The sequence below is a fragment of the Tachyglossus aculeatus genome, chromosome 27, assembly GCF_015852505.1.
Source record: "Tachyglossus aculeatus isolate mTacAcu1 chromosome 27, mTacAcu1.pri, whole genome shotgun sequence".
Taxonomy (NCBI): domain Eukaryota; kingdom Metazoa; phylum Chordata; class Mammalia; order Monotremata; family Tachyglossidae; genus Tachyglossus; species Tachyglossus aculeatus.
The window spans coordinates 6,531,257-6,600,340 of NC_052092.1; the positions used below are offsets into that span (position 1 = coordinate 6,531,257).

The 69,084-nt window shown below is 54.4% G+C and overlaps 3 protein-coding genes across 4 annotated transcripts in view; all 3 read right to left on the bottom strand.

Annotated features, from left to right (window-relative positions):
• The window catches only part of M6PR (mannose-6-phosphate receptor, cation dependent), a 4,995-nt gene extending 1,558 nt beyond the window's left edge, over positions 1 to 3,437 (bottom strand). Inside the window, exons 1-2 of the mRNA XM_038767848.1 lie at positions 3,317 to 3,437; positions 1 to 139 (exon numbers count right to left, since the gene is read on the bottom strand). The exon at positions 1 to 139 is cut by the window's left edge and continues 68 nt beyond it. Of these exons, the coding sequence (XP_038623776.1) occupies positions 1 to 138 (138 nt within the window). The 5' untranslated portion in view covers position 139; positions 3,317 to 3,437. The remainder of the gene's footprint in view (positions 140 to 3,316) is intronic.
• A 13,147-nt stretch (positions 3,438 to 16,584) lies between these two features.
• On the bottom strand, positions 16,585 to 50,209 carry A2M (alpha-2-macroglobulin). Of its 2 annotated transcripts, XM_038767759.1 has the most exons (36): positions 50,051 to 50,209; positions 45,537 to 45,720; positions 45,105 to 45,264; positions 44,945 to 44,997; positions 44,099 to 44,119; positions 42,705 to 42,873; positions 41,534 to 41,618; positions 40,878 to 41,001; positions 40,422 to 40,536; positions 40,119 to 40,228; positions 38,898 to 39,059; positions 37,317 to 37,544; positions 36,951 to 37,014; positions 36,299 to 36,441; positions 35,156 to 35,305; positions 32,940 to 33,107; positions 31,444 to 31,555; positions 29,364 to 29,502; positions 28,778 to 29,006; positions 28,171 to 28,297; positions 27,807 to 27,928; positions 27,595 to 27,646; positions 26,568 to 26,651; positions 25,958 to 26,134; positions 25,505 to 25,592; positions 25,049 to 25,205; positions 24,665 to 24,739; positions 24,189 to 24,366; positions 23,704 to 23,927; positions 23,353 to 23,568; positions 22,202 to 22,329; positions 21,820 to 21,910; positions 20,177 to 20,245; positions 19,623 to 19,725; positions 17,283 to 17,324; positions 16,585 to 16,750 (listed from the first exon to the last, which is right to left on the bottom strand). In XM_038767759.1, exons 1-36 carry the CDS (start codon positions 50,173 to 50,175, stop codon positions 16,728 to 16,730), a joined length of 4,497 nt encoding a protein of 1,498 aa, XP_038623687.1. In that variant the 5' UTR covers positions 50,176 to 50,209; the 3' UTR covers positions 16,585 to 16,727. The 2 variants fall into 2 exon arrangements, with proteins under 2 accessions (XP_038623687.1, XP_038623688.1); XM_038767760.1 differs by lacking the exons at positions 44,945 to 44,997; positions 45,105 to 45,264 and having other exon boundaries at positions 45,636 to 45,720.
• Positions 50,210 to 54,240: 4,031 nt separating this feature from the next.
• Positions 54,241 to 60,421, bottom strand: LOC119946627 (putative uncharacterized protein DDB_G0271606). The gene is made up of 5 exons (XM_038768050.1): positions 60,369 to 60,421; positions 56,142 to 56,994; positions 55,778 to 56,019; positions 54,940 to 55,008; positions 54,241 to 54,671 (listed from the first exon to the last, which is right to left on the bottom strand). Exons 1-5 carry the CDS (start codon positions 60,384 to 60,386, stop codon positions 54,375 to 54,377), a joined length of 1,479 nt encoding a protein of 492 aa, XP_038623978.1. The 5' UTR covers positions 60,387 to 60,421; the 3' UTR covers positions 54,241 to 54,374.
• Between the last annotated feature and the right edge of the window lie 8,663 nt (positions 60,422 to 69,084).

The window sequence follows — 69,084 nt, forward strand, 5'->3', positions numbered from 1 at the left end:
TCCCAGCAGGTCACACGTCTTCTCCCCGGCCTGCCAGGAGTCCCGCACGGCCACGGCCAGCAGCAGCAATAGCAGCAGCGGCGGCGGCAAAGGTGGCGGGGGCCTGTTGCCCCGGAGGGGGATGCGAGAGGGGACCATCCTACATGGGAAAAGAGTGAACGGTGAGCCCCACAGTCTTGCAAGGTTGGGGTGTCCTGTGTCCCCTCCAGTCTGGGTGTCCCCAAGGACCCCTATGCTCATCCAGCAGGGACGGGCCCTGATCTGCTGGCCACAGGCCGGAGCTTCACCCACAGCCGCTTGCAGAAACCCAGGGTACTGAGGGCGTGTCCCCAGGGCCTCCGGCCCTCTCTCGGGCCCCTGGGAATACAGAGCCGGAACAGAAAACATCGGACACAGTGCCGTAAGGGTCAAGGACAGGCCGGCTGGACACCTGACTGGACTGGACCCAGAATTCCAACCCAGAGGGCTGCAACGGTCCCTGCCCGCCTCCTCCAGTTTCAGCAGGCTCTCGTCCTCAGGGATGTGGGTGGTGCCGGGGTTGGGTGGGGGAGGGGGGGCTCCCCTGGGGGTTTGGGGTAGCCAGTTCTGGGGTCCCATCCAAGCCATGGCTCTTGCCCCGTGGGCCAAAGCTGAAATGGCACATGGGCTCCGCAGGCCTGTGACCCTGGGTCACCATGGGGTGGCTGAGATAGGCAGGGCTGGACTTCACAGGCAGGGGGAGGCAGGCCAGCATGCTTGCCAGTCTGGCAAGCGTGGGGACGGAGTGGAGAACGGGAGGTGGACCCCAGCCCTCACTCCTGGGCCAGAGCCCCTGCAGCCCGGTGTGGGAGCCCCAGCATCCTGGGGGAGGCAGAGCAAGGCCGGCTGACCAGTCCTCGCCATCCCACTTTAGCCTCCGGATGGTCCAGCCCTGCCTTGGAGTGACAGGGGCGGGTTGCAACATGCCCAGCGTCATGAAGATGAGACCCACGTGGCCCAGCTCCTCTTCAGCGCTTAGTACAGTGTCTGACACACAGTAAGTACTTAACAAATACCATTGTTATTATTACCATTCCTCCCCTTCCCCCACTAGTGTCTGGGGCTCTTTAACCTCTTCTGGTCGCCCCCAGTTCAACTCCAACCACCGCCTGCTTGAGTGCAGCTCAACTCTTCCACAGTGGTAGATGGGGCCCATTTGATAGCTAAGGCCACTGAGGGTTGGGCTGCCCCTCCCCGCCGCCCCTTGCTGCCCAGCAGAGTGCCCTAGCCCTAACTCCGCCACGCTGCTCCTGTCCCCCACCCCCAACCATTTGCGCCTTCCCAGAAACTTCTGGGAGCGACCTCCGCTCTTCTGCAAACTTGCTCCCCCCCCGGCCACCTGTGCCCCCAACGCTGAGCGGAAAAAGGGACAGAGGTAAACTGGGGCCACCTCAGCGAGCAAAGACCCCTGTGTGTGCCGAGCCCTTTACCCCTGCTCCTCCCATGTGATGTGGAGGGTACGCCCACCCCCAAGCACCTGCCGCCTGGGGCTCTCAAAACCCGCTAACCCCATCACTCCTTTGCACAGACTGGAGGATGGCGGCGACCCCGGGGCATAGAGGGCACAGGCGCCATTTCCCTTTAGCAGACAAAGGAGAAGTGAGGTAGTTGTGAGTCAGAGGCTGCCCGAGACCAGACCCGGAGTGTCAAGATTTCCAGCACCATCCCGCTTGGGGGAGAGAGCGTCAACCCTAAGACCCAAAGCTTCCGATTCAGCGTGGCTCAGTGGAAAGACCACGGGCTTTGGAGTCAGAGGTCATGGGTTCGAATCCGGCTCTGCCACATGTCTGCTGTGTGACCTTGGGCAAGTCACTTAACTTCTCTGAGCCTCAGCTACCTCATCTGTAAAACGGGGATGAAGACTGTGAGCCCCACGTGGGACAACCTGATCACCTCGTATTTCCCCAGCGCTTAGAACACTGCTTTGCACATAGTAAGCGCTTAACAAATGCCATCATCATTATTATTATTACTATTACAAGAAGGTGGCAGGGGCAGCGTCGTCTCCCTCGCGGAGGGGGGGCTGTCACTGAGCGACCCTCTGTGTAGGCCAGGCTGAGCCAGGCAGCGTCCGGGCCCAGGGGGATCTGACTGCTTGTCGGGGCAGGGCAGGGGGTGCTCAGGGTGCCGGCACGGCTCTCTGCCGTGGACCAAGGCTCTGCTGAGCCCGGGGCTTCCTGGTGGCTCGGGTCCGGCCTGCCGCTGCTTCTTGGAATTCAACACTGCTCGGGGCTACAGAGGTCAGAGGTTCTGATGGATGATGATGATGATGATGGTGGCATTTATTAAGCACTTGTGTACAAAGCACTGTTCTAAGTGCTAGGAAGGGTACAAGATGATCAGGTTGTCCCACGGGGGGGCTCACAATCTTAATCCCCATTTTACAGATGAGGTAACTGAGGCCCAGAGAAGTGAAGTGACTTGCCCAAAGTCACGCCGCTGACAGTCGGCAGAGCTGGGATTTGAACTCATGACCTCTGACTCCAAAGCCCATGCTCTTTCCACTGAGCCACTATGCTTCTCTAATCTGATCAACGCCTGACCGCCTGGGGACGAGATCTCCTGACGGTCGGTCGGTCGGTCGGTCGGCTTAGCTAGGGTCACTCGGGGGCGATCCACGCCGGCTAATGACTAACTCGGTTATCTCTCTACAGGCGGAAGGGGCAAAAGGGGCACTCCGGGAGGAAGGGAGGGGTGGGCCGGGGGCTTCGCCAGCGAAGAGGGAGGCCTTGGAGGTAATAATAATAATAATAATAATAATACTTGTTAAGCGCTTACTATGTGCAAAGCACTGTCCCAAGCGCTGGGGGAATACAAAGTGATCAGGTTGTCCCACGTGGGGCTCACAGTCTTAATCCCCATTTTCCAGATGAGGTAACTGAGGCCCAGAGAAGTGAAGCGACTTGCCCCAAGTCCCACAGCTGACAGTCGGCGGAGTCGGGATTTGAACCCATGACCTCTGCTTCCAAAGCCCGGGCTCTTTCCACTGAGCCACGGTGCTTCTCTCCGCCTGCCCCGGCGCCACCGGTAGGTGCAGCCAGTGGGCATCGGCGGCCCACGGGCCGGGCGGGGGCACGTCCTCGGGTCCCGCCACCGACCGACTCGGCCCGGTTTGGCTCGGCCGCTTCCCCCGGTGGAGTTGAACGCCCTCCCTCCCTCCCTCCCCCCCACGCCCCTCCCTCGGAAAGATCGGGCCTCGCCACCCCGGACCCGTGGCTGCGGGGGGGGCTCCCCGTTGTGCCCTCCGCCCCCCGGTTCCGGGTCCGGTCCCCGGGCCCGCTTCGTCCCCACAACTCACGTGCCGAGGCGGGCCCCGCGCTGCTGAATAATTAATGAGGCCTCATGAATATTAAGCAGCGCCGCCGCGGCCCGCCGCCGCCCGCCCTGCGAACTCCCGCTCCCGGGGGGTCCCGGGGGGTCCCGGTGGGCGGCGGTTCCCGCAGCGGCTCCCACGGCCCCGCTGCAGGAAGCGGAAACACGAAGCGCCGCGCGGCTGCCCGGCAACCCCGCCTCCCCCGACAACCGGCGCGGGCACGTGACCCCGAAGCCGTGTTTCTGCCCCCCCAAACCCGACGGGCTCAGCCTTTTTAAAAAAATGTATTTATCTCACTTGTACCTATCTAGTCTATTTATTTTATTTTGTTAGTATGTTTGGTTTTGTTCTCCGTCTCCTCCTTCTAGACTGTGAGCCCGCCGTTGGGTAGGGACCGTCTCTAGGTGTTGCCGACTTGGACTTCCCAAGCGCTTAGTAGTAAGTGCTCAATAAATACGATTGATGGATTATTTTCGGCTCGGGTCAGGTGGGTCCCATGGGCTGGGCGCTCCCCTCGGCCCATTGGTCCGTTGCCCAGCCGTCCCTCCGGCCCCGCGCCGTGACGCCAGGCCATCTCCGGGTCACGCGCCGGGCCGCCTTTCAGTCATTCATTCATTCATTCAATCGTATTTATTGAGTGCTTACAGTGTGCAGAGCACTGGACTAAGCCCTTGGGAAGTACAAGTTGGCAACATATAGAGACAGTCCCTACCCGACAGTGGGTTTGGGTCGTTCTCGCCCGTCCCGCCGTCGACCCCTGGCCTGGAACGCCTTCCCTCACAACATCCATCAAGCTAACTCTCTTCCTCCCTTCAAGGCCCTACTGAGAGCTCACCTCCTCCAGGAGGCTTTCCCAGACTGAGCCCCCTCCTTTCTCTCTCCCTCATCCCCCCTCCATCCCCCCATCTTACCTCCTTCCCTTCCCCACAGCACCTCTGTATATATATATGTACATATTTATTACTCTATTTTACTTGTACACATCTATTCTATTTATTTTATTTTGTTAGTATGTATGGTTTTGTTCTCTATCTCCCCCTTCTAGACTGTGAGCCCACTGTTGGGTAGGGACTGTCTCTATATGTTGCCAACTTGGACTTCCCAAGTGCTTAGTGCAGTGCTCTGCACACAGTAAGTGCTCAATAAATACGATTGATTGATTCGGGCTTTGTGACAGAAAGCGCGTCCCGGGGCCAGAGCCCTCGGGCTCCTGAGAGTCACACAGACAGACGGACAGACAGACAGACAGATGCTTTCACCTTTTGAAAGGTGAAACACGGACTCCGTGTTTCCCACGCTGTTCCTCGTTCACGCAAGGTGCAATCCCCAGTGCTCCTGGGCCCGAGTCAAGCGGGCGGCGCATAATGGCCCGGGCGGGCAGACGGTTTGGTTGCGAAGGTGAGGAGTTATGTTTTGTTTTATGGTATTCATTCATCCGGTCGTATTTCTTGAGCACTTACTGTGAGCAGAGCACTGGACTAAGCACTTGGGAAGTACAAGTCGGTAACATAGACAGTCCCTACCCAACAACGGGCTCGCAGTCTAGAAGGGGGGAGGCAGACAACAAAACAAAACATGTAGACAGGTGGCAAAATCGTCAGAACAAATAGAATTATAGCTATATGCACATCATTAAAATAAGCGGAAAATATGTACAAGTAAAATAAATACAGTAATAAATCTGTACAAATATATGCAAGTGCTGTGGGGAGGGGAAGGAGGTAGCGCGGAGGGGGATGGGGAGGTGAGGGAAAAGGGGGCTCAGTCTGGGAAGGCCTCCTGGAGGTGGTGAGCTCTCAGTAGGGCTTTGAAGGGAGGAACAGAGCTAGCTTGGTGGATGTGTGGAGGGAGGCCATTCCAGGCCAGGGGGAGGACGTGGACCGGGGGTCGACAGCGGGACAGGAGAGGATGAGGCCCTGTTAAGAGGTTAGAGGCTGAGGAGTGGAGGGTGTGGGCTGGGCTGGAGAAGGAGAGAAGGGAGGTGAGGTAGGAGGGGAGGCGAGGTGATGCAGAGCCTTGAAGCCGAGAGTGAGTTTTTGCTTGAATCGTAGCAACCACTGGGGATTTCTGAGGAGGGGAGTGACATGCCCAGAGCGTTTCTGTAACACAGTAAGGAGTTGGCAAAGCTGGGATTAAAACCCAGGTCCTCTGACTCCCGGGCCTGGACTCTTTCCACTAGGCCAAGCTGCTTCTCTTACTTGTTTGAGGTGTCCATGGGACATCCAAGGAGAGGCGTCCCGATGGTAGGAAGAAATACCAGACCAGAAAAGGAGAGAGGTCAGGGCCAGCGAGGTGGAATGGGGAATCATCCGTGAAGCGAGGGGAGTCGAAGTTGTGGGGGTGAATCAGTTCTCCATGGCAGCTTGCGTAGGTGGAGTATACAAGGGCACCCAGAACCGAGCTGTGAGAGCCACCTCCCCACCACCAAGTTAAGGGGTTGGAGGCAGAGGAGTCGGTGGCGGAAAAAGACCCAAGAAGGAGCAGCCAGAGTTGATGGATTTGTTCAACAAATTGATTGGTCAACAGGGTCTAGGGAAAGGGAGGAAAAGCCTCGGGGCCCAGTTGCGCAGAGTTGGAGGCCGAGCTGCGGGGGAGGAACGAACAGCTCCGCACACAGTAAGCACTCAATAAATACAATTGACTGACTGAACTGTGGGGCTCAAAGGGGAGCTGGGCCAGGGCTTTGCATTTCAATTCGCTGCTCAGTTCTTATCACCACCCGATCTCTTTCTGGCACAGCCTGGTGTCTTTTAGCCTGGCCGAGAGACAGCAGGGTTTCCTGCCTCGGCTTGCTTTCCCCATTGACCCATTTGTACTAACAATTGCCTTATTTCCTTTGTGCTTGCTATGTGCCAAGCACCGTGCTAAGCTCTGGAGTAGATAAGGTAAGTCCCCTTGTAGACTGTGGGCCCGTTGGTGGGTAGGGACCGTCTCTATATGTTGCCAACATGTACTTCCCAAGCGCTTAGTACAGTGCTCTGCACACAGTAAGCGCTCAGTAAATACGATTGAATGAATGAATGATCATCATCAATCGTATTTATTGAGCGCTTACTGTGTGCAGAGCACTGTACTAAGCGCTTGGGAAGTACAAGTTGGCAACATATAGAGACAGTCCCTACCCAATAGTGGGCTCACAGTCTAAAAGGGGGAGAGAGAGAACAAAACCAAACATATTAACAAAATAAAATAAATAGAATAGATATGTACAAGTAAAATAAATAGAGTAATAAATATGTACAAACATATATACATATACACAGGTGCTGTGGGGAAGGGAAGGAGGTAAGATGGGGGGATGGAGAGGGGGACAAGGGGGAGAGGAAGGAAGGGGCTCAGTCTGGGAAGGCCTCCTGGAGGAGGTGAGCTCTCAGTAGGGCCTTGAAGGGAGGAAGAGAGCTAGCTTGGCGGATAGGCAGAGGGAGGGCATTCCAGGCCTGGGGGATGACGTGGGCTGGGGGTCGATGGCGGGACAGGCGAGAACGAGGTACGGTAAGGAGATTAGCAGCAGAGGAGCGGAGGTTGTGGGCTGGGCTGAAGAAGTAGAGAAAGGAGGTGAGGTAGGAGGGGGCGAGGTGATGGACAGCCTTGAAGCCCAGGGTGAGGAGTTTCTGCCTGATGCGCAGATTGATTGGTAGCCACTGGAGATTTTTGAGGAGGGGAGTAACATGCCCAGAACGTTTCTGGACAAAGATAATCCGGGCAGCAGCATGAAGTATGGATTGAAGTGGGGAGAGACACGAGGTTGGGAGATCAGAGAGAAGGCTGATGCAGTAGTCCAGATGGGATAGGATGAGAGCTTGAACGAGCAGCGTAGCGGTATGGATGGAGAGGAAAGGGCGGACCTTGGCAATGTTGCAGAGCTGAGACCAGCAGGTTTTGGTGACGGCTTGGATGGATGTGATCATTCTCTGAATGATCAGAGAAGCAGCGTGGCCTAGTGGATGGAGCATGGGCCTGGGAGTCAAAAGGACCTGGGTTCTAATCCTTGCTCTGCCACTTGTCTGCCGTTTGACCTTGGGCAAATCACTTCACTTCTCTGGGCCTCTGTTACCTCCTCTGTAAAATGAGGATTAAGACTATGAGCCCCACGTGGAACAGAGACTGCGTTCAGCCTGATAACTTTGTATCTACCCCAGCACGTAGAACAGTGCCTGGCATATATTAAGATCTTAACAAATGCCATTAAAAAAAAAAAAAGGTCAGACACCATCCCTGTCCCACATAGGGCTTTCAATCTAAAGGGGACGGGAGTACAGGTATTAACAGGGAAGTTCAAATTTGACCAAGGTTTCACAGCAGACATTTGGCAGATTCAGAACCCAGGTCCTCCGAGTCCCAGTCCCATGCACTTTCCACTAGACCATGCTGCTTTCCTGTTCTCACCCTTGTGGCTCAGCCAGAGGGTTCATCCAGCGCAAGCCTCTGAACCCCTTGACCCTGCTGGCCTTCCTGTTAGCCAGACTGGAGGAAGTGTGGCCACCTAGAGAGATGGGAGTGAAGCTGCCCTGGGTATGTGAGGTTGATCAGATGCACATTTATTTATATTGTTCATTGGAGAGAGGAAACATGAATGAGTTGTACGTCTTAGGAGGGCCAGTACGAAAAATCCAGTCAGACTCTGACCACGTTCATCAGGCGTTTCCTGCTACGGTTGCTGAAGGAGGAAGGGTCGGGGGGGAGAGACGGGGAAGGTTGTGGGGGTGTCTCAGAACATCCTTCACCTTCATCATGGCTACTCGTCGGCTCCTGGCTGGAGCCCTGGGAAGCTTTGAGAAAGCCCCACAGCCAGGTCTCACGGGTGGGGGATGACATGGGCCTGTCGGGAGTTGCCTCTCCTTTTCTCCCTCTCTCCTTCCCTCCCCCAAACCACACACACTGGCTCCGGGGACAAAGGGGCAAATGGCCTCAACTAGAGAGTGTGCTCTGTAGTTAGCCACTCCACTCTAGACCCCAGCCAGGCTGGTTCACAGTCTATGAGGGAGGCCTGGTGGGGATCGGGTGGAAGGAGAGTGTGAGGTGAGGTTCAAGTGCTCATACTCTACCCGTACTGCTGGGGGCGCTGTACTCCACAATGGCAACTTGGTCTGAAAGGAGAACCAAAGCATTGCAATTAGGGGTGGGGGTGGCTGAAGGGGACCTGATGGTGATGAGAGTGGACGGCTGGCTTTCCTGCAGCAAAGAGGGGCATCGAGACCAGGGTGCAGGGGGGGTCTCGGCGGCTGTCCACCAGAAGAGACCTTCAATCAGGGCGGCCACTGACAGGCCTGGTGAGGATGTAGTAATAATAATAATAATATTTGTTAAGTGCTTACTATGGGCTACGCACTCTTCTAAGCACTGGGAGGGATACAAGGTAATCAGGTTGTCTCACGTGAGGCTCACCGTCTTAATCTCCATTTTACAGATGAGGTAACTGAGGCAGAGGGAAGTTAAGTGACTTGCCTGAAGTCACACAACTGACAAGTGGCAGAGCTGGGATTAGAACCCGTGACCTCTGACTTCCAAGCCTGTGCTCTTTCCACTGGGCCATGCTGCTTCTCTAATATGATGTCACAAGCATTATGCTGGGTACTAGCCCAACGGGATGACATTGCATCCATCCTTTTGCAGAAGTTTGCCCATTTTGTATGATGATAGAACCTCTCCCGGGGGAGAACCCAGTCCCCCCTACCTACTCCAGAGCCTCTGTGTTCCTTTTCCAGGTCCATATGAACTCTTTCTACAGGAGCTGTGGTGGAGTAGGCTCGGGGCTGAAACTCACAGCAAATGGTTCTAGGTAGGAACTGAACAGGGGACAGGCTAGCACAAACAGGCCTGTCCACTGTAAAATTGGGCGACTGGTCCCCCTGCCATGGTGGGCCATGGTCCTCAGAGGAAAAGGAGGCTAACTCTTTCCTGCCCACCACTGCTTAGAGTGGCTGGGCTTGCGGGGGAGGACCGACAGGCAATGACTTCCAGCTTGGGCCCCTCAATTCCTTCTTTTGGGAATGAAGCAGGATGGGGCCCTGGGATAGTGCAAACTTCCAGGAGGCCCTGACCAGGGTTCTTGGGGCACAAACCCATCTTGTAGTAGTCATAGAGAAGCAGCGTGGCTCAGTGGAAAGAGCTTGGGCTTTGGAGTCAGAGATCATGGGTTCAAATCCCAACTCCGCCACTTGTCAGCTGTGTGACTTTGGGCAAGTCACTTCACTTCTCTGGGCCTCAGTTCCCTCAGCTGGAAAATGGGGATTAAGTCTGTGAGCCCCACGTGGAACAACTTGATTACCTTGTATCTACCCCAGCGCTTAAAACAGTGCTTTGCACATAGTAAGCAATTAATAAATGCCACCATTATTATTATTATTATAGACTCGCACGGACGCTGGTCTCAGATTCTGCACTAGGGTGTCTTGGGTCACGGTGAAGGTCAAACTTGGGGTCTCGTTGGTCAGCTGGAAGGGAAATGGGAAGTGAGCGAGCGGGACCCAGAAGCTGTTTGGCAGCTTTCAAGTGAGGGCAGCATTGGGGCCTGCCCTCTCCTTTGCCCCTGGGGCCACCCACAGGTGCTGCAGGATGGCCAACTTTTTGGAGGCCATGCCCTGTACCTCCTCATGGCTGGAGCCTTGGCCTATCGCCCCTTGCTGTTGTTGGTATCCGAAACAGACTTTAGGGCCAGGTGAAAACCTTGTTTAACAGCTCAGCAGGCCAGTGAGCAAGGCTGCCAGTCTCAAGGCCCGGTGGGAGGCACTGGGCTGCTGCAACCAAGGACTTGATCTGGGGCAGCGAGGAACCCGAACTCCGCTTCCTCCTGTTACCATTCTTCCCTTAGTTACTCAGCGAACCTCTGCACTCTCACATACATTGAGGGTTGAAACTTTAATTGCTTCTGTGGCCTGTAAGGTCTTCCGGTTCTCTCTGCATCTCTCTCCCCCACTACAGTTGGACCCCATGAAGGACTGGGGTCCTTTTGCTTCTGGGAGAGCCAGAGGAGGGCACTGGAGATGTGTTCCTCATCCACAAAGCTATGCGCCCGACCCTGGGCCAGGGCCTTGAGCACGAAAGCAGTCAGACTGTCTGGGGAGGGACGGGGAACATGGGCTGAGAGCCACCTCCCGGGAACGGATGGCCCACGCCTCTGGCCTCTCCACCTTCTCTGACTTCTTTCTTCCCTTATTCCCCCCCATTCCCAGTGCCACTGGAGGCTGAGTTCTCTCTGGAGTGATCCAGATGCCTTTCCCTCCATTGGATCCCAGCACCTGCAGCTGATGGATGAGCCACCAACATCTGAGCCCCAGCGACCCTGGGAGTGGCACCAAGGGCTCAGAGCCTCACCGGGTGTTGCCCTGACTGCTGCCATGGTGCTTCCCGAAGGTACTGTAATCATAATAATAATAATGTTGGTATTTGTTAAGCGCTTGCTATATGCCAAGCACTGTTCTAAGCGCTGGGGGGGATACAAGGTAATCAAGGTTGTTCCCCGTGGGGCTCACAGTCTTAATCCCCATTTTACAGATGAGGGAACTGAGGCCCAGAGAAGTGAAGTGACTTGCCCAAAGTCACACAGCTGACAAGTGGCAGGGCCGGGATTAGAATCCATGACCTCTGACTCCCAAGCCCGGGATCTTTCCACAGAGCCACGCTGCTGTAGGAGCCGTCCTGGTGCTTGTAATTCGTCTGTCTCTGGTAACCTGCAACGGGAGGGTCCAGCACATTCTGGGAAGCAACAGAAGCCAATAATAATGATAATAATAATGATGGCATTTATTAAGCGCTTACTATGTGCAAAGCACTGTTCTAAGCGCTGGGGAGGTTACAAGGTGATGTAGGTGACCTGTCTCATTCCCCCACCTTGCAAGCTCAGGTCAGAGAGGGGACTGTCATTCAGGCTGTCCTCCTGAGTAGTGCCATGGTGAAGTCAGTGCCACTGGCTCTGGTGAGGTTATGGCCACTGGCTCTGGTGAGGTCATGGTCACTGGCCCTGTTGAGGTCACGGCAGGCTCTGGGACATTTCCCCAGAGGACTCACCTATATGTTAACAGGCCAAGCACCAGCGGCTAACATTTTCCAGGGGCTGCGGGGTCCCTGCATCCCCCCAACTCAGTAGCCGTGGGCGTGCTCTCCCCTTCGAACTCACCACTGCTGAGGTAGCCGACGGTCTGGGCCAGGATGGATGGGATCAGCTGCTTGGTCTCGTTCAGGTAGTTGAGGACGTAGATGTTGGGGGCCAACAGGACCATGTTCTTCTCTCCGCAGCCGTAGGGCATCTGGAGGAGATTCTGCAGGTTCTGGAGGTGATTGGTTACTACGTGTCAACCACTGTTCTAAGCCCTGGGGTTGATACAAGCGAAACAGGTTGGACACAGTCCCTGTCCCCCCTTGGGGCTCACCTTCTTAATCCTCATTTTCTAGATGAAGTAACTGATACTCAGAGAAATGAAGTGACATGCAGGTTCCGCCGGACGGAGCCCAGGATGTTCCCTGAGGGCCGGAGAGCAGGGAGCACATGAGTTCTCCCCGAGCTTCCACCAGTTCCCACGGGCTTCACCCAGTACCCACCAGGTCCCTCCAGCTCCCACCAGCCCCCCCCAGTTTCCCCCAGCTTCCCCTAGCTTCCCCTAGCTCCTGTAGGTGAGCTCTGAGAGCCCCATGCCTGCAGAGGGCTTCCAGGTAGGGGTAGAGAAGAGCCAGGTAGTGAGAAGGCCTGAGAGGAAATGGGCAGAGATATTTGGTCTGGAGCCGAGCCACCAGGGACAGAGCTGAGCTGGGGATTGGGGCGGCTGGCTGGAAGTCCTTGGGGAGAGTGGGTAGCCACTGGCCTGGGGCTACTGGGGAGATGATCTTTTCACCGAGGATGGAGAAGAACGCCTGGGCCAACCCTGCCACGGTGTTAGGAGGCAGCTGCAGGGAGATCTGCTCCGACACATTGGCCCCTGGGAAAGCCAGTGATCATAATGCTGAGGAAGGGGTGGATGTCCCCTTTTCCTCTCCAGCGGAGGGAGTGGGCCAGACAGATGGCCAGGAACAGCCAGGACTTCTGAAGGTGAGACTGAAGGCCCAGGCTTTCTGGGCCTTCAACTCCAGCTTCCGTTTTCCTGCAAGTGTCAGTTCTTCCTTCAGAGTGTAACAGCCAGTGGGTGCTCAGAACATACTGTCACTGCCACCACAGTGCTCAGTGCAGAGCATGGGGCACCCAGTGGGTGCGCAGAACATACTATCATTGCTGCCATGGTGCTCAGTGCAGGGCAGAGCCTCCAGTGGCATTAAGAACATATTATCACTGCTACCGTGGTGCTCATTGCAGGGACAGGCACTTAGACATTGCACAGTATACACCATCATGGGACGGGAGATGGGTGTGAATCCTGTTGGTAAAGATAATGGGGAGAGCATACACAGCTTCCTCTTTGTGTTTGAAGGAGCAGCAATGCTGAGCTCATTTCCAGTGGAATTGATTGAATTTATTGAGCACTTACTGTGTGGAAAGGACTGTACTAAGCACTTAGGAGAGTTACAGAGCTGGTAGCCACAGAGATGCACGCTGGCCCTCCCTTTCTCCCAGCCCCGCTGGGTCCTGCTCACCACTTCCTGCACCGTACCCCGCCTCTCATTCCCCAATTCAATCATCTCTAGCTTCCCCCGGCTGTGTCGTGCTCCTGCAGAGCCAGCATGGTGCTTGGGGAGCAAGGATGGTGACAGTTGTTCCCCTGGCACGTCCTGCTGCTCTGGGCGCGGCCCCTCGCTGGCTGACGTTTTCCACCCATCGGGGGTGAAGGGACCCAGATACCTGCAGCTTCCGCTGACAAACCCCTGGGGGAAGTGGTCCCCCTCAGTGACCCCTCCCCATTGCTGCCCTGCCATGGGGGGCAGGATTGTCCAACGGAGGCCGGAGGTGTGTCTCACCTTTGACACACAGCAGTGAGTTGAATGTCTCCTCCTTCTCGATCCCCTCAGGTTGTATGTGAGAGGAAGAGAGTCACTCCTGGTGAAGCGGGCTAAACCTTCCCCCCGCACACGTGAAGCCCCCGCCTGGACTCGACAGACATCTCTCTCTGTCCCGGCTCTGGCCTGACCCGCCGGCTCCGGCTCAGGGGACCTAAGGCCTCCCACACACCTCGATCAGGATTGTCCGGATGACCGTGTCTTTCCGTCCGACCTGAGGTAGAAATCGTCCAACACTGAGGATGCCCTCTGCTCCACAGGGGGAAGAAAGAGGATAGTTGTCATCAGAGAAAGAGGGGGAAGAGGAGAGAGAGGAGAAGGAGCACAAAAGGGAGAGACCCACCCAGGGTCCGGGAGTTAAAAGGAGGCTCGGAGATGAAGAGAGACAGAGATAACACAAACCCAAGGTGGAGAGAGGTGACAAGTCTGAGAGGACAGGTGGGATACAGAAAGAAGACACCATACCCCCAAACTCCCTCTGAGTCTAATGGCTCTGGGGCAGCTGAGGTGTTGGTTGCCAGGAGCCTGAGGACAAGCAGGAATCGGCTGAAGCTGGGCAGTCTGTGGTTCCCCCTGGCCCAGAGTGGTGGCAGCAGTGCATTAGGCTCAGGCATGTTCCACTACCCCCTGTGCTTGGCACTGGCCCTCCTCCTCCTCCTCCTCCTCCTCTTCCTCCTCCCTCCAAAGCCACTGGGTTTTATTCCCTTTCAGAAAACAGAAGAGATAAAACCCAAAGCGGGGGCGGGCAATCGATGCTGGGGGGTGGAAGAGGGAGGAGAGTGACTGGAAATGAGGGAGGAGGAACTGGGTCTTTAAACTTGCCAGAAAGTAAGAGAGGGAAGAGCCAATTAGGAGAGGGGTGAATCCTGTTTTCTATATATGACGCAGTAATGTAGAACTGTTCATTGGAAGGATACAGGACTCACAGCCCCTCCTCCTCCTATAGACTGTAAACTCCTCGAAGGCAGGGATCGTGTCTTCTGCCTATATTGTCGTCCCCAAGCAACCCACACATTGGCCTTCCAGGGCCCAGAGCCAGTGTTCTGGGATTGAGGGCTCAGCAAGGGCTGTCGGATGGATAGGCCATGTTTCTCGCTGACTGAACCGAGAAAACCATTTCCTATGACAGCACAGATGGGCAGCCAGCACCCTTTGGAGCAGAACCTGGGCCCTGTCAAGGTCTCAGTGCCCCCCTACCTCCTCTCGCCGGCCAGATCTGGTCTGCACTGAGACATGATAAAAGCTGTGGTCTGTGCCAGTCTGTAGACCGCGGTCCAAAACTCTGCAATCTCTCACCTCCTTTACCAGGGCATGTGAAGTATTGTCTCAGATACCCTGCTCTCTTTGAGGGTTACTGCTGACCTCTGCCCACCCTTCCCACCTGAGGGTTACTGCTGACCACTATCCATCCTTCCCACGTGAGCGCTACTGCTGGCCTCTGCCTCCCTATTTTTTTTTAAAGCCCTTGAGAAGTATGAGATCGCACAAGGGCTCTTCATGGTTGGAGGCAGCTGCCCAAGAAGGAAAGACCATGAAACAAAACTGAGGGAATGAATACCTCATCATTGGTTCACAGTGGGATGGACTTTGGTCACTGGTTCACAGGGAGGTAGGTTTTGGTCACTGTCTACAGAACGGTGGACTTTGATGGGATCTGCTGAAACTATGTGAGTTCCTTTGTGAATGCATCTCCTTCAAAGAATGATGCACGCGGCCCCAATCCCCTACAAGACAGGGCTCCAGGGTCTGAACAGCCTCCCAGTGCAATTCAGCCTTACCACCACCAGCTACCAGCCTCCACTGGCCACCCAAAGCCCTGCGTGTGCACACCCCTGTGGGGCCCTTCAGATTTTTCCAGTGCTGCGGAGGCTGCGGGGACTGGAAAGCCCAGACTGTGCCCAGAGCCCAGGGAGTGGGAGTTCCTCCTCCAGTCTAGCTACTGAGTTAGTTTGAGTCAGAATTGTTATTCTTGGCTTTTGTTGGGGTCATTTATTGTCTTGTATTTCACAGTCATTGTTCTGTTTGCTTCCTCACAATGAAGTAGTGCCTGACCATTGAGCCTGTGGTTACCCCAGCATGGTTACCCCAGCACTTAGCACAGTTCTAGGCTCTAGAAGTAGTGCCAGAGACCCTGTAGATGCAGACAAACTGTGAGGGCTGAGCGAGGGATAGGTGTGGATGAGTGGTGGGGGTGGCCTGATCCGGGGGACATGGCTGAGTCGGGGGGAATGGCTCAGCAGGGGCAGGGCTGTTCTAGTCACTGTATAACTTTCAACCTCACCCACTCTGGAATTCCACTCTCCAACCACAACCTCTTGTCTCAACTTCTCCTCACCCACTCCCTGCCCCTGCAGTTCCTTCCTGTTTCTCCATAGAGACTTCTGAGCTTTTGTTGACCCCCAACAATTTTCCGAAATCATCATTCCCTATTTAGTCCCCTTACTCAACCCACCTTCTCTTGATACACAGATCCATGCCCCACACCACCTCCTACACTGAACTCAATTCCCTCACTCCTCTATCCTTCTGTCCATCTTGTACCAACAACCCCCAACCCTGGATCACTTTCACAGGACACTTCCTCCTCTCCAGTGTTCAAGCTGCAGAGAGCAGCTGGTGGAAATCTAGACTCCAGGCCAACCTTGTCTATCTAAAATTCATTCTCCCCTGATTTAACTTTGTCCTTTCCTCCACCAGGCAAATACTCTACTTTTTCCCCTTCCTGTAATTCATTTTGATGTCTTGATATTTGATAATAATAATAATAATGGCATTTATTAAGCGCTTACTATGTGCAAAGAACTGTTCTAAGCACTGGGGAGGTTACAAGGTGATCAGGTTGTCCCACGGGGGGCTCACAATCTTAATCCCCATTTTACAGATGAGGTAACTGAGGCCCAGAGAAGTTAAGTGACTTGCCCAAAGTCACACAGCTGACAGTTGGCGGAGCCGGGATTCGAACCCATGAACTCTGACTCCAAAGCACGTGCTCTTTCCCCTGAGCCATGCTGCTTCCCCCGTGGGGGAATACCTGGTATCCCTAGCCTACTCAGATTGTGAATCTACCGTGGGACAGGGTCTGTGATAACTCTGAATCTACCCCAGAACTTAGAACAGTGAATTGACTGTGTCTTGCCCTGTAGATTGTAAGTTTCTTGTAGGCAGGGATCGGTTCAACCAACTCTGTAGTACTGAACTTCCCCAAATACTTTGTACAGTGCTCTGCCCACAGTAAATGCTCAATAAATGCCACTGGTTGATTAGGGAGGGCTGTGTTGGGGCTCAGCTGGGGTCCCCGCAGGCCAGGAGCAAAGAGACACGGGCCACAAGGGTTCTGAGTGAGGGTCATAAGTTTATTCACCACAATTCCCCTCCTACATTCCTGGCCTGTTTCGCAGGTGATCACTGCTGGCGAGGCCCCGGGTTGGGGGAGCAGCCGAGCCAATCCGTCCAATCCTACACGCCTCTCCGTTCCTCACACATTCCCCGTCTTGGACTCTGGAGACAGGAGGGTAGAGAAAGGAAGTTTGGAACAAGGCCAGACCCCTCTGGTTGGGGGCAGGGAGCAGAAGTGGGAAGGGGCACCATTCTTGCAGGGGGCAGTGCGGGAACTGGCACCCCTGCCCGCAGCAAATCCTTGAACAGGCCAGATGGAGGAGCCCAGAGCCAGGGCTCCGTCCCAGGCCTCTCTTTCCCCAGCCCAGTGTTTCTCTGCCTGAGTCTGGGTGCTTGACAACACGTCAGAGAGCGTTTGGCCACCAATGGGCCCCCTCTGAAATGTGGCTTTCCCCTCTGCCCAGTGAGGGGCAGGCCTAGGAAGCCCCCACTGGACTTCCCTTTCTGATCTCCACCAAGGGGACAGCCACAGCCCCAGTCCCCTCCTCATGGAGGAGGGATGCAGAGTCCATTGTGGAATCCTTCCGGGTAACCCGTGGTAGCCCCGCTTCTGGACACCACACTGGCTCGCTCGCTCGGGGACTGGAGACACTGCCCTGGGGCCGCTGGGCCTAGGGGGCTGCTGGAACTTTACCTTGGCTGCAGGGGGCGCTGTATTCCTCAACGGTGAACTCATCTGAAACACAGAAAGGGGGACACAGGAAGAGAAAATCAGGTCCCAAAGTGTCTCATAGTCCAAGAAGGGCTACTGTCACAAGGTTCAGCAAGGTATAATCCGTCCCTGCCGCCTCTCCCCGCATCAGCGTTCGAGCCCTGCCGCAGGCCCAGAGGAAAAAGCCCGGCCCAGGGAATCGGCAGTCCCGGGTTTGACTCCCAGCTCTGGCCTTTGGGGTGCTGCCTTTGGCGGTGAAGGTTTCAGTCGGATAAGCCACCCGCCATGTGCCGCGAGGCGGACGGGTCCTGGGACTCTCGTCCTCTCCTCCGCACGGGGTCTAGGCCCGGTGGTCTCAGGGCCGACGCTCACCCGGTCTCCTGGGCGGGACGCTCCGGCACATAGTGAAAAGAGCCTGGGCTTTGGAGTCAGAGGTCACGGGTTCAAATCCCGGCTCCTCCAATTGTCAGCTGGATGACTTTAGGCAAGTCACTTAACTTCTCTGTGCCTCAGTTACCTCATCTGTACAATGGGGATTAAGACTGTGAGCCCCATGTGGGACAACCTGATCACCTTGAATCCCCCCAGTGCTTAGAACAGTGCTTTGCACGTAGTAAGCGCTTAACAAATACCATTATTATTATTATTATTATTATTATTATTATTATTATCCTATCTTTATCGCACCACATGTTGAGTCATTACAGGAAACAATAGTGATGGGTCTTCTGTTGCCTCCCTCTGAGAGAGGATATCAGCAGCCCCAAATTCTATCTCCACCCCAGCCCCCGAGGCTACTTGGGGAACAGAAGGGTAGCCAGGTGGCCTAATAGATAGAGCACAGGCCTAGGAGTCAGAAGGATCTGGGTTTTAATCCCAGCTCTGCCACTTGTCTGCTATGTGACCTTAGGCAAGTCATTTCACTTCTCTGTGGTTCAGTTATCTCATCTGTAAAGCTGGGGATTAAGACTGTGAGCCCCATGTGGGTCATGGACTGTGTCCAACCTGATTAGCTTATATCTACTCCAGCTCTTAGTACAATGCATCCTGGCACATAGCAAATGTTAACAAATCCCATAACGTGCCCCCCATCCAACCCCTCAAAAAAAAAAAGCAGAATGGGGATGGCATCACATCACTGCGACGTCACTCCTCACAGTCAGGGCTGAGGGTCAAGGAGACAATAATGCAGATTTTCAACTGGTCACTTGGTCAAGTGAGGAGGCAGCAAAGCTCATTCACTTTGATGTGCACCAATTTGGGCTAGAAATGCCCCGTGCTTCTTTGTGATTGTGAGCTTCTCGGTACTCATTGCAGGAAAATATCAGAGTGGCCAGAGTGCAAAGCAGTTAATACAGTGCTCTGCACACAGTAAATACTCAGTAAATGTGGCTGATTGATTAAAGCACTCTGCTTCTGCTCCAGGGACCAGCAGTCGAAGACTTTGCATCACAGATGTCAGCCACAGTGGGATTGTTGAACCATCTCCCCTCAGACCCGTAAATTATCATCGAAGTGGTGGTCATCAGGAAAGATTTTTCACAGCTCCATTGACCCTATTAGAGCAGGTATGATTTTCAAGCGGTCCTGGGTGCTCCAAGAAGTTGCTGGTGATGGGGAAATCCACCCATGGCTGTGTGTGTCGCTGAAAAGGCTGATGTGAGATGCACCACATTTTGCACTTTGCCCTGGCCACACTTTGCACATGCGTGCGCACGCGCATACACACACACACACACACACCACACACACACACACACACACACACACACCACACACACACACACACACACACACACACACACACACACACACACACACCCCGGTACTAGGAGATTTGTTCTTTGCAGAGCCTGGTGTTTAGCAATTCAGTTGGGCCTTTGAGAGCATGGATCTCGGAACAGATGGGTAGGGACCGTCTCTATGTGTTGCCAACTTGTACTTCCCAAGCGCTAAGTACAGTGCTCTGCACACAGTAAGCGCTCAATAAACACGATTGAATGAATGAATGAATGAACGCGCTGGCCAAGCTGAAGCTTCCTAGGCTCCAAAGAGCCTGAAGAAAAGTTTTGGGGACGGACTGGTTTTTCTGCTGGTTAGTTCTCAGACTGCAGGCCCTTTGGTGTTTGGTGGTTTCGGACCCATTCGGGGGAAGGAGGGGTCTCACGTCGACCCAGTTGCTCAGGATTTGAGATCCAGCACTCAAGGGGTCTTTGGACCCACAACCCATTGCCCGGAAATCCACTAATGGCCCCAAGCTCATTCCCAGCTCCACAGGGAGTTCAGGTGGAGTTCCCTGAGCCTACCCAAAGGTCTGCTCACCTGTCTCGTAGTAGTCATACACTCGCACAGAGGCTGGCTGCAGGTTCTGGACCGGGATGTCTTGCTCCACGGAGAAGGAGAAGCTCAGCGTCTCGTTGGTTACCTGTGAGGTTGAGGGAGGGAGTCAGAACCAGGGCTGACTTGACCCAGATAACTAATCTACCTTTCCAACGTTCTCCCTGCCTGAACTGTTGGATCTTGATCCCATGCCTCAACCTCCTGGAGAGCAGAGTGTCCCAGCCCTACCCTGGGCACTGGGGACTAAGCACTGGGGCAGCCCTCTCCTCGAGGGATCATGGGCGACAAGGAGAGAGGCTTTCTCCCCGGGCCAGTCAAGGGCCACCAAAGGAAGGACTGGCGCTGCCTCAGCCCTGCTGGAAAGGCCTTTCATCTGCCAGCTTTACCCAAAATGGGATGAAGAGGGAAGGTCATCCGGGGACCCGTTGGAGGAGGAAGAAGAGGCAAAGGCAATAATCACGATTGGGGTCTCTGGAGCTGGCTGCCAAAGACTTCTCCTCCTCCTAGCTCCAGTGCAGTGCTCCGGAGGGACTTACCTTCTCCAGGTAAATCAGGACGTGGTTGGTGCTCAGGTCGGTCCGTGGGATCTGGGGGTGGTCTTGGAGCTGGGGCAGAGATTCGGGGAGAAACAGAGGATGGGGCATCCTGTTCCAGGCATCTGGGCTTCTGGGTCCCATCGCTGCCCACCCAGAGCCAAATTCTTGAGGACAGTGAATGTCCTCGTGCCGTCCAGCTCCCTGGAAGCCCAGGGCCGGTCCAGGGAACTGGCGGGGTCTGAGGGTTTGAAGCCTCAGTGGGGATTGGAAGGCAGGAGGCAGGATCGTGCATGGAGGCCAGGGTTCCCCACCTCTGCCAATGCAGTGCCCAGCAAAGTCCTGGCCCCTCACCTCTGGGCCAGTCACCTCCCTCCCCTTGGACCATGGGATGTGTGCAGACACGTGAGAGCAATGACTTCCTTCATTCCAGGCTTCATTCCCACCTTCCTCTGCACTTCAGTGAGTCTTCCCAGTAATAGGGGAACCTCATTTCAGAGGAGACCCTGCTTTGGGCCCCGCAAGGAGGCTCCTTGGGAACCACTGCGGGTCACTGCCAGGGTTGCAGCAAAACTGGTAGATGTGCTCAGCCACCGACCCCCTCTGGCACAGTGATGGGCCCAGACCTGTGGCACCCCACCGCAGGGCTGTGTTAGCAGTACTCCTCTTGGCTGGCAACGCCGGGTGAGGAGAAACAAGGGGGCCAGGCAGGAGGGTGAGCGGGGTTGAGGGGGCGGGGGGAAGTGAGAGGGCCAGGGGGCTGCCCGACCGGGGGAGTTCTCCCTGACCAATAAGTGGGGGACCTGGGCTTCCTGTAGGTATTTTCAGCAGGAAAATGGAGATTAACGTCACTTTTTTCACCCTCCCTAGGGCACCAGAATAGACTGAGGCTCAAAAAGAGTATTTCAAGACACTCTTTGACTGTCTCAAAGAGAAGTAGCTTCTGCCAGCGAAGTTCCCAGAGTTCAGGGTTTGGGAGGGTGCGGGTATAGGGTGGGCCCCAGACTGGGGAGATGACATTTGATTTCTCTCTGGAGAAATCTGACCAGTTTAGCAAAGTACTGCAATTCTTTCCATTCATTCATTTATTCATTTATGTCGACTTTTGATTTTTTACTTTTAACTAGGTCCTTACTCTTTAATTAAAGTGTGTTTGGCTATTTCAATCAATTAGTAGTATTTATTGAGCACTTCCTGTGTGCAGAACCCTGCACTACATGCCTGGGAGACTGCAGTTTGTTAGAGTTGATAGACACAAGCCCTGCCCTCAAGGAGCTTACAGTCCAGAGGAGGAGACGGACATTAAAATAATGGCTATTTGTGTCCATTTCTCATACTCATTCATTGAAATCTCTTTGAGGGCAGGGAACACATTTTACTTCTATTTTATGTTCTTCAGAGACTGTACAGCAGACAGTAGGTGCCCAGGACACCATCCTGGGCCTGGTAAGTGCACAGGACAGCACTTTATAGGCAGTAAGTGTCCAGGGCATCGTCCTGTATGCATGGTGTCTTGCATACAGTAGGTGCCCAGTATGGTGTCCTGCACACAATAGGTGCTCAGTGTGGTGCCCTGTACACAGTAGGTTTTCAGTGGATGCTGAGGACTATCATGATGATGGTGATGAGTGAAATCCAGGTATTACCTTTCTCACTGATGACTTCACGGGGATGAATCCTGACACCATCTTCACATCCACAATGACCATGTTGGAGGCCGGGCGGTGGCCCATGTAACTGCCGCACCGGGGAGAGGGATGAAGATTGAAAGCATTTGGTTCAACACGTGCAGCTGTTGGCTGGGGGCAGCAGGAGGATTCTGCCGATCTGGCTTCACTGGGCGACAGCCAGGCCCTGCTCCCCTCTCCCCTCCTGCCTTGGCCCCACAGAGGCTTTGATCACTATGGCTCTGATGACAGACAAGCCCAGTCGTCGTCAAAGTGCCGCCTCTCTGGCTTCGGTCCGAAGAACGGCTCATTCTGCCCCTTCCCAGGGCCACCACCGCTCACCAGGGGCCCAGGGGCTCACCTCACATTGATGAGAATCTGGAAGACCCTGGGAACACCGACCACCTCACAGCTCTTGGGGAAGGTCTGCACCCGCAGGGAAAATGGGGCTTCAGCCTTCTCCAGGGGGAGGTTGTATCTCAGGGAAGTCTGGAAAACAGGCAGAAAATTGGCCCTGCCCTTTGACCTCCCGCGGCCCCCAGACACCCCAGACACTCAGCATTGCGGTGTCCTTAAAGAAGCAGTGAGGCCTAGTGGAGCCTGAGCATGAGAGTCAGAGGACCTGGGTTCTCGTCCTGGCTTCGCCACATGTCTCTTGTGTGACTTTGGACAAGTCATTCCACTTCTCTGTGTCTCACCTACCCCAGTTGGAAAATGGGGATTCAATTCTACTCCCTCCTACTTTGACCCTGAGTCCCACTTATGTGGGGCTCACTGTGTTACACACCTCTTGGGATCACAAAGAACATCAGCTTCCCTGGTCACCTATAAGATCCCTAAAGTGCATAAAACTCTGCAGCAAAAATCCAGTGCACATGAGCATCCTGTTTGTTCCATTGCCGATGGGGCCACTGGGGTACGCAGTGACTGATGGCGTGGGAGGTGGGTCATAGACACACCATTCACAGACGTGCCTCTCACAGAAACACCGTTCATGGATGCAACCATTTAGGGACATGCCACTCATAGCCACACTATCCAAGGACACGCCACTCAGGGACATGCTATTCAAGGACACACTTTTCAGGGACATACTATTGAGAGCTACATCATTCAACACCACTCAGCGACACACAGCTCAAGGACACATTGTCCAAGAACACATCTGTTCAGGGCACCCTGCTTCCTGTGCATGGAGGAGGCTACAAAAGGACTTTGAATATAAAAAGTCTTCAGGCAGATCAGCCAGGGGACTGCAGTTTGCACTTCAGGCCCACCACCAGCCCCAGCAGATCAGCACTCAGCCATGAACCGGGCCATCTCTGGCCCTCAGCATTTCTCCTGCCTTCCCCCCCACCACCCTGGGGCCTCCTGGTCCCCACCCTCACCCCATGGGCTCAGTATCCCCTGGGACACACGGTCTCCTCTGGTCCCCACTGTCCCCCTTGGTTCCCATCGTCTCCCCTGGGACCCAGCATAATTCTCAGCTCCAGGGCCTGTGCAGACCCTCACCTGCACATAAACACAGCCAGATCCGGTCACGGTCACGCTGTACTCCCCGGGCACCTCGGCCAGGGCCACCTGCTGCACCAACAGGCGGTTGTCGTCCTCCACGTGGAACTCTTCGGAGAAGGTCCCCTTGGACCGGATGGTCACTGCTGCCTTCCCCTCACGGGTGAAGGTGGCGGCACCATACCGGGCCAACGCGTGGAGTGCGACCACTGTGTCCTGCAAGAGATGGGGACGGGATGGGATGAGATGGGGCAAAGTTGGAGTGGGACAGCAGGAAGCAGGATGACAGGAGGGGCGGGGTGGGAGGCTGATGGGGGCAGAAAAGGAAGTGAGGCGGGGCAGGGGTCCCACCTGGGTGGAGGAGAAACCCCCGTGGGCATTCTGCTGCTTAGCAATCCACTGGATGATGAGCGCCGCCGCGGACAGATCCTCTGGGGATGGGGCGGGCTGGGCCGTGAGGCGAGCAAGGAGCACGTAAGCCGTCATCTCCACTTCGGCAGAGGGGGCTCGGCCCTGGCCCTGCATCTGGGTGGAACTTGGGGCTTGCCCGGACCGCTGCCAGTGGACGGAGCCATCTGCGGGGGGGGAGGTGTGTGTGGGGAGAGGGACAGTAGTGGAGCAGGGCACGGGCCCAGGTGGGGTCAGCATGTGGCAGGATGACCAGGAACTGGGGCCAGGCTCTGCCCAGTGGGGGTTGTCGCCTTGCTCAGGGGGATGGGATTCCGGAGACTCAGTCTGGGGTGAGGGCTCGAGCCCAGAAGGCCTCGGCTTAGGGGCCCTGTGGCCCCGTGGCCCCGTGGCCCTGGGGCAGACCAGGTGGCAGCTGTGGGTCTCACCTTCCCTCACGGCATCCTGATCCAGCGCCTGCAGCACCTCCCTCCGCTGCATCTCATGCCCCGCCAGGGCAAAGGTGTAGGCCAGCAGGGCCTTGGTGTAAACGTGGGTCTCTGGTCTCCCGGCCATGGCCTTCCAGGCCGTCTCCAGGCAGAACAGGGCGTTGCGGACCACGGGATGCTGCGGGCAGAGGGGAGCCGGGCCGGGGGGAAGGGGGCAGGGCAGAGAAGGGAATACGATTTGGGCTGGGCCAGAGGCCTGGGACCCCAGAGTCGGCACCCTCCCTGAGGCACTGTCCCCCCGTCTCTTTGCGCACATGCCCCCTCCCCCTCCGGGCACCATTCCCCACTGGGTTGGCAACGGGTGTCGGTTTCCACTCTTTCCTCAAGTATTCCAGGGCCTGGGCTCCCCGCCCCCGAGCTGCGCACCCCCTTCCCCGACTGCCCAGAGCAGGTCAAAGAGAAGACGTTGCATCTACCGTGGCTGGGAGGGGCATCTCCAGGAGGGCGGTGGTGATGTAAGCGGAGAGGGTCACTTCATCCTCCACCCCACCCTACCCGGAGACAGTGATGGTCACAGCGGGGAATCACCCATCATCCCCTAGGGACTGACCCCACCAGCCTGGAACTAGTGGCTGGGGGAGGGTCCCTCCAGCCTCAAGCTGGCAGCCTCTCTGGATCAGGGATCTGCTCCCTTCCACCGGGCCCAGCCCGATGCCTCCCCGCCTCCCTCCTTCCGCTCCCAGCCTGACGGCCCCACCCAGCCTGAGGTCCCATCCACCGTCTTACCCTCCCACCCTGCCCGCCCTCTGACCCTCCGACCCCACCCCGTGCCAGGTTTGGGAAGCCGAGGTCTCCGGCACCTTGATGGCGTTGTTCAGGAGGGACCCAGAGCTCAGGAAACAGCCATTGTCTTTCTGCTTCCGGGAAAGCCAGAGGAGGGCACTGGTGATGTGTTCCTCATCCACGAAGATGTGTGCCCGAGCCTGGGCCAGGACCTTGAGCACGAAGGCTGTCAGCCTGTCCGTGGAGGGTCGGGGAGCCCTGGCTGAGAGCAGCCTCCCGAGACACAGCGGCCCGCGCCTCCAGCCTCTCCACCTTCTCTGGTTTCTTTCTCCTTTCCCCCCCCTTTCCCGGTGACTGGGCTCAGTTCTCTCTGAGGTGAGTCAGAGGCCTCTTCCCATCACTGAGAGCTTTCCCACTAACAGATCCCAGCACGGGCAGCTGATGGATGAACCCTGACAGACAAGCCCCCCCGCCAAAGCCGAGCCCCGAATCCCAACATCCCCGGGAGTGGCGCCGAGGGCTCAGAGCCTCACCAGGTGTTGCCCTGACTGCTGCCATAGCGCTCCCCAAAGGTACTGTAGGAGCCGTCCTGGTGCTTGTAATTCAGCTGTTTCTGGTAACCTGCAACAGGAGGGTCCGGCACAGTCTGGGAAGTGTTAGAGGCCTTTCTTCCCCACCGTGCAGGCTCAGGTGGGAGAGGGGACTGTCATTCATGCTATCCTACTCAGTAGGGCCATGGTGAGGTCTATGCCACTGACCCTGGAAGTCATGGCCACTGATCCCGGTGAGATCATGGCCACTGGTCACGGTGAAATCATGGCCACTGGCCCCAGTGAGGTCTTGGCAGGCTCCAGGACATTTCCCTGGAGGACTCGCCTATATGTTGTCAGGGCGAGCACCAGCTGCTAAATTTCACAGGGAGCTGAGAGGGTCCCTGCATCCCCCCACTCAGCAGCTGGGGGAGAGCTCTCCCCTCTCCAACTCACCACTGCTGAGGTAGCTGATGGCCTGGGCCCGGAGGGACGGGGTCAGCTGCTGGGTTTCGTTCAGGTAGTTGAGGACGTAGATGTTGGGGGCAAACAGGACCATGTTCTGCTCTCCACAGCCGTAGGGCATCTGAAGAAGATTCTGCAGGTTCTGCAGGGCGGAGCCCAGGATGTCCCCTGGGGGCCGGAGAGCAGGGAACGCACAAGTTGCCCCCAACTTCCACCAGTTCTCATCAGCTTCCCCGAATACCCACCAGCTTCCCTCAGTACCCACCACTTCCCCCAGCACCCACCAGTTCCCACCAGCTTCCCTCAGGTCCTCGTTATTTCCTCCCAGCTCCCACCAGCACCCTACATTTTCCCCCAGCTTCCCCAGCTCCCACGGGTGAGCTCTGAGAGTCTCACGCCTGCAGAGGGATTCCAGGTCAGGGCAGAGGAGAATCGGGGAGTGAGAAGGCACAGGAAGCTTGAGAGGAAATGTGCAGAGATATTTGGTCTGGAGAAGAACCCACAGGGACAGAGCGGAGCCAAGGGTTGGGGGCATCTGGCCAGAGGTCCTGGGGGAGAGTGTGCGCCCCCCAGCCTTGGGCCACAGGGGCGAAGGACTCACCGAGGACGGAGAAGGATGCCCGGGCTGACCCTGCCACTGTATTTGGAAGCAGCTGCAGGGAGATCTGCTCCGACACATCGGCCCCTGGGAAAACCCAGAATCATAACGCTGAGGACGGGGAGGCCACCCGACTCCTCCCTTCCAGCCACGCCTCTCCCAGCTGAAGGAGTGGGATGGGCACATGGCTGAGAACAGCCAGGATTTCTGAAGGTGAGACCGAAGGCCCGGAGGTGCTGGGCCTCCATCTGCAGCTTCCATTTTCCTGAAGAAGTGTCAGTTCTTCCTACGGAGTGTGACATCCAGTGGGTGCTCAGAACATACTGTCACTGCTACTACAGTGCTCAGTGCAGGGCGGGGCATCCAGTAAGTGCTTAGAACATACTATCACTGTTACCCCAGCACTTGGTGCAGGGACAGATACTCAGCATTTGCCATCACAGGGTGAGAGATGGGTATGAATCCCTTTGGTAAAGACAGTAGGGAGAATGTACACAGCTTCCTCTTTGTGTATGAAGGCATAGCAAAGCTGAGCTCATTTCCACTGGAAAAACTCTCCCTGAGCAGCAGCAATCAATAAATTGATGGCATTTATTGAGCACTCACTGTGTGTAGAGCACTGTACTAAGCACTTAGGAGAATTACAGAGCTGGTAGCCACGGAGTTGCATGCTGGCCCTGTCCTTCTTCCAGTCCCATTGCGTCCCACTCACCGCCTCCTGCCCAATATCCCACTCGTAATCCCCAACTCTGTCATCTCCTGCTCCCCCTGGCCTTTGGTGCTCCCGCAGAGCCAGCGTGGCGCCCGGGGAGTGAGGATGCCGACAGTGTATGCATTTCCCCTGGCACGTCCTGCCTCTCCGGGCGCGGCCCATCTCCAGCTGGTTTCCACCCGTCCGGGGTGAGGGGGTCCCAGATTCCCACAGCTCCCGCTCCCAAACACCTGGGAGAAGTGGTCCCTCTTGATGCTGTCCTGCCATGCGATGGGAGGAGGGGAGGGGGAGGGTCCGTCAAAGGCCAAAGGGTCTCACCTGTGGCACACAGCAGGGAGCTGAACGTCTCCTCCTTCTCGATCCCCTCAGGCTGCACGCAAGAGGAAGTGAGTCACTCCCGGTGAAGCGGGGTGAACCATCCCCCCACACACGTGAAGCCCCCTGCCTGGACTCGAAAGGTATCTCTCTCTATCCCGGCCCCAGTCTGCTACACCGGCCTTGGCTCGGGGGACCCATGGCCACCCACACACCTCGACCAGGAGGGTCCGGATGACTGTGTCCTTCCGTCCGGCCTCAGGGACTTCAGCTACCTTGTTCCCACACAGCTCCGGGGATTGCAGAGCCTCCGCGCTCACTGAGAATGTCACCTCACCTGGAGCAGGCGGGACCCGCCTCGGTCAGCCTCTGCCTCAGGGCCATCCGGAGCCTGGACCGGCTCATGGTCGGGGCTCGGCTCCAGGCTGGACACCCTGCCCCCTGCCCCCGCCTCCGGTGGGAGCCATCAGGCCGCATGCCGGGCCCGATGATATCATTGAGAAGCCTCTCCGGGATGGGAGGGGCCAGAGAGGAGATTGAGCTGGTGGTGAGGTCCCCCAGGGGCTGCATTTTACTCACCCAGGGATGAGGGAGTGACGACCCAGGACACGGTATGACGCCCGTTCCCACTGATACAGTGAGACCCTGCGCCCTTCTCCGTGGGAACCGCCAGGAAGTCTGGAGAGTCCTCCAGCTGCATACTGACCTGCAACACTCATGCACATGTACAAAGTCACACACTGATTAAATAACACATGCAGACACACACACACACACACACACACACACACGACTGCCTGGTGCTGGAGAAAGGGAAGGAGATTGTAGGAAGTGGGGGCCGGGGATGGGATTTGGCGGGTTGGAGAAGCCTCAGCCAGGGGAATCTCTGGCAATTTCTGGGAACCTCGGGAGAGGCAGAAGGTCTCTCAGCTGCAGGTCAGTGCTGGGGCTCAATGGGTGGCAGCATCTGCCTCAGTGGTGGCTCAGATCAGAGCGAGGGCACAAGAGGAGACCAGAGGCAAGAGCAGGGGTGAGGGCAGGTGGTCGAGGCCTCACGGTCCCGGTCCCTTCTGTGGTGCCAAGCTGAGGGGGTTGGCAGCTGGGAGCCAGCGAGGAGCCCCAAAGGCCGAGTGTCCAGCCCACTCTCTCCTTCCGCCTCCCCAGCCCAAGAGGGACGCTCCCTCACCCGGATGCTGTTAGTGAGGTAGCTGAAGATGGTGGCCTTGAGCAGGAAGCCCTCTCCTCGCACCACGGAGTAGGGCAACGTGAGCTCCAGGAAAAAGGTCTGGAAGGTGCGGAATGAGACGGTGGGGGCGAGGCCGAGCCCTGTGGTTGCCGACAGGCAGAAAGCCCCGACCTTCCAGTCGGTGATGGTGTCGGGGACGGACAGTTCCACTTCGGCCTGGCCCTGGGCACTGCGGAGCAAGCGGTGAAGTGAGTGTTATGGGCAAGCTGGCCTGGCCTCTTCAATCCCAGCCAACCCAGGGGACCCCAGGGTTGGGGGGGGGGGGTGTCCCTTGTGGCTTCCCTGGCTGCTCGCGGCAGGGCCCTAGGGTGGGTTTAGGAAGGACGGAGGCATCTCGTTCACTGCCCGGAATGGAAGGGAGGAGAAGCCCCCACATGACCCCAAACCGGCCCGCACAGTGCCCCGAGCCGAACGCTGGCTGCAATGGGCTGTTTCCCGTCAATGTCCAAACAGGACAACTTGGGACTCAGGTCCCAGGGCCCCAGTTGACTTGACAAAAGCATTGCAGTGTAACGAAACCACTCACCCCACTTGCACCAACTCCCAGATCCAGGTTTCAGGGAAATACTTCCTCACTGTCTCGATCACTGACGAAAACTCAACTCTTTCCTCAATCATATCGAACCTGGGAGATATCCCTCCCATGGCAACCATACCTTCCGAACCTAAAGCCACAGAGCACGCAGTCACGGACCACCCCGCCTCTGCCCAGCCCAGCCGTTTGATCGGCCAAGGGCTGGGGCTTCCAACAGCTGTGTTTCGAGCTCCCCCAGGGCGGGTTGGGGCCTTTCCTAGCTGCCCTGGGTGGTCTCACTTGACTGTCACTTTTGGGCCCACCCCAAATCGTGTTTCCTCCTGCCCCCATCCCACCCAAATCATTCCGACGCTAGGGAACCTCAGCCCTTTCTTTTTCAGAGGATGCAGCTCCCTTTCTGGGTATGGCGGGGCACCAGCAGCAGCAGCAGGAAGAAGTGGAGTGGGCCAGATGGGAATGAAAGTGAAGGGACGGATGAGGTGGTCCCTTGGGAGTGATGACATCACAGCTGAAGGGATGGGAACAAACTCATCAAGGCTGCAAATACAACTCAAAATCATCACAGGATGGTGGAAGATGGTCCAGTAAGGTCAGGGTAAGATACAAGGTGGATCGGCACCACGGGAAGTGGGGGGGAAGGGTGATGGCCACCAAATAGCATTTTCAGAAGGTGCCGTGGGCAGCGTCACTTGGAGGTTGGACCGAAATGGGGCTGAGGCTAAATCTGACTGGGATCTGACTGCTGAGGTGACAGGGACTTGAACAAGGGAGGCCAATCATGAGGGTGGAGAAGAAAAGGCGGATCTGTGAAGAATGGCAGAGAGAGAATCAGCAGCCTAAATGAGGAGGTCAGTTACAGAGCAAAATCCAAGATGCCACCAAGGTTGTGGGCTTCTGAGACAAAGCAGAGGGTGGAAGGAAGTTGAGGGGTGAGATGAGAGAAAGAGATACAGGAGGAAGATGGGGGAAATTAAGATGGGGGTATTGTGGAGGAAGGTTTGGGTTGGATAATAGGGAAGAAGATGAGAGAGGAAGATGAGGGAAATGATGGAGAGATGTTAGGCAGGAGATAATGAGGCACAATGAGGGAAGCAATGATGGGGAAGGTGAGAGAAGATTCGTCAGGGATTCTGAGGATGGAGATGAAGGAAAGACAAGGTAGGGAGACAGGGGCAGAGACGGCGGGGGGAAGGTGATGCGGGGAGGCGAGAGGTTCCATTTCTGACACGTTGAGTTTAAGGTGATGGTAACCATTCCTTCCCAGGCTCTTGGTAGATGGTGCTAAACTCAGTAAACCCTATGACCGTGACCATGCTGGCTCACCCAAGCCACTGGTGGAGATGTTGTGTTCACCCATTCACCCCCTGCTTCCTGCCAAGCGACCCTGCAAACTGGAACTGCCTCCCAGCTCTCCTGCTGCCTGGGTGAGTCAGATGTGTTTGACCGTCGGTCCCACATAGATCTCTCGTGGCCCCACTTAAGTGCCATATAGGTCCCATAGGTCCCAGGTAGGTCCTGCTTAGGCCCCATGTGGGTCAGCCTATCAGTTGCATTCACTCCCGAGTTCCTGGCTCTGGGCCCTTTGGGAGAACTGCTCTTTGCTACTTGGTGTGAGTGGCGCTGCCTGCAACTGGCCCCAAGGGCATTCACCTTATGTCGGCCCTGGGTCTACAAAAGAAACTTATGGGAACAGGGAGCAGGGAGCATGCTGCTCAGGGAAGCTACAAGCATTTCCTTTCTCATGACCCAAGGAGCCTTCCACATTCTCAAGGTGGAGGTTGGGGGATGGGCATTTCAATTTGGCAGAGGGGGTTGCTGAGGTGTGGCTGGGTTAGCGGACCACTTTGCTACCCAGCAAGTTCATAGTGGAGTGAGCGAGTCAGGAAGTAGAAGATGACTGCAGGGAGTTCTATCCTGGCCAGTTCTGCTGCTGGGAGTTGTTTTAATGGAAACTCTGCTGGCATTTGGATAGCGCAAGGTGGGGTGAGGCAGCTCAGTGCCACCGCGGGACTGGCCCTGCCACACCCTCCCTCCTTTCCCTCCCCACAGAAGCTATCGATTTTCCCATTACCCTTTCTGTAGGCCATGACCATTGGTTGTTGATGACCATAGAAGTTCATCTGTTTCCTGCAGTAATGGGGCTTCTGGATCTTCCAGTTGCTGAGCACTTGTAAGCCCATGGCCTGGAATGAAAGAGCCCTCATACCGTACACACAAGCAAGGTGAAACCCCAGCAATAACTGACTTGGGACAGTTACTCCCCGATCAGTCTGGTCATTGCCGTGATACGGCACAGCCAGGAAGGAAACGCAGATGAGAGAAGGGGGGCTAAATGCCTCTGCTAGAGAGGGCAGTGGTTTTCCCCGGGACTACTCGTCACTGATCTGAGGGGCTGTGCTGAGGAGTGCCGAGGGGAGAGGTTAGAAGTTTGAAGGGTGGAAGTGCAGTCTCTTTGGACCCCAGAGGCCCCATCCGGGCTCCGCTCTGGCCACGGATCCAGCCGGAGACCCTCGGGTGGCTGGCCGCGGGGCCGGGAGATTGTTGCCTGGCCTATAGCGAGACCAGAACCACCGTGAGGAAGCAGCAGCAGCCGATCTGAACTCGGCCACCCCGAATCCCGGTGAGATCCGCGGTGGCCTGTTCTGGCCCACATACTGCTTCTCGCCCATGTCGGCTTCTCCTTGCTTAATAAGGATGGCGTTTGTTAAGCGCTTACTATGTGCCAAGCACTGTCCTAAGCCCTGGGGGGGATGCAAGGTAATCAGGTTGTCCCACATGGGGCTCACAGTCTTAATCCCCATTTTACAGTTGAGGTAACTGAGACCCAGAGAAGTTAAGTGACTTGCCCAAAGTCACACAGCAGACAAGTGGCAGAGCTGGGATTAGAGCCCATGACCTCTGACTCCCAAGCCCAGGCTCTTTCCTCTGAGCCACGTGCTTCTCATGCTGTTTGTCCTTCAACCACGAAAGGGAGCATTTTGCCTTTTCTTTTACGTGTCTGTGTAAAACTTCTGACCCTGCCGTCGATCTGGGGGAAAGAACGCGGCTCTGGGAATCGGAAAGCATGGCTTCTTGTCCCAGCTCGGCCTGCCAGAGCCACGTCATCAGTGGGGAAAGTTTCTGCCCAGAGAACCACCCGGAGCGTTCCGCGAGATGGACTGACCCAGTGGGAGTCCTGAAAAATAGCTGTTTAATTTTGGCGGCAAAGACCCGGGTGGCCGCCAAGAGAACTCCCCGCGGGACCGTGGCACTATGGCTCAGCTTCGGTACCGGGCTGCCGTTCCTTTGACTGTCAGCGGATCCTGCGTATGAAGAACCTCCCCGGGCACTTCACCAGGGGCTGGCCCCTAGCCACCTACTCATAGCACTCTGGGCCCCAGTGGGAACACAGACGGGAGGGACGTGGGAGCGTGTGGCAGTGATCCTGCACGAACCGCCAGCCCTGTTTGTCTATTCCTCTCCTCAGTCCAACGGTCTCAGGTTCGAGGCTCATCCATCCACCCCGACGAAAGACTCCACAGTCATTTCTCTTCCAATACTTACTTCGGGGGACAAACTCACCCTTACCTTGAGGAAGCTGTAAGCATCCTCTTCATCTGGAGAATCCAATGGCATGTAGGTGACCCCGTTGATGACGACAGTACTTAACTCCACGCAGTCTCCGCGGCCCTCGTCTGAGTTCTCCACACTCTGAGGCCACCTCTCTAAGTCCTTTACAGGTAGCAAATCATACACCTGGGCGAGAGTGGAGAGCAACTTGGAATGTATTTCCTGATCTTTCCTTCCGGATGTGCAGCAGCCAATGGGCTTAGGGCAGTGCTTTGCATGCAGTAGGGACTTAACAAATCCCACCAATGGACTGTTAGACTGATTGGTTGGCACTGAGTGCACTACCACCACCCTTGGTAACTGATTGCCCTCATGGGTGTGTTCCTCTGCTAAACCCATTTCTCAATCCAGAGAAACCATGGGCCATGTTCATGTGACCTGCTTGGACGTTTCTCCTCATACTCCCCAACTACCGGACAGTTCCAAATTCTCCCACAGGCCCCGGTTTCCCTTGCTGCCACCCAGACCACTTCCCTCACACTTCTCCAGGGACCATTTCCCTCCCACCCTCCAGGGACCCCGTTTCCCTCCCGCTCCCCCAGGGACCATTTTCGTCACACTCCCCACCAAGCTGGGACTGTTTTCCTCCCCCTCCCCTAGGGATTGTCTTCCCTCACACTCCACCAACTGGACAGGTTCCTTCACACTCCCCACCGACTCAGGACCATTTCCCTCACACTCCCCATGAACCTGTTTCCCTCAGGATTTGACCGGTTCCCGCATATGCCCCTATTTCTCTCAAGAGTTCCTGTTCTAACTGAGAAGCTTATTGAAGCCAGGTTAAGGGCTGGATAAAGGAACAAAGGAAATTAGTTTCCCACATACTTACTGGAGAACTTTCTTGCCCTTGGTTATCTGGATATTTTCTGGCTTGTTTCCTCATACTATCCAATTTGCTCTTTATTTCTCCTGCCATTTTTTTCTACTGTGGATCCCCTTAAGCCACGTGCTCTTCCCTTTGCCTCCCGCTGCAGCTCTTGTTCTCTCTTTCTACTAGCTTTTCCCTGTCCCTCTCCTCTCTCCTTGCCCCTGCTTCCCTTTCTCTTCCATTTGACTGAATCTGATTTTTTTAGATAAATCACAAACACCTAGACAAGCTCAGCACACCTGAGGGAGATCAGTTCATTCTGGGATTGCTGTGTATGTGGCTGCACTATTTATTCATTCATTCAGTTGTATTTTTTGAGCACTTACTGTGTGGAGGGCATTGTACTAAGCACTTGGGAGTGTACAATACAACTGTAAACAGACCCATTCCCTGCCCACCGTGAGCTTACAGTCAAGAGGGAATAGACCAGACTAGACATGCCCTAGACTCCATGGAAAGGACACAGATCTGGCAACCAGGAGATGTGGGTTTGAGTCTCAGTTCTGCTCTGGGATCAGTGGGAAGGTCCAGGCTCTGGGAACTGGGAGACCTCGGTTTTAATCTCCGTTCTGCCTGAGGCTGATTACTTGGGCAAAGACTGCTCATGCCCTTGCAGTATGTGCGGGGCCCCTGCCCGCCTGCTCGCTCATTGCATCCTGTGCCCCAGCGGGAACATAACTGGCAAAGGGTGAGAGAGTGCAAGTGGTGTAGGGAGCTCCAACGCCAGCTGTTGTGCGAGCGGGGTTTCGGCCCACACGTTTGCCATCGAGATAAGAATGAAAGCGGGTGCCGAGGGTCAGGTCTTTCCACTGTGACATGGTCCCAGGAATCAAAATAGACTTTTGATAGGAGGAGGGACTGTTTGGTTTGTTCTTGAGTGAGGTGAAGCCTTGGGTGAACCCCGAATGCAGAGATTGAGTTTCCAGGCCAAGGGCCCCCATGGAGATAGCCCCTCTGTCCTCCATTTCACCCATAATCATAAAAACAATTATGATGTCTATTAAGCACTTACTATTTGCAAAGCCCTGTACAAAGTGCTGGCGTAGATACAAAGTAATTGGGTTGGACACAGTCCCTGTCCCACATGGGGCTCATAGTCTTAATCCCCACTTTACAGATGAGGTAACTGAGGCACAGAGAAGTGAAGTGACTTGCCCAAGGTCACACAGCAGACAAATGACAGAGCTGGAATTAGAATCCATGACCTAACTGCCGGGCACGGGCCCTATCCACTACGCCATTGCTCTATCCACTACGCCATGCTGGCCCGGGGCCTTCAGAGACCCGGGACAGAGACAGTACTTACCGAACTGGGGGAGAGCTCAGCCTCGGCCTTGAGGAGCAGGACGCTCTGGTCCAGGCCGCGGAGGGCGCAGAGGGACTGGGGTGAGGCTGTGATCTTCAGCTGGGTTTCCGAGCCCGGGAGGGCCTCAGCTAAGGAGAACTGCAGCTCCACCTGCAAGCAGACAGGAGACGTTAGTGTGCTGCCTGCCCTTCCCCGGACCCTGCCCCGGAAAAAAATCCCACGGCCCTACCCCCAGACCCTACCTGGGAAAATCACACCCTGCTCCACCTTGGACCCTGCCTGGAAGAATCCCCCCTGAATCCCAGGCGCAGGCTCAAACTCTGCCCTGGACACCACTCCTTCTCCCTCTGACCCTGCTTTAAGAGACCTAGAGAGCAGTGGACACCCTGTCCAGGAGACCCTCCCCCTCCCACTGGACCTACCCTGGGAACCCCCACTCCCAGCCCACTCTCTGCACCAATCAATCAATCAATCAATTAATCGTATTTATTGAGCTCTTACTGTGTGCAGAGCACTGTACTAAGCACTTGGGAAGTACAAGTTGGCAACATATAGAGACAGTCCCTACCCAACAGTGGGCTCACAGTCTAAAAGGGGGAGATAGAGAACAAAACCAAACATACTAACAAAATAAAATAACTAGAATAGATATGTACAAGTAAAATAAATAAATAGAGTAATAAATCTGTACAAACACATATACATATATACAGGTGCTGTGGGGAAGGGAAGGAGGTAAGATGAGAGGGATGGAGAGGGGGACGAGGGGGAGAGGAAGGAAGGGGCTCAGTCTGGGAAGGCCTCCTGGAGGAGGTGAGCTCTCAGTAGGGCCCTGTCTTCACGTGTCTCATGCCTACACCTGTTTGTCACCGACAGTTCCCCCACCCCGTGCTCTCTGGGACCCTTCCCCTCCAGGAAGGGGCCAGTCCACTGCTGTAGGTGATCAAAGCACTCAGTGTCCTTGAGTGAAGCTCCAGTTCTCAGTGCTCCAGCCCCGGGGTGTCTGGGGTGGATTGGTTGGGGTCTGGGGCCTCTGGCCCAGCACCTCTGTGTCTGGCTCTCCCTTCTCTCCACACTCCTCTCTTCTGCTCAGGTGTCATGCCTGGGGTGGTGGACTGGACCAGAGGGAGGTAAAAGACTCACCTTGTTGGAAAAACAATTTTCAATGTTGAATTTCTCTGAATCGGCCACTAGTTCCCCATCAGGCAAGATGGAGTAGACGAGAAAGCGCGTCACGGGAGCCATGTCTGGTCCCACTAGGAGACTCACAGAGAAGGACCCTTTCCCTGCAGAGGAGCCAAGGAAGGACAGGAGAGGACAGGGTCGTGGGCCATGGAGAGGGAGGTGAGGTCAGGGTCATGGGACAAGAGAGGGAGGGAAGGAGAGGAGAGGGTTAAGGGACAGGCGAGGGAGGGAAGACAGGATCAAGGGAGGCCATCCCAGGACCGCGAAGGGCCAAGTGAGAGTCCTGGGCCCTGGAGGCCACCCGCAGGGCAGTGACATCGGCGACATGGAGGTTTTGGTCGATCACAGAGGGCTTGGCCCAAAGTGAGGGTTCTACCAAGGCACAGGCAGCTAACCTGAGTGGGCTGGAGAATCCTTTCTCCAGGCAGAGAAATGGCCTCACTTCTCCAACCCACAGCAGCTTTGTGTGGAGAACCAGCTGTCAGAGCCTGGTCTCCTGCTGGGCTCTGGGATGATTCTCAGTGGTGGAGGGCAACCTGTGGGGGTTAGATGTGAAGAGCGGGGTGGGAGGGGAGGGGAGGGGAGGGAGGGACCCTCTGGGAATGCTCACCCTCTGCAGACTCCAAAGGCAGGGTGTGTGTTCCCGTTTTCACAATGCCGCCCTTTGCCGTGACCTTCAAAGAGAAAAAGCAGATGCCTCCTTTAACCTGGATTCCGCACATTCTGTCACCCCACACCCTGCCCTGCTAGGGGTCGGGAACCCCCATGGGGCCCAGCTGAGATGGGCAGGCTCGGCCTGATGTCCTGTGGTCAGAACCACCCCCGACCTCTGTGATAGATGCCCCTAGGTCAGACCCATCTCCACCCCCTGTGACGATGCCCCCTGGTCAGACCCCCGCCCTTTGTGATGGATGTCCCTCCCCTTGTCCCCGCCCCATCCCCGCCCCCTGCCATCAGACTCAGCCCCATTTCTCACCACATAGTAGAAGAGCAGTTCCTTCAGCTCCCCCAGTGCCTGCCCATTCAGGATGTAGTGGACACGGATGTCCCGCAGGTGTCCGCAGGCCAGGGTGTCAGAAATGGGCTCCAGGCGAATGTAGCTCTGGCTGGCAGAGTAGATGTGCTTGGCCATGTGCGTTGCACTCTCATGGATTCCCGAGAGCCAGAGGTAGTCAAAACAGTTAGGAGACTCCTTGTAACTGACCTAGAGAGGGAGGAAAACCCCAGGGGGTGTAGGAGGAAGGGCTGGAAGGAGGCCATATCAGAGAGGGTTGTTACCTTCCAATCAGTCATCCATTGTCTAAATGACTGCTTCCTTGTCCCCTCTATGCTGACCCCTGGATGGGGAGAGGTTGCAGGCCCTTGACTAAATCACAGACCAGCAGCCTGAGCCTCTCCTGTGAGCAGGACCCCTAAAAGGCAAGCTCCCCAAGAAGGTGAGATTTTCAGAATCATCATCCTCGCCAATTTCTGACTCCTTTCCTCCTGATTCTGGACTGGATAATTTTCTAAACAGGATAGAGTGACAGGAAACAAAGGACAGCAAGATACTGTGTCTACCAACTCTATGGTACTCTCCCTAGCACTCAGTACAGTGCTCGGCACACAAGGAGGTACTGAAGAGATAGGATTGATTGATTGGGTAGTGTGTCTTCTGGCCGATCCTGAGTCTGACTCTATGTGAGAGAGTGTCTCTGAGAGAGAGTCACTGAAAAAAAAGAAAGAAAGAAAGAAAAAAAAGGGTATTTGTTAAGTGCTTAATATGTGCCGGGCACTGCACTAAACTCTGGGGGGAATACAAGCAAATTGGGTTGGACACAATCCCTGATTCCATGTGGAGCTCAAAATCTTAATCCCCATTTTACAGAGGAGGCAATTAATAATAATAATAATAATAATAATAATAATAATGGCATTTATTAAGCACTTACTATGTGCCAAGCACTGTTCTAAGCACTGGGGAGGTTACAAGGTGATCAGGTTGCCCCACTGGGGTCTCACAGTCTTAATCTCCATTTAACAGATGAGGTAACTGAGGCACAGAGAAGTTAAGTGACTTGCCCAAAGTCACACAGCTGACAATTGGCGGAGCTGAGATTTGAACCCCATGGCCTTCTGACTCCCAGGCCTGTGCTCTATCCTTTAAGCCAGTCTGTTTCTCACTGAGCAACATGGTCTCAATGAGCCACGATAAAAACGAAATCTGCTGGCCGGGAGAAAGGAGGACAGAACCAAGGTCTGTTTGGACAGGTTTTCAGCAGTGCTTTATACTTGACAGTTTCCAGATCCAAGAGAAAAGAGTTAGCTGTCAGCCACCTCCTAACCCCAGAAATAAGAATGTGGGGGTCTTTGAAAGCAAAACCGCCTTTCAGACTCCCAGGAGTGAGATCACCTTTTGAAGGCCGAATCCTCGGTGCCAGCTTCCCCCAGCGGTGCCCTCTGATGATGGAGCCCAATCTCAATGCCTGGGCGGGGTCAATCCAGGCAGAGAGTCGCTCCGGTTCGGGGCCCTGGGATGGTGCTTGGTGTGCCGCCCCTCCCCCTAGGCCTTACTCACCCTGACCGAAATGGGGGCAGTCGTGAAGTTGGAGGTGTCGATGGAAAACTGCACGAGGCCCTGTTCATCGGTGCTGTGATTGGAGAGGTGGCGGTTCGTATCCACAGAGACCTGGACCAGCGCATTTGGGATGGGGGCATCCTTTCCATCCACCAGGCGCACCTGGAGCAGTGCAGGGAACATGGCTACCAACTCTGTTACACTGTACTCCTACAAGTGCTTAGTACAGTGGTCTGCACACAGTAAGTGCCCACTAAACATGACTGATTGATTGATTGGGTTGGGAGCAGCCAGCAGAGGCTCATAGCATCAGAGCAGGATGGTTGACCCCAGGACTGGCTTTGGCTGCAGTGAGACCATCCACCGGCCCGTATTACTGCCTGGCAGATCCACCGATGCCATGGCACTGCCTGACACCCCCACCGATGCCCTCCTGTCCCTCGGGAAGGGCCATAGTTTCCGCTCATAGGGCTGACCGCCCCCCTCCACCCCAAAACAGAGATAGCCAAGTTCTGGTCGGGCTCAGTAGGAGTTGCTCCCTGTTCCCCAGTTGCACACTGCTGAAATACCAAGGGACCAGGGAAGTACACTTAATTACTTGCCTGGTGCCTGGTAATGAGCTATCCACATGTTTCCCACATTGGGGACTCTTGACCTAGAAGGGGCCTCGAAAGGTCAGTTCGCCAGGGCCATACAATGGGTTGTGCCCCAGACACACAACTGTCGGTCTGTTCTAATGGTCATAGTAGTAGTACTAATAATAATAATAGCGGTAGTAGTAGTAACGATAGTAGTGATATTTATTGAGCACCCACTGTGTGTAAAACACTGAGTCAGACACTTGGGAAAGTGCAATAGAAATATGAGACAAGTTCCCTGCTCTCAAAGAACTTCCGTCTTATTGGGTGTATTGAACATAAAACTGAATATTCCCATGAACAGCAGTATTAAGCAATGGGATGAACAAGTATTAGAGGTTGCTGGATTTCGGGTGGGGGTTTGCTGGGTATGGGACTGGGGATAGTGGTTCTAAGGCTGGGGGTTGACAGGGATAGGATTCTTCCGCTCTTAAGGTTGCCCGGAGTAGCAGGTTTCTGTGGGCTCTGGTTGGGCAGTGTCCACTGCCACCTCTTGGTGGGGTTGTCTACCTCAGTTTGAGAGACCCTGACTCCCAGCCAGGACCTCAGTGGTCTTTCCCATGGGGTCTGGACGGGGCCCTACCTGCCCGAAGAAAGGGAGCCCCCGACGGAAGTGCGAATCCACCTTCTCAAAGGTGATCTTGCTCAGGGTTTTGGTGACCTCGCAACTGGTTCCTCCGAGCAACTCCAGCCCTGGTAGAGACGAGGGTCTTGAGGACCGTTACCCTGAGGGAATGCCGCCCTTCCCTTCCTCCTCCCATCCCTCCCCCTCGCCCTTCCTCTGTCCCTCCATCCCTCTATCCCTCCCTCCATCCATCAGTCCCCAGACAGGGCCTCTAGGCTTCCCTCCCCCAGCTCTCCGTGGTTGCCCCAGTCTGGGACAGACCCGTTCCCTCCTCTCTGATCATGGCTTCGGCTTCGATGTTCATCAGAAATCCTTGCTGCTTGAGCTGGAATAACTTTGTCTTTAACACTGGAGAGATGCAGCCCTGGCTGTCTGCCTGAGCCGAGAGAAAGGACATTTCTGGAAACGTGTGTTACGTACACCCGAGTCCGATTCCCGTGGGCAGAGCCGGGTCACGGCCCGGGGCTCCCCGGACCTGATGGGGCATTGGAGGCCTCAGATCCTGGAACTTTGGATGGAGTGAGTAATGGTGACCACGTGTGTAAAAGGGCCCATGTAAGTAACAGGGCCCACTTGCATAACAGTTGCCTATGTGTGTAACAGTGCCCACGTGTTAGCGGCAGTTCCATGTGCTCACTCCTGCTTGGTCCCCATCGCCCCCCGCCCCAAAGGACAGATTCCGTGCGGGCTACTCAAGTGGCCGTCGCCTCCCCTCACCTGTTGGCTGAACTCCTCACAGACGGCCTCCGACTCTTTGCCGTAGCAGCGGTTTTGTACTCGAGAGAACCGCCGGCAGACCCTCAAAGTCACTGTGCCCGGGACAGGCTTCCCATAGGTGTATCTGGTGCCAGAGAGGTGACAGGGGGCCTGGATCAGGACTTATACATCAGAGACAGATCCACCTGACCCCCACCCCCCACGCCGCCCCTCCGGGTTATCGCTGCCTCCTCCATCCCGCTTGCTCAATTTCTCAAATCTTTACCACTCCACCCTGGGCAGAACCTAGCACAATGGGCAGAGCCCAGCACTCAAACTGCCCCGGGCTACTCCCACTGAGCCTCTTCCACCATTTGCCTGCACTAAGGGTCTAAGTTCCTTTGATGTGGGCCTCTTCTGGGCATTGTCCCCGGGATGAGGGCTCAGTATTTTGCCTAATTTTAACCCTTCCCCAGAGGGTGGAAGCTTCCATCTTTCCTGTCTTGATCAATATGGGCCTCATTCCTGGTTTCTGCCCACCCCGAGAAAGGCCCGTCCAGGGTCCTTCTGTCAGGAGTAGGTGAGCGAGTCGGGACAAGGGAGAAGCCCGCTGCCTTGCTCCCGCAGCATCTCCATGTTTCCTGCCAGAAGTAGGCCCGGGAGTGGCCACCACTCACATGCCGCAGACGGACACTGCCAGCTCTTCGTCCAGGATGGTGATTTTCTTAGGCATCTTCACCAGCACCTCAAACTTGGGCAGCACTGCATGGGGTATGGGAAGGTTGCAGGGGGCAGAGACAGGAGGGGCCAGGGTATCGAGGATCAAGCCCCTCTCCAATCTGCTCTCTCGGGGCACCCAGGCTTAGGAAGCGGCGGGGCACTCCAGAGTCCACAAAGCATGACGTCACCTCTTTGCAGGCCAGTGGCCTGAGTGGCTGGTGACAATCACAGCAGCCTGCAGCAAGCCGCAAAGAACACTACTGGCCAGGGGGGCTGTAGACTGGATGCTACAGTAGAGAAGCAGCGTGGCTCAGTGGAAAGAGCCCGGACTTTGGAGTCAGAGGTTATAGGTTCAAATCCCGGCTCTGCCAATTGTCAGTTGTGTGACTTTGGGCAAGTCACTTAACTTCTCTGGGCCTCAGTTACCTCATCTGGAAAATGGGGATTAAAACTGTGAGCCTCCCGTGGGACAACCTGATCACCTTGTAACCTCCCCAGTGCTTAGAACAGTGCTTTGCACATAGTAAGTGCTTAATAAATGCCATCATTATTATTATTATCACACAGAAACAGTGTGGCTCAGTGGAAAGAGCACGGGCTTTGGAATCAGAGGCCATGGGTTCAAATCCCGCTCTGCCACATGTCTGCTGTGTGACCTTGGGCAAGTCACTTAACTTCTCTGAGCCTCAGTTACCTCATCTGTAAAATGTGGATTACGACTGTGAGACCCACATGGGACAACCTTATCACCTTATATCCCCCCTGGCGCTTAGAACAGTGCTTTGCACATAGTAAGCGCTTAACAAATGCCATCAGTATTATTATTGTTATTATGCTCATTGTGGGTAGGGAATGTATCTTCCAACTCTGTTATATTGTACTCTCTCAAGAGCTTAGTACAGTGTTCTGCACACAGTAAGCGTTCGATAAATACGACCGATGGATTGAGGCAGTGCGAGGAGTAGAAATCCATGGTGGAAGAAGGCGCTACTGAATCGGATGATGAACTCCACTCCTGCCATGTTTCTGGCCTTGGCCAAACCCAACACAGCTGTTGCCACCCTGCCCTCACGCCCTCTTCACCGGGTGTCCAGGCCAAGTACCCCCTGGGTCCCAAGTGGGGCTTACCAAACTCCTCCACAGAGAAGGGGTGCTCCTTCTTGTCCCCCGACTCCTTCTGCACCACCACCTTGTACTGGCCCTGGGAGGGCTCCGACGAGAGGGGGAAGGAGAACTGGTCAAAGCCGCCCTGTAGCTGCACGTCTCGCCACTGTGCAATGCGGTTCCTCTTGGGGTCCTGCAGGGGCACAGGCCACAAGGAGTCCATCCAGGGGAAGCACAGAGGGAACTGCCCAAACCAAACCAATTGGTCCAGAGCACAGAGACCCCAGGCAGAGCCCCTGGGAGAGCCAAGCAGAGGGGAGACTAGAGAGCAACAGATCGGGGCCCAGAGCACGGACGCCCTTCCGAGGGTTGGGCTTCCTCAGTGGCTGTGGCCCATAGGGTCCTCTGCTGGCCAGACAGAAAACCGCTCCCCACTTCATCGGATCGGATGCCACCCCCCTAGCATGCTGTGCGGTTGTTCTCCCTCTGACTTTCCTATCACTGTAGACAGCACCACCATCTTCCCGTCTCATAAGCCAGTAATATTAGCGTTATCCTTGACTCCCCTCTGTCCTTCAACTCACATATTCAATCCATTGCTAAATCCCGTCAGTTCCATCTTCACGACATCACTAAAATCCTCCCTTTCTTCTCCATCCAAACTGCTACTATGTTAATCCAACCAATTATGCTATCCTGCCTCGATTACTGCATCGGCCTCCTTGCTGACCTCCCTGCACCCTGTCTCTCCCTGCTTAGGTCCGCACTTCACTCTGCTGTCCAGATCCTTTTTATACAAAAACATTCAGGCCATCTTTCCCCATTCCTCATGAACCTCTAGTGGTTGTCCACCAACCTCCGCATTAAACAGAAACTCCTCACCGCCGGCTTTAAAGCACTCAATCACCTTGCTCCCTGCTACCTCACTTTGCTACTCTCCCACTACAACCCATCCCACACATTTTGCTCCTCCGATGCTAACCTTCTTATTGTACCTCGATCTCGTCTATCTTGCCGACGACCTCTCTCCCATATCCTGCCTCTGGCCTAGAACTCCCTCCCTCTTCATCTCCGACAGACAATTACTCTCCCCAATTTCAAAGCACTATAGAAGGCGTATATCCTCCAAGAGGCCTTCCTTCACTAAGTGCCTCTTTTCTCTGCTCCTACTCCCTTCTGTGTAGCCCTGAATTGCTTCTTTTTATTAATCTCATGCTCCCAGCCCCACAGCACTTATACATATAGTGGTAATTTATTAATTTGTATTAATATCTGTCTCCCCCTCTAGACTGTAAACTCGCTTTGGGCAGGGAATGTGTCTGTTTATTGTTATATTGTACTCTCCCAAGTGCTTAGTACTGTGTTCTGCACACAGTAAATACCCAATAAATACTACTGACTGACTGACTTCTACTCACCTCAATGTACAGCACAGGCACCTGGAGGAAAGAAGAAAGGAGAGAATGTTCACATCAAAAGCCTTCTTCTTCCTAGAGAGCAAGCCCCGGAAGGGCAGGTGTCCAGGCCCTGCGTCCCCAGGTGGGAGCTTCCGGGTCGGGATTGGATGTTGCCCAGACTGGGATCGGCCCATCCTGGGGCCTTCCCCAGCAGGTGATGGGTGGGGGATGAGGGGCGGGCAGGCAGCCAGGCTGGGACTCAGGAACCTCTGGCCTCCCCTGCTGTCAAGCCCTCAGCTTGGCAGGTGACGCTGAGAGCAAGACCCGGGTCTGTGCCTGGCAGGAAGGTGATGGCCAGCCCTCGGTGCTCTGGGCTCTGCTCCAGAATGGCCCTGGCCTCCTGTAGGGTGCGGGATTCCCTGCCGGGGCCCAACCTCACAGCCCCTGTGGAAGAACCCACACTCTTCTCCTTCCCCCATAGTCAGGTCCAGTGGCCCACTGGCGGTGCCAGCAGCGGAGCCACAGTCCCATGGGTTCGGGCGGCGCCATTTGTCTGAGTGGAGAGTCGTTGCCGACCAGTGCCTGGCTCTCGGAAAGGGTCATCCAGGCATCCTCTAGGTGATGCCTTCCCCTGGAGACCCAAGCTAGGCAGCCGACCAGACTCCGATGAGCCGAGGGGCCCCAGGTGCGAGACTGTTTGGAGAGAGGAGGGGAAGCCGCCGGGAGGGTGTCGGGCACCTCCCCGTCCCGTGATCCCCGCATGCCCTGGACTCGAGGTAGGGGTCCATCCCCCATGACCCATCCCTCGCAGGGCTCTTCCCTTCCTTTCCCGATTGGCCCGGGGTCCGTGACTGCCAGCCAACTCACCGTCTCATTCAGGGGGTGGAAGTCCTCGTCAACAGACACCACTCGGAACCTCACTGCCAGGGAAATGTTTCTCATGAGGGCAGGGGTGCCCATTGCGTGGACCCGGGCAGGGAGGCGTTCGTTGACCGTCGCTACCGCCCCCTGGCCGGTCCCCCGGTACCTGTCTGTCCCGGCTTGTAGATGGGTTTGTCTGTCTGCACGAAGACCAGGCTCTGTGCATTCTTCACCAGCACCGTCTTCCGCTTCCTGAACTCCTGGGTGGGTCCTCTCACCCACACGCTGAGAAAGGCCACGGTCTCCGGCACTGGCAAACTCGGGAGCTGGGACACAGGAGTGTCACTGCCTGTCTGTCCTGCTCTGCCCCAGCCTGTTCTCCCACTACCCTCCCCTGCCACACACCTGTCAGTCCCAGCTCCCTGCCAGGCTTTTCCCCAGAAACAAGTCCCTGGGGAGCACCAGAGGCAAAGCCCTCCCCTCAGTCCCCACCCCCGCAGCCCTGGTCTCCGCCCAGCCTTTTCTCCAACCAGAAGAAGTCCCTGGGGAGCAGCAGCGGCAGAGACCTCCCCCCTGGAGCTGGCCAGCTGCCTCTCACCGTGAAGGGGCTACAGTGGAATGTGTCCTTGTCAGCCACCAGGTCGGCCAGGAGGCTCCTATTCTCCGTCCCGTACTCCAGGACGGCATTCAGTACCACCGTCTCATTCAAGTGTCTCAGCAGGATGCAGGCTTTCTCTGGGCTTTCTGTGTGGAGCAGGGAGGAGACCAGCACCATGTACTGCCTGCAAAGGACAGAGTCACGGGCTCAGGCCCAGGACATCAGCCCTGTGCACTGTCAACAGAGAATTCAGGCTCCCTTCCTTCTGAAGGAACACAGGGATTCTCTCAATGTGTGCTATCCAGTTACCAATACCTCTCAGTTTGCCTACAACCTTTCAAACAAACTCAGGAGATGGTCTCAAGTCTGACACGTCACTGGGACGGGAGGTTGAAGAAGCCAGAAATAGTAGGGTCTGCCATCAGTAGTGAAGGTCTCTGACCAAGAATCATGATCTCAATGGGAGACTCCATCTCTGGGTTCTCAAGTAGAAAGCTTTGCTGTCCAGTTTTTCTTATTAAATGGTACTTGTTTAGAGCTTACGATTGTATCGAGTGCTTTTCTAAGCAATGGGGTAGATACAAGTTGATCAGGCTGGATACGGTACCTGTCCCGCATGGGGCTCACAGTCTAAGTAGGAGGGTGAACTGGTATTGAATCCCCATTTTGCAGTTGAAGCACTGCAACTGAGGGACAGAGCAGTGAAGTGACTTGCCGAAGATCACACAACAGACAAGTGGCAGAGTTGGGATGGGAACCCTGGTCCTCTGATTCCCAGGCCTGGTCTCTAGCCATGAGGCCCAGCTGCTTCCCAAGCCTCACAGGGTGCTTTGCTTCCGTGTTCCGGTGGCCCAGATCAGCCACCACAGCAACGTCGATAATCCAAGGAAAATGAAGAATATTTGCTCCCCACATTTAGATACAGACAGAGAGAGCCAGACAGAGGCCAGAATGTAGGGCTGGGGCTTCCCCATAAGCATTTCCCACCACCCTTGGGCTTGCTGTTCCCATCTGCCACCCTTAGCACTTGTGTGTATCGGCTTACCCGCTCTATTCATTTTTCCACTCTCTGTTTGTTACCAGCTATACCTCCTCCTCCCAGAATCCGCCCCTTCCTCTCCATCCAAACTGTTACCTCATTCGTCCAATCACTTCTCATAGCCTGCTTCAACTCCTGCGTCAGCCTCCTCACGTTCTCCCTGCCTCCAGGCTCTCCCCTCTCCAGTCCATACTACACTCTGCTGCCTGGATCATTTTTCTGAAAAATTGTTCTGCCCACAACTCCCCATTCCTCAAAAACCTCCAAGGGTTGCCCATCTATCTCAGCATCCAGCAGAAACTCCTCACTATCAGTTTGGAGGTACTCAATCAGCTCTCTCCCGCCTATATCTCCCTCTAAAATCCAGTCTGCACACTTTGCAACCACTCTTTTGTTGTCTGTCTCCCCGTTCTAAACTGTGAGCCCGTTGTTGGGTAGGGACCATCTCTATATGTTGCCGACTTGTACTTCCCAAGCGCTTAGTACAGTGCTCTGCACACAGTAAGCGCTCAATAAATATGACTGATTGAATGAATGAATGAATGAATAACCCTACCTCGCTGAACCTCAGTTGCAACTCTTTCATAATTGATCCCTTTTTTATGTTATCCCTGCAGCCCGGAACTCCCTTCCCATTCACAGAGAAGCAGCATGGCCTAGTGGAAAGAGCACAGGCCTGGGAGCCAGAGAATCTGGGTTCTCATCCTGGCTCTGCCACGAATTTGCTCCGTGACCTTGGGCAAGTCACTTCACTTCTCTGTGCCTCAGTTCCCTCATCTGCAGAATTGGGATTCAATGCCTATGCTCCCTCCTTCTTAGAATGTGAGCCCCATGTGGGACCTGATTATACTGTATCTAACCCAGTGCTTAATACCACACATTATCATTACTATTATTAATAATATATCCAACAGACCTCCGCTAGCCCCATCTTCAAAGCCCTTCTAAAATCACATCTTCTCCAAGAGGCTTTCTCTGACCAACCCTTCATTTGGTCATTCAATCATATTTATTGAACACTTACTCTGTGTAGAGCACTGTACTAAGTGCTTGGTAGAATACAATATAACAATAAACAGACACATTCCCTGCCCACAACGAGCTTACAGTCCAGAGGGGAGCAACCTATTCTCTCTCCTATCTGCAATGGCAATGTGCTTGAGTTCATACCCACTATGTACTCTGATACTTACCCCCGATCCTCACAGCTCATTTGTACACATCATCAAACTCTGTTTTTTCTCTTTTCTCTAATTTAATTTAATGCCTGTCTCCACCACTAGATTGGAAATTCCTTGAGCCCAGCGATCATGTCTGCCAACCCTAGTGTACTTTTCCTAGTACTTAGTACAGTGATCAATACATCTCATTGATTGACTGATGGCTTATGATTCATGTTTCCCTGGATCCTCCCTAAGAATGGAAGTTCCCCCAAGTCAAGGACTGTCTCTCTTCATTTAACTGAATTTTCCTAAACATGTGTGAGGCAGAATTCAGTACCTATCCATGGAGAAATGCACAAATCCCCACACTCAGTGACACTCAAGTCAGGAGAGACATGTGGAGACTAATACAGGAGGCATACATGCAACTAAAGTGACAAACTCATCTAGAAGACACATTAAAGGCAGAAGATCAGAAAGATACAGAATCACACCAACCTAAGGTCGAAGCACGCTTACTGTGTGCAGAGCACTGTACTAAGCGCTTGGGAAGTACAAGTCGGCAGCATATAGAGACGGTCCCTACCCAACCAGGGGCTCACATCGCGACCAAAGTCCGCAAAGTACGCTTTAAGCACATGAAAATTAAATGATTTCTCCAATCCACAAGACTACAAGGAGTCATACCTGGGGATGGCTGAGTTTCTGGAAAGCTTAAAAGAGCATTACTGCACCACATTTGAATTTTCCATCCCTGCCCATTCTAGTAGCTTCTCCCTCAAAATTTCAGTTTTGGCAGATTTCAGTTTTGGCATTTCACTCCTTCCCATCTCTTCCACTGACGAAGGGGTTCTTGGTCAAAGCTGACATTCCCAAAACACGCCGGTCCTCTGCAAACTGCCATCTGAAACCTCTGTAGCTTCCCTCCTGCACCTAACCCTGGGTAGACAGAGTCCTCCGACCCTCTTTGATTCCCTCCAGTTCTTGAACTTAATTCAGTAGCTGCAGGGTGACGCAGTGAGATGCCTGTGCTACAACCCGCCTCCCGGTTAAGATCTCGAAAAATTCTGACGCCGACGGTGAGCTACAAAGGCTTACTGGCTGGCTAAGTTAGCCAGACTGTCAGCTCCTTAAGGGGGAAAGCATGTGTCTACTACCTCTAGTGGGCTCCCCCGAGTTCTTCGTACAGTGCTCTGCGCACAGCAAGCATTCAATAACCACTGACTTGTGGTTGGGTGCTGGGAGCAGGCTAGTCAGTCTCCCGCACTGGACGGTCAACTCCCTCGAAGGTAAGGGTCATGTCTGCTAACTTCAGTGAGCTCTCCCAAAGCGCTCGACCCAGTGCTCTGCACAGCGGGTGTTCAATTAATCAATCAGTGGTGTCTCCTGAGCACTTACTGTGGGCAGAGCCCTGGCCTAAGCCCTGGGAAAGGTGGACATGTTCCCGGCCCACGACAGCTTCGGGAGGGCTCGGGCCTGGGCTCAGTAAGTCCCATCGATCGCCTGAGGGTCTGGTTCCCCAGGGGGTGGGAGCCACAGCACCGACGAGCCCCCTCCCCACCCCCACCCCGCCTCCTCCTCCCCCTCCCGACCCCACTTCCCCATAGCGTGCCCCGGCGGCCCCCTCCTCCGGCCGCCCAGAGGTGCACGGATGTCTCGGCTCCACTGGGCCATGACCCCGCGATCAGGTCGGGATGGCGCCCTCAGGCCCGGGGCAGGGTGCGTGAGCCGCCCCTACTACCGTGGCAGTGCCCAGCCCGCACATCCACCTCCCCTGGCCGGGCCTTCCTCTGGGCCCAGGCCTGCGGGGCTCCCCCCTGGCCCCAGCTCGCCACCCACCAGGGCCACCCCGGATGCCCCTACCTGGCGGCGTCGGTCCCCTACCCCCGAACTGCAGCAGCGGCTCGGCCCCACACTCAAGTCCAGTGTGTGGATCTCCCCTTAAAGGGGACTGGTGTTTTGGATTTGGGGTTGGAAATCTACCCTCCTCCTCCTCCTCTTCTGTCCTCCCTCTCTCTCTCCCCAGGAAAGGTGAAGCTAGTCCTCAGGGAGACTGTGCACTCTCCTGCACCACAAATCCCCTGGGTTTTGGGATCACTAAGGGCACAGTCCTTGAGTCATTCCCAGAATCACATATGGTGACCAGCTACTGAGTGAGACAGCACCCCTCCCCTCCCTATGGGTCCCTGTAGAGAAGAGCTGAGCCATGTCCAAGGAGAGGGGAGAGGGAGGGCAGGTGGGTGGGTGGATGGGACATCGAGCACCCAGCTGGCAAAAAGGGAAGAGATCATTAGGCTACTGGGGTGGCTTACGGCTCTGGGGTGGCCGAGATGTCCGTCGCCAGGAGCCCGAGGACAAGCAGGACGAAGCCGGAGCTGGGCCGCCAATGGTTCCCCATGGCCCAGGGTGGAGGTAATGATGGAGAAGGCTCTTCCATGTCCCACTGCCCCCGGCACTTCACCCTGGCCCTCCTCCTTTTCTTCCTTCTCTTCCCTCTAAAGCCCCCGGGTTTTGTTCCCTTTCAGTAAACAGAACAGATAAAACCACAGGTGGGAGTGGGTAATCGATTCCGGAAGGTGGAAGAGGGAGGAGAGTGACTGGAAATGAGGAAGGAAGGGGGAGGCAGAGTGGAAGGCCAAAGGCATGAAGACTTGGCTAGAAGTAGGCAAAGTATTGCTCAATTGGGCTGGCTGGGAGGCCTGAGCTGGGACCTGGCCTGGGCCTCAGCCCCATTTTCTGGGGGATCTGTAGTCTTGGCCTGGCCTGGCCATCCCTCTGGGGCTTTCTTGGGTTGAGACTGCATGCCTGCCACGAGCCCTGGACTTCCTGATCTGCCCCAGTTGGGTTTGCAGCTGCTCAAGGGCAGGGGCTGTCCAGATGTTTGAGCTTTGAATAAATAGATGAACAGGCCTTGAGAGCATGTCCTCGGCCCCACCCCTCGCCACCCCAGGAATCAGGTTTAGTGACCTCCCCAATTAGAACCCTTTCTGAGCATCCTGCTGGGGGCTGGGTGGCAGGAGGTGCCCTCTGCTCCAGCAGAGGCCACCTTTAGTGGAGTTGCTCGATGGCTGAATGCTCCGCATGTGCTGCCAACCCGCTCAGTTCTCTCCTGGAGGAGCAATCAGGTTGGAAGTTTTGCCCGTTTCACACATCCCTTTCAGCCCCCCTAGACCTTCTCCACACATCCAGCGGCTGTCCGTTGTCATTTATTCAATAAGGTACGCGTGTTTTCTCAAATTAATTAAATTGGGTATTGATTACTACGTTGTATTTGCTTACTACGGGTCAATCACTGTTCTAAGCACTGGGGTTAATCAGGTTTGAATAGCTCTATTCTCTCATTCTTTGACTTGTATTTTGGGTCATTTCTGTCTATTCATCTCTCATTAGACAGCAAACTTCTTCAGATCAGGAACTGGGTCTGTTTCTTTTGTGTGCTTCCCCAGGGCACCACGCTGGGCACAGTAGGATCGGGTGCAGCAATCAGCAAATAGCAGGTTTCTGGCACAGTGCCCTGCACACAGTAGAGCTCACCTCCTCCAGGAGGCCTTCCCAGACTGAGCCCCCTCCTTCCTCTCCCCCTCATCTCCCTCCCCACCCCCCCGCCTTACCTCCTTCCCCTCACCACAGCACCTGTATATGTTTGTACACATTTACTACTCTATTTTATTTGTACATATTTATTCTATTTATTTTATTTTGTTAATATGTTTTGTTTTGTTGTCTGTCTCCCCCTTCTAGACTGTGAGCCTGCTGTTGGTTAGGGACCGTCTCTATATGTTGCCAACTTGTACTTCCCAAACGCTTAGTACAGTGATCTGCACACAGTAAGCGCTCAATAAACATGATTGAATGAATGAATGAATGAAAGTAGAGGCTCAAAAAATGCTCATCTGCTGAAGCCAAGTCTGAACTGGATAGACCCCCAACCACTGTGCAGAGAGCAATGAGGCAACCCAGCCTCGACTCTTGTCGGTTTTTCCTAAGCCTTAAAATCAACAGCATAAGCAAGACAAAATTGCACCAGCGCAGGACATGGAACTCTCTCAGTCATCGAGTTATCTGCAATTTTATTTACTTGGATTGATGTCTATCTCCCCCCTCCCCCTAGACTGTAAGCTCGTTGTGGGCAGGGAATATGGCTGATTATTGTTGTATTGTACTCTCCCAGGCGCTTGGTACAGTGCTCTGCACACAGTAAGCGCTCAGTAAATACGATTGAATGAACGAATGCATGAATGAATCGAGAAACTCCACTCCGAGCGGCCACTGCTGGGGCAGAGGGCGCCCCCTGCCGTCCAGACGCCAGCAGGACACGCAGAAAGGGGAGGCTCTGTCGTCTGTTACATAATCATGCCATCCCTTCGGAGAACGCTGTCATTTAGACACTCTGCCCTCACCCTTCTCTCTATGAGGGAACGGGGCACCAGCATCTTTGGGAGCTCAATCAATGGCATTCATTGAGCACCTACTCACTTTCTCACTTGCATTTTGGAGAGTACAATGAAACAGTCCTGCCCGCATGGAGCTTTCAGTCTAGTGTTGGAGAAAGACGTTCAAACTGCGGATATGGGAAGCGACAAAATATAAGGAGATGTACATAAGTGCACATGTCATGCGGATAGGGTGAGGTTAGGGTAGCTTAGGGCTTGCAGGCCTCAGGGCGGGAGCTGTCAGCACTCCAGCTGGTTATACAGTGACAGTGTTTTGGGGGTGGAGGCTCTTTTCCTGGAACTCCTGTTAGCTCACTGTGCCCTGACACACAAGGGGTCATGACCCCTTATCTTCTTCACTGTGCCTACAGCACTTTTGGAGTTGTATGCCCCGTTTCTAACCCCAGGGTCCCAGTGCCCGTTGACTTTTCAGAGTCAAGGGAGTCTGTCCCAGCTCCCGCAGTTTCATGCCACCATCCTGTGACTCTCAGACCTGCTCCCCAGAAAGGCTTGGGGAGCTTCCAGGGTCCAGCTGCTCAGTCCCACTCCCCAAGGGCTGGCTGTACATGAGGGTGCAGCCAGCCAGACAGACAGGCCCCCCATCCCATCCCTTAACAGCGAGGCCATTGTAATCCCGACTGGATTACTGCATCATCCTCCTATCTGATCTCACATCCTCCTGTCTCTCCCTGCTTCAGTCTATACTTCACTCTGCTGCCCTGATTATCTTTGTACAGAAACGCTCTGGGCATGTCACTCCCCTCCTCAAAAATCTCCAGTGGTTGCCTGTCAACCTACGAATCAAGCAAAAACTCCTTACTCTCGGCTTCAAGGCTCTTCATCACCACATCCCCTCCTACCTCACCTCCCTTCTCTCCTTCTACAGCCCAGCCCGCGCACCCTCCACTCTTCTGCCGCTAACCTCCTCTCTGTGCCTCGTTCTCGCCTGTCCCGCTGTCAACTCCTGGCCCATGTCCTTCCCCTGGCCTGGAATGCCCTCCTTCCACACACTGAGAGCTCACCTCCTCCAGGAGGCCTTCCCAGACTGAGCCCCCTTTTTCCTCTCCTCCTCCTCATCCCCCCACCCTACCTCCTTTCCCTCCCCACAGCACCTGTATATATATATATATATATACACAGATTTATTACTTTATTTTATTTGTAAATACTTACTATTCTATTTATTTTGTTAATGCTGTGCATATAGCTATGATTCTATTTGTTCTGATGATTTTGACACCTGTCTACATGTTTTGTTTTGTTCTCTGTCTCCCCCTTCTAGACTGTGAGCCCATTGCTGTGTAGGGACCGTCTCTATATGCTGCTTTGTACTTCCCAGGCACTTAGTACAGTGCTCTGCACACAGTAAGCATTCAATAAATACGACTGAATGAACTGAATGAATGAGGCCATGGCCTTGCTGGTTTCCACCCACACAGATCACTCTGGTACATTTGGGTTACAAACCGTTCACTAATATTTACCCCCTTAAAAATTTCAACAGCAGCAGCCCCTGTGACATTCCAGGGAATGGTGGAAAATGGGTATAGGATGTCAGGGGACAGCCTAGCTACATCAGTGACCCCGCAGCAATGTTTTCGCATCACTGTGGCTGCAGGATCCACCTTTTGACAGGACCGCCCCTTCACTCTGGTCCCCCTGTGCCCAGTCATCCAGGCTGAGTCCCCCTGACCTGCTTTCCTACCAAGCCTCCCGTTTCTCTCCAGCCCCAGAATTTGCACCTGCCATTGGGCTGTATTTCCCTGTAAAGGTTTCTGGGGGTCCAGAAGCCTCCTGGTGTTCCCCAGGCAGTCCCCCCTCATCATCCCCTGGAATATTTGAACAGGTTGAGTTAAAGGGCTACTCCGTGAGACCTTCATCTTTGGCCACAACAGTCCTTTCTGCCTGGGGTGGATCTGCTGCAGTGATGATGATGATGATGGTGGTGGTGGTGATGATTATGTAATCTCCCGGCAGGCCTGACATGTGCAGCGAGCCCCTAGAAACTGCAGTCACGATGGATACAAATGAACGCAAAACCCGGGAAAAAGTCATGTCACTCTTTATTGATGCTTGTTTGCCCCAGGACACTTCCAGGGGGCCAATCAGAAGTATAATCAGAAGATAACTCTCCATGGCAGGAGAGGAACATGCGTGATCTGGTCCAGTTTAGTTACTTTTCACATTCTGCTCTTCCTAGGACTTAAAAGCCTCCCAGGGAGGGAGCTGAGTAGCCCTGGTAAGGTGGGGTAACAGCGGGAAGGCTTGGGGGATCCTCTTTGAGGTGTGGGGTCATCAGCATTGGGCAGTAGGGGTCTCTGGCCAATGGCACAGGATACGAGGGGTGGTAGGAGGGACGCCAGGGCCAGGAAGGTGCCAGCAATGGCTGGTAGGGTGCGTGACTGTAGGTAGCCTGGGGCATTGCAGGAACTGCAGCTTCAGGATGAGGTGGTCTGGATGTGGGATACCAGGCTGTGGCAGGCCCTGAGTGAGGTCCACCCTATGAGAAAGAGAGAGAGAGAGAGAGTGAGAAAATAGTTCGTATCCACCTGCAGTCATGAACACCGAATCGCATGCCCTGCTCCCTGACTTCTGATTTTATTCTCATCACACAAGGAGGTCTCCCACAGACTCCCTTCCAAAAGAGACATCCCCAAGTCCCAACATTGTCAAATATATATGCGGAGGAAGGCAACGTATCCCAAATAGACTTTCAGGGCATGACGCTTTGGCGTTTCGGCCCAGAATGGTTTGAGCCCCGTACTTACCACCTGCTTCATCAGCTTTCCACGTTGCTTTTTCTTTTTCACACGCTGATTGCTGAACCAGTCTCTGATCTGTAGGGGAAGCAGATAGAAATGAGATTACTGTCCTTTGTCTGTCTGGGCCTCATGCTCTTTGCCTGGAGGAAGTTATGGCCACCCACTCACTTCCCCTTCCCCCCGCCACCAGCCCCCACCCGAAGGCCCTCCCCGGCTCTGACACTCTCTTGGCATTTCCTGAGTCTCTGGTCAGTCCACATGCAAACCATGCCTGCACCCATGGCAACATTGGAAATGATTCCCAGATTTAAAACGAGGCTCTTGGGGCCCTTGGGGCTCCGGGATGTGTGTGGGTGGTGGAGGGGAAGGCGTTCGTCCCCCACACTCACCTCGGGGAAGGACGCGGCTCTTTGTGACACCATCGCGGTCCAGGGAAACTGCCATTGTCCACTGTCCCCCACAGCAAATGTCTTCGCGGGAGTTCCTCGGCGGACACCGCTCCACCGAAGGACTGCCGCAAAGATGGGGTCCGCCCTATTTCCCAGGAACCCTGACACTGGCCTAAACCCTGGCATCAAATACAGAGCTAGCGAGAAGCAAGAACTGGTGTGCGATCAGTAATGTCAAGTGAAAAGTACAGGCTCCTTGGTCGTGAATTTCTTGGGTGTACTAGAAAAGGCCTATTCAAATCCACATTTCCAAATCCAAGGAGGGGATGGATGACCTATCTGTGTCCAGAAGCGGGGCGTAAAATAAAAAGTTTACAAAAGAGAGAGATGAGAGAGTGGTGGGAGAGGTGGGGGGCCATCCCGTCACCCTCCCCATGGGCGATTCCCAAGCAAACCTGTTTCTCGGTCATTCCCAGCTGGCTCATCAAGTTTCGGACTTGGCTGGGGGTGACGTATTCATTCCTTCTGAAGTGTTTCCACAGGACTTCTAGCTGCTCTCTGCAAAACTTGATCCGTTTCCTCTTGTCTTTCCTCTCTGCTGCCACATTGGGTCTGTCCTTTTCTTCGCTTTCCTTCTCCTCCTCCTCTGGCTCTATCTGAGCGATTGTCATCGCCCGATGGGGTGACCGGGTGAGCTCTGTGAGACCAAAAACAAGGAAGATGTCACTGACTTTTCTGAGGGACCTATCTAGTCTGGACCCCTGTCCTTTCCAGGCAGCCACCCGTTGCCCTACCTGTCCTACCTAAGAGCTGTCTTACCAAGGGAGGCTGGACACATCTCCTGCTGCGGTGACTGGTGCAGTTGCTGCCGCCTCTGCAGTGGTAGTTGTTGCTGCCCCTGCAGTGGCATTTGCTGTTGCCCCTGCAGGAATTGCTGTCTCTGCAGGAATTGCTGGTCCTGCTGCTGTTGTTGTTGCTTCTGCAGTGGGAGTTGCTGCCCCTGCAGTGGTAGTTGCTGCTGCCCCTGCAGTGGCAGTTGCTGGTCCTGCAGGAATTGCTGTCCCTGCAGGAGTTGATGGTCCTGCTGTTGTTGTTGTTGTTCCTGCAGTGGGAGTTGCTGGCCCTGCAGAAATTGCTGGTCCTGCAATTGTTGCTGTTGTTCCTGCAGTGGGAGTTGCTGGCCCTGCAGGAATTGCTGGTCCTGCCGTTGTTGCTGTTGTTCCTGCAGTGGGAGTCGCTGCTGCCCCTGCAGTGGTATTTGTTGCCCCTTCAGTTGCTGCCGGCCCTGCTGTTGTTCCTGCGGTGGAAGTTGCTGGCCCTGCAGGAGTTGCTGGCCCTGCTGTTGCTGCCGGCCCTGCTGGTGCTCCTGCAGTGGTAGTTCCTGGCCCTGCCTTTGTTGGTGGTGCCGCTCCTGCAATTGCTGCTGTCGCTCCTGCAGTTCTTGCTGTTGCTCCTGCAGTTCTTGCTGCAGCTCCTGAAGTTGTTGTTCCTGCTGCTCTTGCAGTTGCTCCTGCTGCAGCAGTTGCTCCTCTTCATTCAGGGGGGCAGCTTGGCCCAGTAATTCCTCGAAGACATTGCGAAGCACTTCATCTTTCATAAAGTCCTCTTGGATGTCAAAATCCACTTGATCGTCCCATTCGGGGATTTTGAAATCCAATGAAGACGGAGCTGTCTGGAGAGAGAGGCAGGCAAGGCCGTTAGGCTGGAGGTGAACTTGGGGCAAGGATTCTGGTGTGGATGGAGAGGAGGCAGGGAGTGAAGGACTGCCCTAACCCACCTTTGTTAGGTCTGACCACGAGGTCTGAAACCCACGACAGATCTCCTCGCCCGTCTCCCGCGCCATTGGTGCTGAGCCAACTGGCGTGAGTCACTTTGGTGGATGCCGGGCAGTCGCAGACTCGCTCTCCCCGCCCGCCTCCCATTCTCCTCCCCTCGGTTCCCTCTCAGAGCGGGACCAGGCTGCCTGTGGTCCCACGTCCCGGGCCCGCTCCATCCCCTTGAGGTGTCTCCCCTACCGCTGGATCCCGGCCCAAGTCTCCAGCAGGGAGAATCCCGTCCAGTGTCCCCGCTCCCGCCCCGGCCCCGGCCAGTCCCCTGCTCCCGCCCCCAGCGGCACTTACTGGGGGAAGCTCTGGATCCATGTCCCTTCCTTTCCGACTTGCAGACATGGGCCAAGAGAACACTCTGCCGGGACCCTGCCCTGTTCAGCCTATATATGGCCTCAGATCCGGACCCCCGATCCCCCGGGGGCGCAGGTGACAACCCTGGAATCTTTGTCCATCCCCACCCTCCGGGGCGCGAACTCGCCGTGGGCCAACGCCCTGCCCGTCGCCGCGTGTTCACGGGAGCTAACCCGCTCTCCAAGTCTTACGGACCTTCAGAACGAAAACATTTTTCGGAACTTTCTAGAGTTGCAGCCCCTGACCGAGGCCTTTGCGGCTCTCCCTTCGTTTTTCTAAACCACTAAATCCTGTCGGTTCCATCTTCACAACATTGCTAAAATAGGCCCTTTCCTCTCCATCATAACGGCTACTTTCTTAATCCAAGCACTTACTCTGTCCCGCCTTGATTATTCTATCAGCCTTCTCGCTGACTTCCCAGCCTCCTGTCTCTCCCCACTCTAGACCATACTTCACTCTGCTGCCCGGATCATTTTGTACAAACACATCCAGTCCACATTTCCCCCCTCCTCAAGAACCTCCGGCAGCTGTCCATCCACTTGAAACAGAAACTCCTCATCATTGGCTTTAACGCACTCAATCACCTCGCCGCCTCCTACCTCACCTCACCACTCTCCTACCACAATCCAGCAGGCACACTTCACTCCTCTGAAGCTAACGTTCTCACTCTACTTCCATCTCGTGTCTCACTGCCGACCTCTAGCCCACATCTTTTAGACTGTGAGCCCACTGTTGGGTAGGGACTGTCTCTATATTTTGCCAATTTGTACTTCCCAAGCGCTTAGTACAGTGCTCTGCACATAGTAAGCGCTCAATAAATACGATTGATGATGATGATCCAGCCTCTGGCCGGGGACGTCCTCCCTCCTCATATCCGAAGGACAATTACTCTCCCCCCTTTCAAAACCTAACTGATGCCACATCTCCTCCAAGAGGCCTTCCCTGACTAAGCCCTCATTTCCTCTTCTCCCACTCCCTTCTTCATCCCCCTTGCACTTGGATTTTCTCCCTTTATCTCTCCCTCCTTGAGTCCCACAGCACTTAGGTTCAAATCCATAGTTTATTGACTTGTAGTAATGTCTGTCTCCTCCTCTAGACTGTGAGCTCGCTGTAGGCAGGGAACGAGTCTACCAACTCTGTTATATTGTTCTTTCCCAAACGCTTAGTGCAGTGCTCTGAACACAGTAAGTACTCAATAAATATGATTGATTTTCCCCTTCCCTGCTCCAGGATTTATTGGGCAGCTACTAGGTGAAGAGCGGAGGCGGGGGTGGGGGAGGGGGAAGGCGGCGGAAGCTTCATGATCCTAGTCAACATCACTACCCCCACCAGTACTTCCATCCCACTTCTGAACTCTGCCCAACTGTCCTGTCGCATCGCTCCTGGCCGGCATCCCTCTTGCTGGCCCGGAGAATCTGGGAGAGAGCCGAGTTTTAAGGCGGGGACTTGCGGGGACCGAGCCAACGTTAGCTCGGGGTGACACATTCTCGGGCGACTCCCCTAGTGTTCCACGCCCGCAAACCACCAAACGGGGTGTAAACCGCTCTGGAGCCGAGGAGGGAGGAGTAGTAACAGTGGCCATAGTATTTATTAAGTGCTAACTGGGTGTAGAACACTGTACAGAGCTCTGGAAAAGAATACATAAATGCGAATTAGGCATGGTCCAACAAATATCTGTAAGGCACTGTGGGTAGAGGAGCAGAATTTCAGGCTCCTCGAGGCTCCGACACCATTTCATTCATTCATTCCATCGTATTGAGTGAGAGCTTACTGTGCAGAGCACTGTACTAAGCGCTTGGGAAGTATAAATCGGCAACAAATAAAGACAGTCCCTACCCAACAACGGGTTCACAATGACACCGCAGCCAGTAACCTCTATGGAGGCCATGGAATCTCAAAGATGCTACCGTCATCACCTTTTTTTAAGAAGAAAAGTGAAATATCAAAATTGTGAATTAATTGCGAATTAATGAAACGTCCCATGGCTCTCCATTAGTGGTAAGTGAGCCCGATGTTGTGTAGGGACCGTCTGTATATGTTGCCAAATTGTACTTTCCAAGCGCTTAGTACGCTGCACACACTAAGCTCTCAATAGATACGATTGAATGAATGAATGAACAATAAGATCGTAGCCACGGTCCTGGTTTATCAGCTAGTGAAGAATATCGTCAAGCAAATGGTCCAAAATTAGAATGTCCCTGAAATCACACTTCCTCCTGAAGGTCTTCCTTGCTTAATCTTTCATCTCGGTGCCCTATTTCTCCGCCTACGGCAGCTTCAGCCCTTCTGTGTCATGGAAGCGCTTGGGCATTCACCCGTCTCCTCTTTGAGTAGCACTTGTCTTTATATCGTTACACTTTCTTGTCTCTTTTACCCGTAATGTATTTTAGTGTCTGCCTTCCCCGCTAGATTGTAAGGCGGGGGTCGTATTCACTAACTCTATTGTTCTCTCCTAAACGCTTAGGATAGTGCTCTGTTCAGAGCACGTGCTCAACAAATGCTATTGGATAGATGATAGATAGATAGATAAGTAGATCAATCGACCGATCGATCTGGTATGGCGAGGACCCCGCAATTTCCCTCCTTTTGCCACGGCAGTCTACTGATCTTTTGTCTTCTTGTTGTCCTAGTCCGTGGAGAGATGGGGTGGGGAGGGGAAGAGCAGTGACAAAGTTTCTGACAGAGGCGAGACGAAGTTCCCCCTGCCTCCTGCCACCCCATGCGCTCCTGCTTGCCTGTTTTCCGCCCCCTGCCTGGGCTCACCTCACCCGGAGACTGCGAGCTGAGCATGGGGAGATGGGGGACGGAGGCTTGGCACATTTATGTTATTAAAGATAAACGAGCGGCAATCAGTTGGAAAACAAACCGTCGTCGTGTCCGTCATCGCCACAATCACCACCTCCACGAAGAACTCCCACGGAGCAGGGTTCTTTACGGACCTCAAGGGAAAGAGCCGACACGGATCCTGCGCACAGGTGTTTCGTCCTGCAGTGCAGCCCTTAAACAGGTGCCTCTAAGTGGGGACTAAGTGGGGACCTTTTTAAGGTACCAGAGGCTTGTGGGGCCGGGAGGTTCTCTGCCCTGTAGAAGGTGTCGGTGGTGAAGGCGTTTTATTTTAGGATGTAAGTAGGAAGAAGGCAGAGAAGGCAGCGTCCTCCGGCCGCTAGGAACCAGGACACCTTTAGGCTGCCGTTAGGACGGGGTCGATCAGCAGGACGTGGCGGCGATGAGTGCAAATTCATCGTCTTCTGGACTTGCATAGTGTCGCCGTGGTTTTTCGATGGAAGCCCCTCAACACTACCACCCCCTTCACGCATGAGCGGACTCTGGGCCTTCATCCCTCAGTTTAGGCTGAGCGCGCCATTGGAAACAGCCTTAGGAGGTCTCATTCATCAGGTAAATTGCAGGTTTCCCCCGGATTCCACCCACCCGTCTTTCTTTTTGCTGTCTCCTCCAGGAGATGGTAGGGCGTCCCCCTCTTCTGGGGCGAGTGCGCACCTGGGTTTGCCCCTTTTATCAATAATTTCCGTGGATTATTTGACACTTAACAATAAGCCCTGGATCTAACATTTTTACTTCCAGCTTTAAAGGTAAGAGGTTTTAGTCTCTTTTAGAAACCCCCCTTCTAGACTCCCCCCCACCCCACTTCCAGACTGTGAGCCCACTGTTGGGTAGGGACCGTCTCTATATGTTGCCAACTTGTACTTCCCAAGCGTCTAGTGCAGTGCTCTGCACACAGTAAGCGCTCAATAAATACGATTGAATGAATGAATGGATCGCGGTATCAAATTTTGATCTGCAGCCCCTTCGTTACACATAGGCCCCCCCCCCCCCTTATGCGCGCACACACATATACTTTCTTGTTCTCTCTCCTTTTAGCTCCGTGGGCACTCTGAACAGTGTTTGGCACCTGGAAGGCCCTGAGACCGCCGGTTTCTGTGTCCCCAGTGTTTCTTCCTGTTGTCATGTTAAAGACTCCATTAGCACCCTGTTACTAGTTTCCATTCACAGATCCAATCGTTTCAATCTTTATTTGGCTGAATGAGAGCAGCGCGGTCATGGTGGAAATGTATTTAGGACACACTGTGTAGTGACTTGCATCTTTTTTCTAGGATCTCCCCTAGTCTCTTAAAATAAATAAATAAATACATACACAAATAAAACAACCTTCTCATGATCTCACGGGTCCCTCCAGTTATCTCCCCATCTTCCTTAACGATGGCATTTTAACGATGGCATTTATTAAGCGCTTACTATGTGCAAAGCACTGTTCTAAGCGCTGGGGAGGTTACAAGGTGATCAGATTGTCCCACGGGGGACTCACAGTCTTAATTCCCATTTTACAGATGAGGTAACTGAGGCACAGAGAAGTGAAGTGACTTGCCCAAAGTCACACAGCTGACAATTGGCGGAGGCGGGATTTGAACCCATGGCCTCTGACTCCAAAGCCCGTGCTCTTTTCCATTGAGCCACGCTGCTTCCCTTCTACCAGTCCTCTTCAAAATTCTGAATTGTCTATTCATTCAAGTGAATTGTCTATTCATTCAATCATATTTGAACGCTTACTGTGTGCAGAGCACTATACTAAGCGCTTGGGAAAGTACAGTACAGCAATAGAGGGACAATTTCTGCCCACAACGAGCTCACAGTCTGGGGGTGGGGAGACAGACAACGATGCAAGTAAACAGGCATCAATATAAATACATAAATAAAATAACAGGAATATGCATAAGTGTTGTGAGGGGGAAGAGCAAAGGGAGCGAGTTAGGGTGACGCGGAAGGAAGTGGGAGATGAGGAGAAGTGGGGCTTAGTCTGGGAAAGCCTCTTGGAGGAGATATACCTTCAGTAAGGCTTTGAAGGGAAGGAGGGTAATTGTCCGGCAGATTTGAGGTGTCTCCAAGTTCCTCTCCTCCAATTTTCTCCATGACCTCCTCCAATCTGGCTTCTGTTAGGGGCTGGGGTAGTTGGGTTAGGGGGTATGGTAATTGGGGTTAAGGCGGCTGGCGGGGGTGCAGCACCGAGTGCAGCACTGCACTAAGCGCTTGGGAAGTACAAGTTGGCAACATATAGAGACAGTCCCTACCCAACAGTGGGCTCAGTCTAGAAGGGGGAGACAGAGAACAAAACAAAACATATTAACAAAATAAAGTAAATAGAATAGATATGTACAAGTAAAATAAATAGAGTAGTAAATACGTACAAATAGATATACATATATACAGGTGCTGTATATATGTATAGGGAAGGGAAGGAGGTAAGGTGGGGGGATGGAGAGGGGGAGGAGGGGGAGAGGAAGAAGGGGGCTCAGTCTGGGAAGGCCTCCTGGAGGAGGTGAGCACTCAGTAGGGCCTTGAAGGGATGAAGAGAGTTAGCTTGGTGGATGTGGGGAGGGAGGGCATTCCAGGCCAGGGGGATGACGTGGGCCGGGGGTCGACGGCGGGACAGGAGAGAACGAGGCACGGCGAGGAGATTAGTGGCAGAGTAGCAGAGGGTGTGGGCTGGGCTGGAGAAGGAGAGAAGGGAGGTGAGGTGATGGAGAGCCTTGAAGCCGAGGGTGAGGAGTTTCTGCCTGATGCGTAGGTTGATTGGTAGCCACTGGAGATTTTTGAGGAGGGGAGTAACATGTCCAGAGCGTTTCTGGACAAAGGCAATCCGGGCGGTGGCGTGAAGTATGGATTGAAGTGGGGAGAGACAAGAGAATGGGAGATCGGAGAGGAGGCTGATACAGTAGTCCAGACGGGATGGGAAGAGAGCTTGAATGAGCAGGGTAGCGGTTTGGATGGAGAGGAAAGGGCAGATCTTGGCAATGTTGCGGAGCTGAGACTGGCAGGTTTTGGTGACGGCTCGGATGTGAGGAGTGAACGAGAGAGCGGAGTTGAGGATGACACCAGGGTTGCGGGCTCTTGAGACGGGAAGGATGGTAGTGCCGTCAACAGTGATGGGAAAGTCAGGGAGAGGGCAGGGTTTGGGAGGGAAGATAAGGAGTTCAGTCTTGGACATGTTGAGTTTTAGGTGGCGGGTAGACATCCAGATGGAGATGTCCCGAAGGCAGGAGGAGACCCGAGCCTGGAGGGAGGGGGAGAGAGCAGAGGCAGAGATGTAGATCTGGGTGTCATCAGCGTAGAGATTATAGTTGAAGCCGTGGGAGCGAATGAGGTCACCAAGGGAGTAGATTGAGAACAGAAGGGGACCGAGAACTGAACCTTGATGAACCCCCACAGTAAGAGGATGGGAGGGGGAGGAGGAGCCTGCAAAAGAGACATGTGTCATGGCAAAAGGGGGTACTGGCTTCATGCCGTAAACCCCAGATTTGAGTCTTCCCATTTAGGTCTTCACGGACCAGAAGAATTACTCTGGGAAGAGTAACTACAAACATGGGTGCTGGCAAAAGGGGAAACTGGCTTCATGCCACAAACCCTATATTTGAGTTTTCACATTTGGGTCTTCATGGCCCAGGTGCTGGGAAGAACAGTAATGACATGTATCCTGGCCAAAGCGGGTGCTGGCTTTATGCCATGAACCCCCAATTTGAGTCTTCCTATTTGGGTCTTCATGACCTCGGTGCCAGGAAAAACAGTGAAAATATGGATGCCGGTAAAAGCGGGGACTGGCTTCATGCCACAAACCCTCATGTGAGTTTTCCCATTTGGGTCTTCATGGCCCACGCGCTGGAAACAATGGTAAAAATATGGCTGCTGGCACAGGGGGACTGGCTTCATGCCGCAAACCCCAGATTTGAGTCTTCCCGTTTGGGTCTTCATGGCCCGGGCACTGGGAAGAACAAAAAAAAATGAGTGCTGGCAAAAGAAAGTGTGGCTTCACGCTATACATCCCAGATTTTATTCCCCTATTGGGTCTTCATGGCCCAGGGTCTAGGGGAGAGAGAAAATGTGGATGCTGGCAAAAGGGTATTGTCTTCATGCCATGAACCCCCGATAGGAAACTTCTCATTAGGTTCTTCATGGCCCAGGCACTGGGAACAACAATAAAGATAGTGGGGACTGGCCTCAGGCTACAAACCCCAGATTTGAGTTTTCCCATCTGGGTCTTCATGGCCTGGGCACCAGAGAAAATAATTTAAAAATCTGAGTTCCGGCAAAAGGGGGTAGTGGTTTCATGCCATGAACCCCAGACTGGAGTCTTCCCATCTGGGTCTTCATGGCCTGCGTACTGGGGAGAATAATTTAAAAATTTAGGTGCCAGCAAAAGGCGCGTCTGGCTTCATGCCTTGAAGCCCAGATCTGAGCACTTTCATCTGGGTCTTTCAATGGCCGGGGCACCGGAACGAACAATAAAAATATGCCAGCAAAAGGGAGGTACTGGCTTCATGCTGCGATCCCCAGATTTGACTCCATTATTGGGTCTTCATGGCTCAGGTACCAGGGGGAGAGAGAAATAGCGATGCTGACAAAAGGGGGTGTGACTTCATGCCATGAACCCCTGATTTGAGTCTTTCCATTTGGGTCTTCAAGGCCGGGGCATTAGGAAAGACAATAAAAACGAATGGTGGCAAAAGAGAGTGTGGCTTCATGAAATGAACCGCAGATTTGACTCCCTTTTGGGTCTTCATGGCCCAGACATTTGAAAGCTTGCTAATAACATGGGTGCTACAAAACAGGGGACTGGCCTCATGCCGTGAACCCCATATTCAAGTCTTCCCGATTGGGTCTTTGTGGCCCAGGCACAGAGGCAACAGATAATGTGAGCACTGGCAAAATTTGGGCTGGCTTCACACCACGAAACCCAGATTTGAGCCTTCCCATTTGGGTCTTCATGGCCCGGGCACAGGGAAGAACAAGAATAACACGAGGGCTAGCAAAAGGGGGGCTGGCTTCACACCACGAACCAAAGATTTGAGCTTTCCCCCTTGGGTCTCTGTGGCCCCGGCACTGGGAAGAACAGTAGTACCGTGAGTGCTAGCAAAATCGGGGGCTGACTTCATGCCATAAACCCTGTATTTGAGTGTTCCTATTTTGGGTCTTCATGGCCAAGGTGTTGAGAAGAATAAAACTGACATGTGTGTCAGCACAAGTGGGGACTGACTTCAGGCCATGACACTCAGACTTCAGTCTTCCCATTTGTGTCTTTATGGCCTAGGCGCCAGCAAAAACAATGAAATAGGAGTGTCAGTGAAAAGGGGCTGGCAACATTCCCTGAACCCCAGATTTGAGTCTTCCCCTTCGGGCCTTCATGGTCCCAGTGCTGGGAAGAACAATAAAAGTATGGGTGCCAGCAAAAGTGTGGCTGGTTTCATGCCACGAACCCCAGATGTAACTCTCCCAGTTGGGTCTTCAGGGCCTGAGTATCGGGCAGAGCGAGAAAACTTTTGGTGCCAGAAAAATGAGGGACTGGCTTCAGAACCTTGGGTAATTGATTCTCTCAGTTGGGTTTTTGTGCCTGGGCTTTAGGGAGAGGGAAGATGGCTCTGGCTTTGTTACTTTGCCCCTGGTTGGACTTTACCCTTGGGTTTGGGGCTTGGCCATATCTGAGGATGGCTTTGGTTTTGTCACTTTGCCCCTAGTTGGACTTTACCCTTGGGTTTGGGCCTTGGCCATATCTGAGGCCCGACGAGTCGAAGAGCTTCCCGCTCTTACGGATGACGATCGCCGGAAGAGTTTCCACCTGTATCGCTCCCATCGATCCACTCTGCTATCTCTGCAGTGACCAGATGGACCGTATTTCTCAGACTCTGGGCCTACTGAACAGGTTAGAAGCACCATTACCTTGGGGCAGGGTGCTTTTTATCTTTTCTTAAAACTTGGGTTTGGGCAGTGTTGCTGAGCAGGAAAAGTTCAGGCCTGGGCATTGGAGGACCTGTGTTCTAATCCCAGCTCTTCCTCTTGCCCGCTCTGTGATCTTGGGTGAGTCACTTAACTTTGCTGTGCCTCAGTTTCTTAGCCTGTAGCATGTTGATTCAATACCTGCACTTGGATTTGCTCCCTTTATCCACCCCTCCCTCGACCCCATAATATTTGATTGCACTTCCGGTGTCCTGATGCTTCACCGGCTCCAGCCCGGCGAAGGAGCCACGAGGGTCTTCGGTGTTCTCCCTGACGGCCAGAACCAGCAGCCTGACACGGCATGGGGACTGGCTTCGGGAGAAGACTTGAAGTGGTGGCAAGAACCCCGTGATACCCACTGTTTGGCCTTGCCCAGGCTGGAGCTGCCCTGGAATCAGCGATATGGAAGAGGGAAACCCCAGAGAGACCCTTCCTCGGGAGGAACAAAACCCCAGCTGAAGTTCATCTTGTCTTTTTCGGCCTGCACTTCAGGATGGTAGAAGTCTCAGGGGTAAGTTCTTCTGGGAGAGTAGCAGTCTGAGTTCTGAAGTCTTCGAAAAGGCTCCCAAAGTGCTATGATAATTATCTAGATAATTATCTAGAGAAGCAGCATGGCTCAGTGGAAGGAGCCCAGGCTTGGGAGTTGGAGGTCATGGGTTCTAATTCGGGCTCTGCCACTTGTTTGCTGTGTGACCTTGGGCAAGTCACTTAACTTCTCTGGGCCTCAGTTCCCTCATCTGTAAAATGGGGATAAAGACTGAGCCCCATGTGGGACAACCTGATTCCCTTGTATCTACCCCAGCGCTTAGAACAGTGCTCAGCATATAGTAAGCGCTTAAATGCCATTATTATTATTATTTAGCCCATATCTAGAATTTATTTATAGTAATGGCTGTAACCCTTTACAGACTGTGAGCTCACTGGGGGAAGGGAATGGGCCCGCTAGTTCTGCTGCCTCGTACTCTTTCAAGTGCTTAGTATCCAAAGTAAGCACTCAATGAATACCACCAATTGAGTTATCTAGATCCAACAAACTTTCCTAGCAGAGAATTAGAGAGTCTAGACCTAAGCTCTCACTTTTGGCTTATTCTAAAGAACTTGGTTTTTAAAAAGGGTCCAGTGAATAATTGGGCCTATGTGCTTCTGCGTGATCAGATTCCTCCCGCATCCCTTTATTGAACCGATCTCTGTCCACGAAGGGTGTTTGTGTGCAGAGCACCGTACTGAGCACCGGGAAAGGTATGATGCAGTCGATAGACACAATCCCTGTCCATGAGGAGTTGACGATCTTCTGTATATCTGCAGCCCCCTCAGGTACTGGACAGCCTCTAAATGTCTCTCTTGCCTTTTCAGTAGATGCAGGGTTCAACCGTGACTCCCAGAATGACGGAGGAGAGACCGACAGGTCTGTGGGATTCTTCCGGCTATGTGTTGGGCCCAGAGCGAGCGACTGTTTTCAGCAGGGGATTCGGTGTAAGAGAATAATTTTTCCCCGTAAATGAAAATTCCCTTCGGGAGACGGCTTCTGCCGGGACGGCCGGCGGCCCCCGGGCCGAGATAGGAGGGGACAGAGAAAACTAACGGAGGAGGAGGGCTCCCCGGCAATCAGTGGAGTGAATTGTGTGGGCGAGGGAATTTCGGGCTGATTGCATATCGGGGCTTGCACCTCTGCCTTGGGTCTTCCTCTTCGGAATCTGCCTAGAAGTCATTTTTACCCTCCAGGCTGAGAGCGGACCCGGACGTCCCCGTGTCCGGGAAGAACGAGGCGAAGACGCGGCCGAGAGAGAGAGAGCTTCTGCGTCCGGTGATGGGGTCGTGCGGTCGTGTCTGAGCCTGTGGCCGGCGGCCATCTCTGCAGCCCCATATCGCAGGGGGGTGGCAGAGATGGCGCAGTGAGGGGGATTGGGAGGACAGGGTAGGAATAGGTGGGATTGTGGGTCTGAACTCCCTACAGCACTGCCACCAAGTGCCCCCTGACCCTCCTGAGGGAGAGATCGCAGCGGGGACGGTGGCAGTCACGGGGAGGGTTGGGCAGGGAGGCAGGCAACGCTTGGGGACTCTTTCTCCCTGCCCACCCCTCCCCCTGCCCCCATGCCCTTTCCCTCCTTTGACTTCATCTTCTCTCAGTACTCCCCCACCGGCCCCCACCGAAATAAAGCCAGCGATAGATAGAGCAGCGACTCCGCAATCGTGGACCGCAGGCCCGCGGCCCCCCAGCTGGACCACCTCCTTCCGGAATCCACCAGCAGCCATCCGGCAAAGCACCAGATTCGCCGTTCCTCGACACTCCCGGCCGTGACCACCTGAGCCTCGGTCGCAGAACGTCCACCCGGGTCTTCTCTGACTGCCTTCGGGTGCCCCCCGAGATAGGCCCCAGGACTCTCTGGTCTCATACACATGGGGAAGAATGAATAAAAATCTCTAAACCCCAGACTCAGCTCTGTCGGTGGTCTCTTGTTCGTGGATTGGGTCTGTGCCGTTCTAAGGGGTGGAGTCTGCTGGCGGGCAGGACAGAAGCTCCTTTCGCAACCAACATTTTTGCAGGTCAGTGAACGGGTCTACCGCATTCTTCCTCATAGCTGGCCGAGGGCTCTGCAGAGCAGGTGGGCCCGAACCCTAACCCCGTAAAGAAGCAGTGGGGCCTAGGGGATAGAATGAGGGCCTGGATTCTGATCCCAGCCCTACCACTCGGCTGCTGCGTGATCTTGGGCAAATCACCTCAATTCAAATCGGTTACCTCATCAGTGAAATGGGGATTAAGACAGTGATCCCCATGTGGGGGAGGTACCGCGTCCACCCTG

What these genes read in the sequence shown, in the direction of transcription:
- A2M (XM_038767759.1), bottom strand. Translation starts at nt 50,175, where the DNA reads ATGGAAGAGCCTTCTCCATCATTACCTCCACCCTGGGCCATGGGGAAC. An exon ending in CTACAAGCCGGGACAGACAG is followed by an intron (nt 44,998 to 45,104) that starts GTACCGGGGGAC and finishes TTTCCCTGGCAG; the next exon opens with TGAGGTTCCGAGTGGTGTCT. An exon ending in TCCGGACCCTCCTGGTCGAG is followed by an intron (nt 27,647 to 27,806) that starts GTGTGTGGGTGG and finishes TCTTGCGTGCAG; the next exon opens with CCTGAGGGGATCGAGAAGGA.
- LOC119946627 (XM_038768050.1), bottom strand. An exon ending in GATGTGTCCAGCCTCCCTTG is followed by an intron (nt 56,020 to 56,141) that starts GTAAGACAGCTC and finishes TTGGTCTCACAG; the next exon opens with AGCTCACCCGGTCACCCCAT. An exon ending in TGGGAATGACCGAGAAACAG is followed by an intron (nt 55,009 to 55,777) that starts GTTTGCTTGGGA and finishes CTTCCCCTACAG; the next exon opens with ATCAGAGACTGGTTCAGCAA.